Source organism: Arachis hypogaea, chromosome 12, assembly GCF_003086295.3.
Source record: "Arachis hypogaea cultivar Tifrunner chromosome 12, arahy.Tifrunner.gnm2.J5K5, whole genome shotgun sequence".
Taxonomy (NCBI): domain Eukaryota; kingdom Viridiplantae; phylum Streptophyta; class Magnoliopsida; order Fabales; family Fabaceae; genus Arachis; species Arachis hypogaea.
The window spans coordinates 39,064,324-39,135,509 of record NC_092047.1 but is presented as its reverse complement, the minus strand read 5'-3'; the positions used below and the strand labels follow the sequence as shown (position 1 = coordinate 39,135,509).

General features: G+C 34.9%; 7 protein-coding genes across 20 annotated transcripts; 2 read left to right on the top strand and 5 right to left on the bottom strand.

The window, feature by feature from the left end:
* Nucleotides 1–6,020: 6,020 nt before the first annotated feature.
* LOC140177020 (protein FAR1-RELATED SEQUENCE 6-like) lies at nt 6,021–10,984 on the bottom strand. Its single transcript, XM_072209184.1, has 2 exons — nt 9,772–10,984; nt 6,021–9,648 (listed from the first exon to the last, which is right to left on the bottom strand). Exons 1-2 carry the CDS (start codon nt 10,040–10,042, stop codon nt 9,392–9,394), a joined length of 528 nt encoding a protein of 175 aa, XP_072065285.1. The 5' UTR covers nt 10,043–10,984; the 3' UTR covers nt 6,021–9,391.
* A 2,655-nt stretch (nt 10,985–13,639) lies between these two features.
* LOC112729227 (uncharacterized) lies at nt 13,640–14,385 on the top strand. The gene has a single exon (XM_025779541.3). The coding sequence runs from the start codon at nt 13,774–13,776 to the stop codon at nt 14,242–14,244; it is 471 nt and encodes a 156-aa protein (XP_025635326.1). The 5' UTR covers nt 13,640–13,773; the 3' UTR covers nt 14,245–14,385.
* Nucleotides 14,386–15,376: 991 nt separating this feature from the next.
* LOC112727326 (uncharacterized) lies at nt 15,377–18,546 on the bottom strand. Of its 9 annotated transcripts, none has more exons than XM_072209186.1 (8): nt 17,943–18,546; nt 17,678–17,779; nt 17,515–17,583; nt 17,261–17,447; nt 17,005–17,129; nt 16,725–16,840; nt 15,795–15,846; nt 15,377–15,687 (listed from the first exon to the last, which is right to left on the bottom strand). In XM_072209186.1, the coding sequence occupies exons 5-7, from the start codon at nt 17,105–17,107 to the stop codon at nt 15,838–15,840; spliced, it is 228 nt and encodes a 75-aa protein (XP_072065287.1). In that variant the 5' UTR covers nt 17,108–17,129; nt 17,261–17,447; nt 17,515–17,583; nt 17,678–17,779; nt 17,943–18,546; the 3' UTR covers nt 15,377–15,687; nt 15,795–15,837. The 9 variants fall into 6 exon arrangements, 3 of the variants coding, with proteins under 3 accessions (XP_072065287.1, XP_072065288.1, XP_072065286.1); XR_003165694.2 differs by having other exon boundaries at nt 17,261–17,443; XR_003165692.2 differs by having other exon boundaries at nt 17,261–17,403.
* A 2,588-nt stretch (nt 18,547–21,134) lies between these two features.
* LOC140176704 (uncharacterized) lies at nt 21,135–22,170 on the bottom strand. The gene is made up of 4 exons (XM_072208249.1): nt 22,009–22,170; nt 21,684–21,909; nt 21,527–21,589; nt 21,135–21,271 (listed from the first exon to the last, which is right to left on the bottom strand). Exons 1-4 carry the CDS (start codon nt 22,168–22,170, stop codon nt 21,135–21,137), a joined length of 588 nt encoding a protein of 195 aa, XP_072064350.1.
* Nucleotides 22,171–38,992: 16,822 nt separating this feature from the next.
* Nucleotides 38,993–47,037, bottom strand: LOC112727325 (tRNA nucleotidyltransferase cca2). 4 transcript variants are annotated; one of them, XM_029290712.2, is made up of 16 exons: nt 46,657–47,037; nt 44,578–44,864; nt 44,363–44,499; nt 44,103–44,220; nt 43,956–43,994; nt 43,741–43,796; nt 43,618–43,667; nt 43,399–43,497; nt 43,106–43,215; nt 42,832–42,959; nt 41,563–41,629; nt 41,336–41,419; nt 40,818–40,877; nt 40,528–40,675; nt 39,884–40,042; nt 38,993–39,344 (listed from the first exon to the last, which is right to left on the bottom strand). In XM_029290712.2, exons 2-16 carry the CDS (start codon nt 44,728–44,730, stop codon nt 39,304–39,306), a joined length of 1,449 nt encoding a protein of 482 aa, XP_029146545.1. In that variant the 5' UTR covers nt 44,731–44,864; nt 46,657–47,037; the 3' UTR covers nt 38,993–39,303. The 4 variants fall into 4 exon arrangements, with proteins under 4 accessions (XP_029146545.1, XP_025632805.1, XP_072065284.1 ...); XM_025777020.3 differs by lacking the exon at nt 43,956–43,994 and adding an exon at nt 39,440–39,531; XM_072209183.1 differs by lacking the exon at nt 40,818–40,877.
* Nucleotides 47,038–50,199: 3,162 nt separating this feature from the next.
* On the top strand, nt 50,200–55,348 carry LOC112727323 (uncharacterized). Of its 2 annotated transcripts, none has more exons than XM_025777019.2 (5): nt 50,200–50,673; nt 51,448–51,526; nt 51,626–51,713; nt 54,264–54,387; nt 54,780–55,348. In XM_025777019.2, exons 1-4 carry the CDS (start codon nt 50,344–50,346, stop codon nt 54,352–54,354), a joined length of 588 nt encoding a protein of 195 aa, XP_025632804.1. In that variant the 5' UTR covers nt 50,200–50,343; the 3' UTR covers nt 54,355–54,387; nt 54,780–55,348. The 2 variants fall into 2 exon arrangements, with proteins under 2 accessions (XP_025632804.1, XP_025632803.1); XM_025777018.2 differs by lacking the exon at nt 54,780–55,348 and adding an exon at nt 54,469–54,734.
* Nucleotides 55,349–55,537: 189 nt separating this feature from the next.
* LOC112727322 (putative disease resistance RPP13-like protein 1) lies at nt 55,538–60,057 on the bottom strand. Of its 2 annotated transcripts, XM_072209181.1 has the most exons (3): nt 59,922–60,057; nt 56,056–59,794; nt 55,538–55,880 (listed from the first exon to the last, which is right to left on the bottom strand). In XM_072209181.1, the coding sequence occupies exon 2, from the start codon at nt 59,527–59,529 to the stop codon at nt 56,077–56,079; it is 3,453 nt and encodes a 1,150-aa protein (XP_072065282.1). In that variant the 5' UTR covers nt 59,530–59,794; nt 59,922–60,057; the 3' UTR covers nt 55,538–55,880; nt 56,056–56,076. The 2 variants fall into 2 exon arrangements, with proteins under 2 accessions (XP_072065282.1, XP_025632800.1); XM_025777015.3 differs by having other exon boundaries at nt 56,056–59,994.
* Between the last annotated feature and the right edge of the window lie 11,129 nt (nt 60,058–71,186).

The window sequence follows — 71,186 nt, the reverse complement described above, 5'->3', positions numbered from 1 at the left end:
AAACATTAAAATAGAATTTATAGACAAATCAAGTTCAACTATAGATATCAACTTTTCGTTAACAAATTTATTCTTTATAAATAAGTGCATCATAAATAAATTTTTTTATAAATAAATTTTTTTATAAATTATTGTTAAAACTTTAAAGGCCCAATTTTCACCCAATTTGAATCCAGTATAATTGTGGTCCAAAAATATTTAAATTTGATTAGATCTAAGGCCGAATTAGGATCCAAAAAATAAATTTAGTGTATATTTAAAACTAAATTTAAGTTAAGACAAACTCAATTTCACCCCACTCATATATACCCCTAATTGTTATTGTTCCTACCCTTTAGAGAGGAGTTTGAAATTTTTGTTACAAAGTCATAAATTAAAAGTGCGAGTCTTACGTGCATACATAAGCCTTTCTTTCATAAATTTTTCCATTATTTTTTTAAAAGTTACACTTTTAAAATATTACAAAATTTTTGTTTAAATTAAAAATTTGCTTAATAAATGTACTACTTTTTAAAAAAGTAAAGAAGCCAACTATTCACTTAAGAGGTCGCGAATTTTGAATTTCTCTGTCTTCAATAAAAAAAAAAACCAACTACAACGTACAAGTTGTTAACGAAATAAAAAGAATAATTTAAAAATAAAATATCAAAATTAATTTTTAAAAATTATAATACTGATAAATTTAATTATAAAAAAATTAAAATTAATTTATAATTATTTATAAAAAATGAACTATAAAATAAAATTTAAAAAATTATTAAAAATTTTTAAATTATTTTTTAATTTAACTTAACCATTCTCAAATTCTAATTCTATTGCATTCTCAATCCTTAATACTCTTCAGTCTTCACCCATCCTTTTCCAAACTCTCTTCTCTCTTTAGATCCTGATCAGACCTGATCTATTTGTCACCGATACCAGTGTGTCCAGATCTTCTCTTCCATTGATCATTGCATTTAGCTTCTTCATCAGCTCTAAAAGAAAGAAACAAAGAAACGTCCCAAATGTTTTCATATTTCACGGGATCTCACGTCAAATATTCAAGAATTTTTCGAAACGTAAAAACATTTCGTGAGTCACGTGTTCTCACGTGAGAAAGTGACGTTCCTAGGACAGGAACAACGTCTCACCGGGGAAGAACCTTGCTGCCATGGCTGCACACCAGTTTTTGTAACGATCGTTTACAAGACTTATTCCTCAAGTTTTAAAGCGTGTGTATTTACCTTAAAGCTAATTTTATTACAAACATAAAAGAGAAAAAGAATTGCCTTCATTTAATACATTGATTGGTTTATACAATTGATCTTCAAAGATCACTCCGAGGTCCCAGGCACCAGGAGTCATGCGAGTCATGTTATAACTTATAAGCAATGTTCTAAAAACCGGACGGAATTGAAATCGACAGTATTTACAGTTTGATTCAGAAAAAAACCTTCATTTTAAAAATTGTTATAAAATCGTTAAATTGGATGAAAACTGATCAATTGAACTAGACCGAAACCCAGTTGATTTTTATAAACGACGTCATTTTTTGTTTTATTAAAAAAAATGAAAATTGGAAAAGAAAAAACGCAGCAATCTTATTGCGTCTTCCTCTCCTCAATCTTATTCTCAATTTCTCACTCTCTTCTTAGTCTCATTCTCACCTTCAGAAAACTTGCCCTTCCCTCTCTAAGAAAGAAAAGAATCGAAAAATCCTAACTTCCATTGCCGCTGCCAAGAGGGGAGAGATTTGGAATGGCAGGGACAGCAGATCCGAAAATGCGTAAGGACAAACAATGCGAAGAGATGGCAGACTCGAAATGACGCAAAGCTGGCGGATTTGGAACGGTGATAATACGGTGGTGGTTCTTAAAGGTTTGAACACAATGCTTGATTTGTACATCTTTTTTCTCTTTCTGAAAAAATGAAATATCCTTATTTATGTGCAATATACGAGTGGGCGGCCGCTGTTGTTTGAATGGAAGAGGGATAGGATAACAATTGAATGATATAGTGATATATTAGGGTTTCTTTTTTTTTGGATATTTAGTCTTATGTTGCACATGGGCTGGAGTATTGAGCCCAATAAACTTTTTTTTTTATCTTTTCATTAAAATTTTGTTTATCAAGACAAAAAAAACGTTTTTTTATAACTTCTATTTAATTTTTAAATTTTCATAACAAAAGAATTAACTTTTTTTATTATTATAATTTATATATGTATTTAAAATATTAATATAAATAAATTATATTACACATATTTTAAAATAAATATATATTTAAAGATATATTATGTTTAAAAGAAAAAAATAAAATAATTAAAATTTAAAAATTCTTAATAAATTCAGTTCAAATTTAAAAATTATAAGCTACTAATAGATTTTAACCAAATGATTATAATTATAATATAACACTTAGATTATAATTTAACATAGTTATTACTAAAATAAGAATATAATTTAATTATTTGTATTTTTTGTATTTATTTATTATTTTATATATTATTTTATTATAATTTAGTTATTTCAGTTGATCACAGTTGAATTAATTGAACTATTATATCAATAAGGGCAACGCTAGGTAACCAATGACTTATCTGACCAACATAAACAAACGGGCTTTGAAAGTGGCCCATTTCAATTAAAATACACTATACCTTAATTTTCCTCCAAATCCTAATTTTAACCATTCCAATTTTTACCAATTCTAATCAGCAACCCCCTTTTTGACCTAGTAGTCAAACCGTCTCCTCTATCCCCAAAATTGAGCGTGCATTCCCTTACGAGAGTATTCACCGTCATCGCTCCTCCTTCAACTTGAACAGCTGACCGAACTTAAGGCCTTGTCGCCGCCATGTTGTATCCGTCCCTCCTCTATGCTGTTGCCGTCAATCTTTAAGCCTCCCTCGTGCAGCCATGGAGCCGCCGTCGTCGTGTAAGAGACGCTCATCCCCGCCCACGTGACCCGCCCTGGCGCTGTCGCGCATCGCCGTTTGCGCCGTCCGGGTCCCTTGTTGCTGCAACGGTCGTCCGCGTTCCCCGTGCCGCCCGCATTCCCGCTGAAGTCCCGGCCCTGCTGGTGTCTCGTCTCCATGTTAGCAGTCTTATTAGGTCAGTGAAAGGCTATCTCTGTCTTTACTGCTTAGATGTTCACAAAAGTGTTTAGTTGATTATTTCTTTCGAACCGTTGTGCTGCTTGTGGTTATTGATAAATTTGTTTGACTTCCATAAGTGTGAATAAGCATAGTGACATGTTAATGTTGTTGAATAATTCCTTTTTGTCGTCTTATTTTTTAATGGTTGACTGAATTTGGATATGTGCTATCCCCGGGTATTAGGAAGTCACGAATTGGTTTCGAGCACGTTTTTTTGATGAATTTGTTTCCTATAAGTATAAGTTGGTTATGCAATTTAAATGGGATGGTTACTTCACTATGAGAATGGATGGTTAAAATTTTTACCAAGAAAGTGAAATTTGTTCAAGTCTTGGGACCTAATTTTTGCTTCAGTTAGGTAACCAACCATTATTCAGATGTGAATACTCATTTAATTTTACGGTGGTCTATGTTTGATTTTTTATGAATATTGTTTAAGTTGTTTGATATGCTTACTTTTGGAATAATCTGCAAGCCAATTTCTAATGTTACAAAACCTCTTTGTATATAAAGTTTTTGAACTGGGTTGGGGTTATTTGTTGTATTTTTAATCATGGTTAATAGTGTAATATAGATTTCCAACACATGATTACTAGCTTTTTTTGTTACTTGCTAGACCATGGAAGTTTGATTTTCAATAAGATATATTAATATCAGATGATTATTCTTATATAAAAGATTAGTTAATATTATTCCATGATAAAATACATATTAATTATTTTTTTATTCAAAATATATTTCAAGAAGATGTCAAAGGGTATGTTTGGATTTTATTCTAGGTATGTAAAAACCTTAGCACCAACAAACATTACACCGTATAGTCCTTTCAAATCATTTCTTTCCGTATACTTCTTGTTTCAAGTAACGCATCTCTCTGTTTTTTTTTTTTAATTATCCTCTCACGCTCGAACATACATACCTTTTCGAAACTATATTGGTACTATTATTAAATAAAATGAAGAAACCAGGTTTTGCATAAATCAAGAGAATATGTATTAATTCAAAATCTCAAAAGACACTGAATATCCAAATATTTTGAACGTGCCAGTTATATTATTTGTCCTTAGCTGGTGATGATAATGATAATATGATTATCTCACGACGTATTATTTCGGTTCTGAAAAATTTGGAAAACTATTTATAATGGCGGAAAAAATTTTGGGTATATGGTTCTGGAATTCGGTAGATATTAATAGCTTGTGTTTTTAATCACAAATAAATCTGTGGTATGCTGGTAATACACAGCTTCACGTTGTTAGTATGGTACATGCACACTGCGGAGGATAGACCGGGAGTGCTTACTTAGTCGGATGATTATTGCACCTGGTTCTAGTTATTTGTTTGTTTGTTCAAGTGGTTGATTCTATGATTGGTTGACTTGTTTCTGGTGTGATTGATAGTTGGGTTTGTTAATTCTCCACGTCATCAGTTATTCTGCTTATTTGACAAGGAATAGTTCATTACCGTGTACTCATTTTAGTGCTATGATGCTGTGTGTAGAGCTTTTGGGGTGGTTGGTTAGGTTTCTAATGCTATTCAAATGATAACGTGTATTAAGTGGCAAGACTAATGATTTACTGGTTCGTTACAGGCACGAACCTATTTTGACTTTGATTTGTTGAGTACCATTCAGATGGGGAAAAAGGTAATCTGAATTTCGTCGTTAACCAGTCTTTATTCTAGTTGCTTATAACTTGTATTCTGTTTTGTCAATAGAAATTAGTAGAGACGCGTTGTTCTACATGCCATATCAACGGGATGCTTACCCACCTGAAAAACATTAATGTCGTCGTGAAGCTATCGGAGATCGACGCAATTGGGTTCAGATTCGTGAAAAGGATTCCAAAATGGGCAGTGAAGCAGAGTATAATGAAATAACTAGCGAAGGCATACGATATGGACACAAATACACTTATTGTGGATGTCAGAAACATCTGCGTTAATTTTGAGTTGATAGGGAGGGTGTTAGGGATACGCGACAGTGGTAAGCTATTGCTATTTCCTTTTTAGTATTTTTCATATATAGCTTGGTTAGTTTCCTTTTTATTTTCCTAACAGTTATTGTACACACTTTTCTGAATCCAAAATTGTAGGTGATGCCATATCCGAACTAAAAAAGAAGAATCCTGCCCATCTGGTCATCAAAGAACAGTTTAAGAAAAAAACAACCACCCAGTTGGGCGACTTTGTATATGCCTGTCCCATGGACATGACGGAGGAAAAATGTCGGTAAAGATTTCACAAAAATATTACGTTGCAAGTATAGTCTAAACCAACAATTAAACCTCAGTCAAAATTTAATTTGTTTGTCACAATACAAACCCAATAAAAATAAACCGAAGTATTTAAACATCGGGTCGTCTCTCAAGGAATTGCAGGGAAGTATTTTACTATTGGTTATGGAAAAGTATTTTTGGAGTTTTTAAATTTTGAACAAGGAATGTAAATGACAAGAAAATAAACTAATAATTAAGAAAGTTATTAGCAAGGATTGAGATTTAGAAGTCATATCCTCATTATCAAGGTCAATTGTGACGGCAATTGCAAATTGCACTTACTTAGTTAACCTCTAACAATTGAAGGTAAGTCAAGTGAGAAATTCAACTTGAGTTCACAAGTCCTAATCAAAGATTAGAGTTAGTGAAGCTCAAGCCAACTAGCAACTTTCAATCACCAACCAACAAGAGACTTTGACAATTCAAGAGTCTCCAAATTACTCAATCTAAGCTAAGAATACCAAAAATCTAATTTAAAATCCTACCAAGCATTTTATTAAATACTTGGTAGGCACAACATCAAAAGCATAGAAAAGTAACAAGGAATATTAAATTTAAACAACCAATTGCAAGCATCAACAACACAAATTAAAGAAGGCAATCATAAATATGGGAACATAAATTGCATTAATATGGATCAAAGGAAACATAAAAGTTTATAAACTAAATTGAAAACATAAAGTAATCAACAAGAGAAATAGATAGCTAAGGTACTAGAACAAATAAAAGTAGAAGAGAAATTAAATTAAAGTGAAGTAGAAATCTGAATTTGAGAAAAGCAAAACCTAAAAATCCTAAAACCTAGAGAGAGGAGAGAGCATCTCTCTCTCTAGAAACCTACATCTAAAACCTATTAATTGTGAATGAATGTGTGAATGAATGATTCCCCCCATCCAGCTCCACTCTGCAGCCTCTAATCAGTATTTTCGGGCTTGGAACTGGGCCAAAGACAGCCCAGAAATCGCCCCCAGCGTTTTCTGTAAATTGTAGCAGGTGACGCTTGTCATGCGTACGCGTCAGCCACGCGTACACATCACTGAATAAATCCCAAGTCACGTGTACGCGTCATCCACGTGTACGCGTCGCTTGACTGATGCGCTGGTCACGCGTACGCGTCATCTACGTGTGCGCGTCACTGCCAGCTTCTCCAAACATCAATTTCTTGTGTTCCTTCCACTTTTGCATGCTTCTTTTCCATCCTCTAAGCCATTCCTGCCCTGGAAAACCTGAAAACACTTAACACACATATCACAGCATCGAATAGTAATAAGAGAGGATTAAAAATTAGCAAATTTAAGGCCAAAGAAGCATGTTTTCAATCATAGCACAAAATTGGGAAGGAAAATGTAAAACATGCGTTTTATATGCATAAGTGTGAGAATGATGGATAAAATTCACTCAATTCAATACAAAATAAATCGTAAAATAGCGGTTAATCAGGACACTGAAGCAGGACGGGCAAATTTTATAAGGCACTTCATCTTGGTGGTCCTGAAGATGTTTCTATGCCCAACGAGTCAACAGACCATTTTCCCGTGGCACATACCTCCTATTCTCGATGTATCCGACCCTAGCAGATTCAATTGAGCACATAAGACAAAAACTGAGGAAACATTGTTGAGTATTTTGCAGGGGCGACTAATTGAAGACATGGCCAAAGCGACCATCCCAACTTACGAACGACCCAAGTTTTGCATATGCCATAGTCCCTATGCAACCGAACGGGTAAGTAGAGCCAATCAACACACCAGAAAAATTTATCCATTCATAGTTTCTATAATATTGATATCATACTGATTGGACCATACTTACTTAATTATGTAGTTGGGATTGTGGCATTTATGTCATTAAATTCATGGAGACATGGACTGAAGATTGTAAACTAGATGATTGGGACGATGTAAGTTACTTGGTCACTCTGTTTTAAATTTGTAATTTCAGGTTCATGTTTATTTGGCCTTTCAATCATCACCCTCAAAATGAAAATACCATACAAAGTATGCTTCGGAGATTTAGAATGGAGCTCATGGTGGATATTGTCATGGGAGCACACAATGAATCAATTGAACAGGTGCAAACTTTGTTGCAACAAAATGAAGAACATGTAAGCCACAACTATACAAGAAACAAGAAAAAGATGGTTAAATCACCATTCACGGCACCAAGCACTAGGACATTGATGAAACGGGTCAAAGAATTACCTGTGAGAAAGAACCGGAATCGGAGAAAGCAATAGATGTACTTAGTCTTAAGACCACAAATACCTTTCTCATTTTGTTTAGGTGTTTTCGCGGTGGAGTTTTGTTAGAACAGATAGGATAAATTTTCATGTAGCAGAACATTTTTTGTGCTCTAACTACTCTGTTTCTGTTTCAATATATTAGCTATGCGTAACAGCTATTAGTTAAGAATAACCATCTGGGTACTAATAGAAATAACCATCCACTATCCAACTGAATCAAACATCTAGGTTAACATACTTGTAACTGATCACACACAATACACCATGATTAGTCTAAATAATCATCTGTGAACCAGAAGAAATAACTATTTGTGTACAAGTAGAAATAACCATCCGCTATCATACTGAATCGAATATCCACATTAAAATACTTCTAACTGATCACACAACCATACTATTCAAAATAACCATCTGGTTACCAACATAAATAAACACCCGCTAGCTAATAGAAACGAACATCTAGGTTAAAATACTTGTAATTGAAGCCTTGCCTATTCTAAATAACAATCTGCTATCCTACTGAATCGAACATCCACATTAAAATACTTCTAACTGATCACACACAATACACCGATACTATTTAGAATAACCTTCTGGTTAACAATCAAAATAAACATCCGCTATCCTATTGAATCGAACATCCAGGTTAACAACAAGCCAAAAGAGTTGGAACAATAAGCCAAACTCACAGAATACCAGTTTCATATACATTTGACCATCAAACAACTCGCACAACGAAATAACCATCAAACATAAATATTGAGTTGGAACAACTAACAAAAAAGGAGCTCTAATGTAACATAACAGATTCACTATCCAAAACAGTCTAGGTATTGCTGAAAGAGTTTAACAGGGACATGAATCCACCAACTCCTTGCGGACCAATCTGCCGAGCGGGAGCATCCAAATCTATATTTTCATAGGATTCTACACGATTATCCTAAAAGAAACAAACTCAAATGAAAACAAGTCATTATCTTATTAATCAACTATGAACTAAAGGTGAAGCTTTAAATTAATTACGATACTTACCTGGCCTGAACTCTTCCACTTTCTCTGCATGGATTTCTTGATAGACTTTTCCATCTCATATCCGAGTCTTTTACCTTTTGGCTGACCCTTTGTAGTTACCTTTGATGGGCCTTGAATGTCCCCTGTGGCCACCACAGAGGAAATCTCTATGGCGATGCTAGTGTGTGCATCAGCAACAACTTTATTCTGCATCTTGGTACGGTAATCAACTAGCTTGGCCCTTGCATCGTCCAGAGCAGCATGCAACATGGCTGCTTCATCATCTCCATTCACAAATTCCTGTGCAACGTTGTAGAAGTGTGCACACAACCCTCTGAATAAGTTGTGGCTCTCATTTGAACATCTCACATCGTGGCTAATCTTAATATAAGTGTGCTTGCACTTTATTTTCTTGCTCCAACGACAAAGAACATAACATGAAGGCACTTTATTCACTTTGTAAGATGAAAGCACTACAAGACAGTGGCAACACAACACACCTGCACTCTCGAACAAGTTGCACTCACATCGAACCTCGTGAGTCGAATGGCCGAAATGGACATTGTACGTAACATACCGGGTCTTCTCATAGGCTAGTATTTCCTGTTCCACTTTTACCCAGGCCGAGTCACCCTGTTCATTAACGGCACGAATATTGCAATAAGCCTTCTTGCCAAACTCCATTTGGACATCCTTAAACATGTCGTTGGTGTACTCTTGTTGAAATTATCGCTCGATGGCTGAGCTAGTTGCACATGGGATTAATCCTTTTGAGTCTGCAGCATCGTTCTCTAGTTCCTTCTGCTCCTTGTTTTCAAGCACATTGTCGTACTCATGGACGAACTGAACCAAGCTAGTCTTGCAATGTAAGTATCCACCAAAGAATGAGTGCATACTCTCACTCTTTTGCGTACTCCTCATAGAAGCCCAAAATTGACCCTTGAAAAAGATCGGCATCCACATGCGTCGGTCATCAAATAGGTCTACACAAAACAAACCACCCAACAACAGAAACCCGTATTAGGAACAGATTTTTAGAACAACATACAAGAGTAGTACAACATCTAAGCAATGACAATACGTGATTTGACTTAAAAGACACAAACCTGATAGCCATTTATTGTGATGTAGGTCGAACTCCTCAATGAATTCAGCCCAACCATCCTCGAAACCCTCAACCGACTGAGAGTTCCATATAATGTGCTTCAGCTTGGCATTCAACTCGTTGAACCTATCATAACCACCGAGCTTATACGGTATCTTTTTCGTTATATGCCATATGCACCAACGGTGGCGTGTATTGGGTATGACCTTCCTAATTGCACCAAACATGGACCTGCACTGGTCTGTGATGATACCATGTGGTGCAGTTCCCATGCACTTCAGCCATTACGTGAACACCCACTCAAAACTAGGGATCTCCTCACTGCCTAGCAAAGCACAGCCTAACAAAGTAGACTTACCATGGTAGTTCACACCGACGAAAGAGGTGAACGGCAAACCAAGCCTAAGTAAAAACAACCACATTTATTAACATCCAACTAATACAAAATACCACAAAAAGTAAACAACGTCAACATAAATATATTTTACCGGTTCGTACTGTATGTGGTATCAAATGACACCACGTCTCCATAGTATTCATAAGAAGCCCTGCACCGTGCATCAACCCAAACTGCACTCTTAAATTTGTAATCGTCGTCCACATTTACTGCATAGAAGAAGTTCGGATTCATCTCCTTCATTCGCATGAAGTAATCCAACATTCGACATTGGCGTTGACATTAGTGAATCTGAGTCTTGATGAGATGTAGTTCCTGACATCCTTCTCGGAGAAGCCCAGGTTCGATGGCCCACCAATCTCGTTAGCCAATGCTAGAAATGTCTTGTTGGGTCAAATGTCCGCCTCATCATTAACCTCAATCATGCATTTCGCATGCATGGTCAACTCTCTAATCTCGTGGTAATGCACCGCCTTTTTAGTTGAACATGGGTGCGAGTGCCTCAACTCAACCTTTAGCAAAACCCAATCTTGCTTCACCTTGTCAAACTTTGCATATACCCTTGCTCTACACCCGACAGCTGCGACCGTGTTCTTTCGTGTGGGTGCTTTGACACGAGATCCACGGAAACCCTCCCGATTACAATGAATAGATTGGTTAATTAGTTCCTTAGTCATCCTGTCATAATTTGTATTCCTTATCTTGCTTATGAAACCTACTTTCTTTGCATAGGTCGCATAAAAATCCTGAGCCAGCTTCAAATGATTAAACCGCATCCCAACTCTTGGTATTTCATCTTCGGCAAGACAACTGTGATCTAGTAACTAGGAATCAGTTCAATACAAACATCATTCGATGAACATGAGGATTAATGGTTGATTCAAAACATGAGGTTAAAAAAAACATTAATATACTAGTGTTCAAACCTCATCAACAAGATCCGTGTCATCACTTCCAAACTCATTAATGTTCGTACAATCTATTGCCTACAATCATAACATACACAACCAAACAAAAACAAACAAACTAATTAGATACGGTACTATTAAACAAGTGTCATCTAAAAATATTTAATTCACACTTTTTCAAAGCATATCATTAAAAATTTATTATTATACAAGACTTAACAGAAATCATAACAATGAGAAGTATACTCATACAAAATTCTCACAAAACTAATTAGTCTTATATTAATTAATTATTTATTTATATAGCATGCATGGGTCCACCACCTATGAAACACACCTACACAACCTAAACCAAGTTTTCTTCTGTGCTTTGAAAAGTCAAAAAGCTCAGTATTAACTGCTGTACCCTTTTCCTTTTCCTTACATATGTAGCCAGTTTTTTGTTTGTGCATGCATGGCATGGGAGCATAAAAATGTGGATTCAAAACAATCTAATAGCAACCATGAGCAATGATTAGAATTTAACAATAAACCTATAATGAACCAAATTCAGTATAACATATTAAAAAGGTAACATAATAGTTTATCGGATTAAGAAAATAAATAGCTCATCTTCATCCTCTTTAGAAATTGATATATGATTTATCACCCTTGAACTAATTCCTATACGGCAGAACCAGAACACCATAAAAAAATTTTTGGAATGAATACCATCAATTTTTAAAAATATTGGACTTAGATTAACCATCTCATTTATATGAAAATAAACATACGTCCCACACCACCAACATACATTACTTACCTTGTTAGACTTTTCACCTTCAACGTTGGAAGAATTGAGAAGATTGTCACTTGAATGGATGGTATTGCCGTTAGTGAAGGATGCTAGAGAATGAGAAACTGGTTCACCAAAATGGGACTCCATTGAAAGGGCTATAAGAAGTTACGTAATCTTGAAACGGCAACCACAACTCTCTCCTGTATTTTGGTCGGATCAGTCGGAGACGATGCGGGGGTGATAGTGACCACATTAGGCTTCGATAGACTGCACGGTTCTACTGAATTGGCGGTGGGAAGAAAAAACAAATTCAGGAAATGGCTGGCTGCTCGGCGGATGGGGTAGAAGCGGTGGCGACGGCTGCAGAAGCGCGGTATCAGATGCGGAGGCGCGTTAATGGCTTGGGTTCGGCGGGGAAGTATGCAGCGAGAGAAGATAAACTAGTTGAAGAGACAATGTAAAAATCCTTATTTTTTTGAATTTTAAATTTGATTATTATTATATCTTAATTATTAATATCACTAATTAAATTTAATATTAATTTATTTTTTAACTCTATTGTTCATATTGTTCGATAACTTTGTTAGTTACTTATATTTTTTATCAATAAATTAATAACTAGAATGGTTGGATCATCAATTCAATTCTCAAAACCTTGGTTATAAGCATTAGCCACATTTGAGAATTGACTAACAACACACAACTTCATGATCATTATTGTCCATAACTTGAAGATACTTCCACATGTTCAGTGACAGTGCCACCAATCTTCTCTCAACATCAACACTACCCGAGAATAGGGAAGGAAAAGGGATTGGGAGACTGTGAGTGAGGATAAAGAGTATTGGAAATTGGGAATAGGATAAGGTGAGAGTTAGAATTTGGAAAAAAATAAGATAGATTGAATAAATAGTTTAAAATTTTTTAAGATTTAAATAGTTTTATCTATTAATATTTATCTTTTATAGTTATAAGTTAGTTTAATTTTCTTTATTAAATTTGTCAATGCTATAATTTATGTGGTTTAATTTAGTACTTTATTCATAGTTTAATACATTTTACGCATAATTTTTTTTAAATTTTTACTTTTATTTCCTTAATGTGAAGTTTTAAAATATTTGTTAACAAACTTCTTAAACTAAAAATTTTGGATGGATTACTTCTTTGTTTCTTATTATTTTATCTTGACTTTTTTTTTCACAATATATCTGTCATTCTTTTTCTTTATCCAAAGAATTATTACTACTTATACTTAGTCTATAAAAACATTTAAAAATATTTTATTATTTTCAGTTTCATTAGTTAATTAAGAGTTATTTAGTCATACTATTTTTAGATTACACATAAATTCATGTTTCTAACAATTACATGTTCTAAATGACAAGTAAAGAAGTATAGAGAAATGGGGAAAAAAACCAAGAGTTTGATGTAGACAAGAGACAAGACTGGATAATGTTAAATAATTTGCAAAAGAAAATTACCTTTCCAGTTTCCACATTAGCCTCCATCCCGGTCCCTTATAAACACAATATATATATATATTTTAATATGCATAACACGGTGGCATTTTCTTTAGGCTATCTAACTTTTGCCTAACATACAGCATAAACTCTCACACATTCAATTAAATTTAGCAAACCTTACTTTACCAAAGATATATAGTATAGGAGAAATTCTAAGGTGCAAATCATCATACATCATCATATCATAACGTGACAAAAATCCCACACTATAAAATCCATTCAACCACCCTTTATTCCCACAACCTTAATTAATTCTCTTTCAATCCAAGGACAAATCCTTTCAATTTCCATTCTCTTCCAAATTTCATCACATACCCCATACAGAAAATAAGAACAAAAGAAAATAAAAAAAACTCATTAGAAGAACAACACAACTACACAAGAAACAGTTGTAAGAATGAATTCGATCTGCATATCTAACTGTATCAATGACACACGTGATTCTCGCATTCGCGCCAACTATACGAACCTGTATAAGTGGCCGGAATCAGACGTAGAGTTTGTTAGGTCGTTGAGCCACGAGGGTAGGAGGAGATGCCACGTGTATGGTCAGGATCACCCGAAGGTGGTGGATAGCATCTCATGTAGGCAGATGTACCTTAGGAGCTACCAGTTTTCAAGGAAGGAGAGTGTCCCTCAAAAGACAAAAAGGTGTTTTAGGAGGGTGAAGGAGAGAGTAACACGTGGCAACCATGGTGGTTGGAGGAACAACTGCAGAAAGAGGATTATTGGTAGACACCATGGTAGGAGGAACAAGTGTCTGGTTTGGAGGAGACTGAAGCAAATTTCGTGTGCTGCTTTGTTTAGGATATTCAAGAAGTTATTGTCTTCTGCTGCAAGTGTAGATGTTGTGAAGGGGGGAGATTGATTACTTTCTTTTTTCCTAATATTTTTTTTTATTAATTTAAGGTTTTGGTTTCCAATTTGATCTTTTTAAAATTTTTATTTATTTATTTATTCTTTTAACTTTCTGGTGCAATTTTCTTTGGCTAATCTATTTTTTGTGGGTTCGGTTTGCTGACCATGTGAATGTGAATGTGAATGTGAGGATATTTAAATGGAAATTCATTTTTACACTTGACAAGTGTTTCATTTTTTTGTGTTAATTTATGATCATGTTTGGTGTTAACAAAAAATCAACCATCAAATCAGTTATTAATAATTTCATATAAAATATATATTAAAATATAAAATATATATTAAAATAAATTAAATAATATATATTTATACACAAATACATAATAACGATTTTTTTTGTGCACATAGTATTTTTGGTTAATTTATCACTATTAATTTAAATTTAAGAATAAATCCCTAAATTGGTTCTAAAAATTTTTGGGTTGAATATTTTGGTTTTTGACATTTTTATTCTCTAAAAATCTTCCAAAACTATTCTTGTCTGATTAACATTATGGAGTAGCAATTTCTAACCTCTGGTGATGTAAAAGTAGATTTTGAAAGCGACCAAGTATCTTGAATAGAGCATTTTGGAATACGTTAGGATGTAAAACGGTGGAAGAAACAAATGACGTTAGTACTTTGTCTATATACTGTAGCACTTATTAGTGATGTGATTTATACAGAACACTTGTATAATAGTCTTCATGACTCGGATTTTCGGTGGTTCAGCTTCAATTATTGGAATGGTTTTATATTATAAAAAAAAAAAAAAAGACAAATTACTCTCCTTTTAAATTCACTACAAGAAAACATTTCTAAAAGCGTGGCGAAGATATCGTCACGCTTTTTGAGCTAATGTCACTCTTTAAAAAAAGTCACATCTGCAAGCATGTTGGTTGTTCTATCGCCACGCTTTATTTTATGCCACACTTTTACAAATTGCCACACTTAAAAACGTGGTCGTATGTGAGAGATATGGCCACGCTTTCAAAGCGTGGCTATATCTTTTATTAAATTAGAAAAAAAATCCTGGTATATCCTTATCAAATTAAATAAACAGAACATAGTAAAACCTGTTTGCAACCACCCAAAACAGTATGTAGAAAACAAAGTCAAGCAGCAGGTCAAACAATTTTACATCATTTAGAAAAATCTGTAATCATATTGGGGATACAAAATTGCGAACTAATGTTACAATCTTCAAATGATTAAAATAATCCATTAGGAAGAACAGTATGATAAAACAAGATATAAAAGAGCATGATGAAGCAGACTATGAGACAATCTTAAGCAATAATCCATTTTTGGTATAGTATTGGATAGTAAAATTTTCAGAATCCCTCAATAATTTATTTAGATTCAGAGCTTTAAGTCCTTGCAATTCCTTCCCTGCCGCTATCAAGCCTATTGCCTGTTCAATTCAATAAATAAAGGGTTATGCTCCAGCCACCCAAAAAAGGTATCAAGGGACAATAGAATCTCAAGGATCCAAGTTACAAAGCAAAAGGAAATGCTTGCCTGTGCAGCACTGCTTGATGGATCTCCCTCACTGGCACTGCATTTACATGGCCTATATAGCAGCAATAATTCATCAATTTCCATGACTCAAGGAATGAAGATTAGCAGCAAGGGAGTACATTACATGGCAAGACAACCTTGGTACCGAAGCAACAACCAAACTTCATATAAAGCAAAGAAAAGAAAAGATAAGAAAAGAAAAGATAAGAAAAGAAAAGAAAAGAAAAGAAAAGAAATGAGCCTGCTGAAACCAGTATCAATTACTATCAAACAAGGATAACCACTCTAGCCTAAATTTTTGTAATCTGCCAAATTCAGTTTATCAAACAAATCAGATAACTCAACATATTTTCATAGGAATGAAATCTTAATAATATATTCTCCAAATCTTTCATAGCCATCATTGCTTTTCTTAATTAGCCTTTGATATATATATATATTAGTAATAGACAATAACAACTACTATCAAAGTAATTAACTACTACTATCCCGTGTTGAAGGTTCCTCAATAATAATGTAAAGTCAAAAAAAAAATGACCGCTAGCTCTATATCCCTCTTCTAATGCTAAATATCTAGTTCTAATTATTATTGCCGAAACATTGAGTCAAAGAATGATTGGAGCCAGCGAATATAAGCCTAGCTAGAAAAAGAAGAACTTATTGCTTACTTTGTTAGTTAAATTATTTTGATTCGCAATCAGACATACAACGAATAGAGGATCCTAAGAAATTTCATTAGTCAAAAACTGTTTGTATGAAAAACAGAGAGAAGAAAATCCTCTACTTTCATTCTAATCAAAGATCAATGCAACAAAATCATGTATTTATGTCAATGGCATTAGATTTAAGTTCACTACCTTGCTGAGTTACTTGTACATATTCCTACATTAACAAGAAAAAGAATTAAATTATTTTTATCTACAAACAAACCTGAGTCTCAGCTGAATTCAAACCAGCAGAAAATGGCTTCACATCATCATCTCTGAATCCTTTTAGACCAGCAACAATGCCATTCATGGCGACGGAATCATCCCAGGGCGTGAACTCTGTGATGAGTAGCAACTTCGATCAAAAAATGCTTTTCAAGTATTATTCATCATAACATTTAAACCAAAACTTGGATATTTTAACAGACATCTTAGAGCTATTAATTTTATCAATATTGGAACAGTTTGAAAGGAATAATAAATGGAAAATGTTGCACATATACCGTTTAGGATTTTTCCCAGCAGCTGCAACATACAGATCAAGCTTCCCAATGGATTGCCATTTCCATGAACTCCAATCTCCAAGTCCCAAAATTCTGCTCCCATCAATAACAACAACCATATCAACCTGAAAAGAACATAAAAAGAGATGTCTCATTATTAAAATGTTGAAATGCATCATTGTTCATCAGTATTGTGCATATAAGGTTGAGATTCAATTTGAAAGAAATAATAAAACCATCGCAGATAAATATATACCTTATACACTCAACATGATGCAGTTTGTAGTGAGTTTTCCATCGGTTGGCCAATCAATTCTATGTAGTGAGTTTGTAGCATCGTGCACTCCTGAATCCACAGTACTTCTCGCAGATAAAAACACAAGGAACTTTCCATTTGGGCTGGTCGAAATTCCAAAATGATCGTCATAGTTTTAGGCACCTACCTTCTCAATAATTGAGCCTTATTCAATTATCAAAAACAAAAAAAGAAGAAAAAACATACAAACATACCTGAATCTTGGAAAGAGGGCACAGCTTATGATTCAAGTAAGGTTCAGTATATGCCATTCTTGAGTTGAGCTACATGAAAAGAAAGATGTACTAGTATCTAAAAGGATTTAAAAGAGGGAGAATTTAGAAGATATTATTACTAATTATTACTAAAGTGATTTACTTGATCTCTTGTTCATTAGATTTTGAGTCATGATGGGGTGCTCTAACTGCAAGGTTCCCTCAAGCACAGAACTCCATCACCAAGTACGCACATCCCATCATACTAAAGTAGAAATCAGAAATAGCGAAAGTTTAAATAACAATAATAAAATGATCCTTCAATTATGCAACAAAGAATTGATTTTTTTCAACATATTTCACTTTAATTTAAAAAATAAGAAAAAGGGCATTCAAATAAAAGGGAACCAAAATTAAAAAAGAAGAACCTGGAAGAAATCAAGGAGGCGAACGATGTTGGGGTGGTTGACGGAGGACAAGAAATTGAGCTCGCAGTGGAACAATGACTTAAGGCGAAGGTTGAGTTTGGAGAGGAAGACCTGTTTCACTGCCACCTCTTCGCCGGTGCCTCTGTGCTCCGCCCTCCACACCGCCGAGAACGACCCATTTCCGATCTTCCGCTTCAGAATGATGTCCTTTACTCTTACCGATTCGCTCTCTTCTTCCATTCCTGTTGATAGTGATAGAACTTCTGCTGCTTCTTTGATGGAGAAGAGCGCCACGGTTGGGACTCGCGACTTGGCGACGAGGAACGCGCCACTGCCGCGGATTGCGCGAGAAGGATGGCGGGGCAGGAGAACGGCGTCGCGGATGGAGGAGGAGGGAGGGACGCGCTACGGTCTACGACTCTACCGACGGAGGGAGGAAGGTGCTATGGAGGAGAATGGAGATTTCTGAGAATAGGAGGGAGGGACTGAAAGAGTGAGTCTCACTTACATTTTGTTTGGATGTAAGATGGGAACAAAGAAAATGAGAAGGAAAAAAAAGATTTTTTTTTTTTTTTTTTTGAGGTTGGACGAAGAGAAGATAGATAAAAAAAAAATAGGAGAAAATTTTTTTTATTTGAATAAAAAAAATTATAATCAAATAAAATTATATTAATATTTTTATTTATATTATATATAAATTATAATATACTAATGTATTTAAATTATTTTTTTAATAAAGAATGATCTCAATTGTATTTTAGAATTTTAATATATTATTTACGTTAATAATAATATGTTTTTGAATTTATTTTTTTTATTGTCTTTTAAATATCATAAATAAAAAATGTATTATTATTTTTTAAATATATATAAATAAATAATTTTTTAAAAGAATAATAAAAATTACTCATAGGTTACATCATTAATCTCCTTAATCATATTTAAGAAAAAGTTTCACTAAATCGCATTTACAAAATAAATTATTACTAGAAGTGGCTACTATTTCTTTTTTATTACGTGCGAAAAAAAATATATGCAATTTTTATAAACATATAACAAAATGTCAAAAGAGTAACAACAACCAGGAATTTAGGAGAGTACTATTTTGTAAATCGCATTTACAAAATAAATTATTACTAGAAGTGGCTACTATTTCTTTTTTATTACGTGCGAAAAAAATATATTCAATTTTTATAAACATATAATAAAATGTCAAAGAGAAAGTATAGGGAGCCAATGATTTAAGCGTACAATGTGTACAATGAAGGTTTAAAAAGTATTAGAGATATTATTATTAGTGTTATATTGTCTTGTCAGGTTACGCTTTTGGGATGAGTGGTTTCAGGACATGGTATAAGAGTTTCAGATCTAGAAGGTCAGGAGTTTGAACCTTGGTGAACCCAAAATTAGCTTTTTATAACATGAGATGTTTATTATCCCTAGTATCCAGATGGTTATCCCTGGTATCCGGATGGTTATTCTGCATAGTATAGGTGATGTTCATTTGATTCATAAACCAAATATTTAGCCCATTGTACACATTGTACACTTAGGCCATTGGCTCCCTAGCACTACAGAGTAACAACGACCAGGAATTCAGGAGAGTACTATTTTATCATCACACAACACTTTCAAAAAAAATATTCTAAAAATTGAATTCTACATAATTTGAGCTATCTGTACACATTATTTTTTATTTTTTAAAAAAATACTACTAATTTTTTTTATAAAAAGTATGGAGGAGGCCATAGCCCCATTGTCTCAACTAAGCTCCGCCCCTGTATATACTCATACTTTACAACAATAAGAAACACACATAATCAATTATTAAAAATAATAACCTCAAATTGACAAAAAATTTAGTGCGTATAAAAATTATACCTGTAATGGTGAACGTTTTCTGAAAATACCATATCTCCTAAGCAAACACCACATCGTGAAATGAAAAAGAGCATCCAGTCGCATTTCAGGTGGGATCCCGAAAATTTGGCGCTTTTTCTGCTCATTTTCACTTAAAAACTGATAACATTGCATTCGATATGAACCTACCAGACCCAATTCAATCAACATATCTCGTACATCTGATTGCTGTAAAGGCGATGCCTACTTTGTTGCATAATAGCTAACCCATTTTTAGCAATTGCAACTTGTCTTTCAATTAATGAGACTTATTTTTCAACAACCGAAACTTACCTCTCAGCCACAGAAACTTGTCTCTCAACTGATTCAACCTGTCTCTGAGCCACGTCATGTAGCTTGCTAGACAGATAACTTCCCTCTTTTATAGCATCGGCCATGGTAGTAATTTCCAAAGCAACTTTTTCATATTGTGCCTCCAAAAAATCATTCATAGGAGACTTACGCTTTGTACCTCTTGAAGTTGAAGTCCCTCCTAATTGATTTGGCTGACTATGAAGAGCACTTGGTGAATCTAAATTACCAGAAAACGTTGGGGTATCATGTCCCATATTAACATCTATGTCAGAAAATCCAGTGTGTTCAAACGAGTCATTCAAGTCAATGGGATCTCTATCAAATTGTTGAATCCTTTCTCGTGAAGTAGCAGCCCCTTTATCGGTAGCTCTATCAGCTCTGAACAACTCCTTCAAAGTATCATAATGCTTAATTTGCATTTTTTTTCCATTTTTCTGCATGGGGTTTCTCTTGCAAAAGAAATGTTAAAATTATTTTGTGACTAACTTCATCATTGGTATAAGTAATAAAAAGGTATAAGATACCTTAATAAAGTCTTGCCACACTTCTTCTTCAGCTTCAAACTTTTTAGTAACAGGACTCCACGCAAATCCACTTAAGTGATGAAATAAGTCATATGCCTCAACAAAATGATCTTTCAATATCTTCATTCTATTCTTGATGTGGTTCTTTGTTATGTGCGGGCCTATTGCTATGCTCAAAGTCTTCACAACATTGGCATATGCTTCAGTTGTCCACGATCCATCATGTCTATTACCTTTCAATGCTTCTTCTGATAATGCATTCGATAGAACTTCATCCATCTCATCTGACCATCTTAAGTTGTCTTTAAATAGATGATTAGTTTCTGTTGTCTTATTTCCTTTATTTGGTATTATTTAACCTGTAAAAAATATCCTTAAAAAAATATAATTAAACAATTCTGACCGCAAAATATACATATATATACATATTCATATATATGAAACATATAATCACTCATAAAGCTTGATACACATTCCACATTTCAGCTGCAATATTATCTCGTAACAATGTTGCATGTCTATATTCCTCATCACGTTGTTGATTTGATTGTGATCTATCTATGTTGCATTCTTGTAGCAATTCTCGGTCAACTGCATCAATTATAGATTTATCAACATCGACACCCATAAAAAAGTTATGCAATATACAACATGCCAAAAAAATGTGTCTCATAGTTTCAAATGAATAATAAGGTTCAGTGTCGCCAGCTATAATTGGGAATCTTTTTTATAGAACTCCGAAACATCTTTCAATGACATTTATTAATGAAGAATGGCGGTGGTTGAATAGTTCTTTTGGATTTTGTGGCTCACATACTAAATACTCTTTTAAGTGATACCGAATACCTCTATATGGTGTAAGTATCCCAGGCTTTAGCATAAATCCAGCATCACCTAGATAAAATTTTCCTACAACAGTTCCATACACAAATTAAAGTATAACATACTGTGTCTATGAAGTTAACTTTATATAGACAATTTTATAAATTACACTATAACAGACCTTCAGATATTCGAAGTGGATATTTCCTACTTAGAGCATCTTTCAAAATTCTCGAGTCAGAGGCAATTCCTTCCAAACTAGACAACACATAAGTGAATTCCATATCAAACCCACAAGCAGCTAACACATTTTGTATAGGGTGATCTTTTCTTCCGTGAAAACAAGGGACTTCTACCCTTGGTACCTTCACACGACTATGAGTTCCATCTATGGCTCCAATGCAGTCCTTTTTTGTAAAGTATATTGACATATTAACATAACAGTTTTATAATTATTTCGTTGACAATTACATAAAATTCACTTAGTAAATTAAAAGATTTAGTACCTTAAAAAATGGATAGAATCGACTATTATGAAGTATTTCATAAGGAACATCCTCACCAGATGATTGCTTGAAGAAGTCTCCCTCTAACGATAGAATAGCATGTAGGACATTGTGAAAGTGACGACTAATTGTCTCTCCTGAGCAGTGAAAAAAGAAAGACATGGTTCTAGTTTTCACATTATTCCCTATAATATGGAGGAATTTAGCAACTTGCTCTTCAACCGTAGAGCCAGGGGCGGAGCTTAGTTCAGACAAGTGGGGCCATGCCCCCCTCCCCCCCTCCCCCCAAAACTTTTTATAAAAAAATTAGTAGTACTTTTTCAAAAGATAAAAAATAGTTTAATTGACTTAAATATTTTACTATGATTTAAAGTACCCAACAAGTTCAATAAGCAACACTCCCTCTATCTTTAAGTTCAAATATAAAAAATTAGATATTTTTTATTTATTTAATTTAATATTATTTTATATTTTATTATTTATTTAATTTAATTTTTTATATGATAAAAAATAATAGAATATTCAATAAGTATTAATATTATTGTATTTTTATAAATTGATAAAAAAATTCAATAAATATTATAAATTTTAATATTTGTCCTTCTAACTTCTTCTTTACATATTTTACAAAATATATATTCAAATTTTATATAAAATAATAATAAAAAATCAAAGAATTGATGCATTTTTTAAGAGGAATGCTGATATTTAAGAAGGAGAACATATAACTTTTATAATATCAACACCTGTAGATAGTTCTTCTACTTTAACGAATCATGAAAAAAGTGAGATACAACCTTTAAAAGTTCAAAAAGTTATATCTGATAAGTTTGACCTTAATTTTTTAGAACGAGACCCTGGAAAACGGCTTTAAATTTGGCAGTATCACCCAAACCAGAGATATGAGATTAGACGAGCTTATCTTAAATGGGGTCCATATCAAAAGCATTTTGACAATTATCTTCTATCTGGCCCCCCCCAAAATTTTATTTCAAGTTTCACCACTGCGTAGAGCGAGTTAAATCCTTTACTCTACCAGTTCCTCTTAACTTTTGACACAACAGTTTAAATACTTCAGGGCTCATACGTATGACATCTTGCCATTTTTCAGACTTCAGTAACCGCATCATTAACTGAGTATGCCTATTTTCTATTTCCAAGTTTTCGTCATTAATTTGCCTAGGCCTATATTGTGATAATAATTCCAAAATATACAATGCATGCACCGTAAAATATGAAAGAGATGCGACACAAATATGTTGTCTCTTTTCTAACTCTTCCCTAACACAAGTTAAGATTTGTATTGGTTTAGGTTGATATACGTCAGTAGAAGTTACTTGATTTTCTGAGTCATGCATGACGTTCGTTCTATCTTCTAAATTCGCATCTTTAATATTTTCGTTATCCATCTATGAAAATATAATGTTCAGAGTGGACATATCAATAGTAAAAGTAAACAGAAAATAACATACGTTGTTACACTAAAGATACCTTGTTATGAGACACTTATCTCCAACTCCTAAATGTCAAATTTTATTCCAAAGCTCACTGTCATAAACAATACACATATACTGCAAATTACATGGTATATTAATTAATGCTTTGATTTATCACACAAATTAAGTGGGCTTAGCTACCAACAACACTTAACAATTTAGAAGGTACAAAATTAAGTTAATCAAAGCAAGATTTAGTATAATTTGTAAAAAAAAAATGGGTTCAAGATACATTGAACAAATGCTTTGTAAGTGAACCAATAAAACAAGCACACTATTTTTCCTTTCCATTTAGACATTAGTAACAACTAAATCAATAAGAGATTTTAGCCAGAGACAAGTATAATAAGCCATTTAATTTGAAGAACTTTTGTATAATTTGAATTTCATTATAAAAAAAGGGATGAACTAAAATACTCATGATGACATTCAAAAAGATATAAGGTTTTAGTAAAAATTGGAGGAAACCTTAAAAGAAAATTATCCTACAGTAATAGCTGCGTTTGTTATATGTCCATTAATTCATTGCCATGTACAAAGAAAAAAGCAAGAGCTAAAAGAATTAGTTGTCCCATTGATGATTAATAAATAGTCAATGTTTGGATACTCATACCCTATGTGACCATCAAATATCTTTTGTACTTTTTACCTTCTATAATTTTTTTTTTGAATTCTTTCAAAGATCATAAAGAGAAGAATGCCTAGATATTTCCTACCTATAGTAATGTTATTTTTTTTTTTATCATATATTATTTTAATAAAAAAATTGAAATAAAACAATCACAGCATCGGAAGATAAAATCTAACTAGATGGAGCCATTTGGGAAGCTTTGGACTTTTAAATAAACTATAGCCATGATATTGATTCAGTTAATCACTACACTTGGTTGCAAATGGGGCATATAATTAAGAAATCAAATCAATTAAAAAGAGAAAAAATAAAAAAGAAAATTAAGAAATCAAACATGTAGAAATTAATAAGGAAAATGGTTCATAATGTCATATATATTTATTCAGCTTTTGAATAGAGCAACAATACTCAAACGGGGATCACCAACACACACAAGCCAACAATAGGCAGCAGGCATCCTCTATTGTCGAACTCTATCGAGTATCCAGATTCTACATGCCGAACCCTAGCAAGGAAGCAAGCACAAAACTGTGGATTTGAGGAACAAAAACAAGAAGTCGAAGCAAGAGGATCTCAGTTGAAAAACAAAAGAAGAGCACATACTATGTGCAGTGATTATTTTTCTATTTTGTTTTTGGTGAAACTACAAAATCGAACGAAAAAGGACTCACCTTTGGCTTGAATTTGCAAGGATGAAGAGGAGAAGGAGCTGTCACGACGATGACGAAACTGTCATGGCGTTGTGGATGACAGTGAAGCCACATTAGTACTATTGAGCACGACGGTGAAGCTGCAGTGGAGAAAAGAAGTGTTTCCAACTTTCAGAGACAGCAAGCTACATTAGGAAATTTGCTCTCAATTTTAACATAGTGGACAAATTGATAATTTTACTTTTATTTGGAATTCTCAGTGGTTTTCTTCACAAGTTTGGAAGGAAAAGTTAAGCATGGGTCCGACGCCACTATTTTTTCTTTCCATCCAATTTCCATTCTAATCCAATCAAGGGAAAACTTCAATTTCTGTTTATTTTTCCTCCTTGCATTTCCTTTCCATTTAATTTCTGTTGATCCAAACATACTGTTAGGGTCAGAGGTTTTGTTATTAGGTTATTAGGAGTGTTAGGTTTTGTTAAAAGAACGAAAGCTTTTTTTGTTGGAAATTTTTTTGCCACGTTTTTGAAGCATGCCAAAAGAATTACAGGAAAGGGCCACGCTTTTAAAATGTCATTATAGAAAAATCATGTTGCTATGCTTCAAAAATGTACTTGTTTTTTCTATAGCCACTTTTTTTAAGCATGTCAAAAAGAGCATGGTCAAATTTCTAATCAATTTCCACCCTCACGTGGCCATTGACCTTTTTTGCCACGCTTTTGAAGCGTGACAAGAAAAAACGTGGCAAATCTCTAATCAATCGCCACCCTCATAAAAGCGTGGCCATTGATTCTTTTTGGCCACATTTTTAAAGCGTGGCAAGAAAAAAGTGTGGCCACAAGCTTTTTTCTGGTAATGTCTTAATTTATCAAAACCTAAATTTGGAGGAATAGTGGAAAAAGAAGTTAGGAGGTTCTTCCTTCGCTCCCAGGTCAAAGGTTGGCATCACCTTGTGTTCCATTGTCACCTGAGTTGATTCATCTGGGGAAGGGTTCACCCAATTTTCCTTAAAGTGTCTGTGCATTATTATTGCAATCTAGGTGAAGTTATGGGTGGTGTTGACGACTATGTTTGAAAGTGGGACATGTGGTTGGGCTCCTTTAACGATGGGTTTATGCTTGATAATAATCTTGTTATGTGAGGTTGGCGGATCCTGGGTTTGTGTGACTAATGATTTTATAATTGTGGATTAACCAGTTGGATCAAGTTTGGGTTTTTTGTTTGTCTTTTGATCTAGTTTGTTCAGCGGGTTTCGTTGTGTTGGTCTGTCTGTAGTTTTTTCATGTTAGTTAGTGCTAGTAAAAATTAAATCAATTTGCACCATACTAGAATTATCATGAAATTAGAAGCTACAAGAATCACGAGTGATGAAACTAGAAACTACAAGAATCACAAGTCAAGTTCTATCTCCTAGTCAAACTTAGAAACTATAACTCCAGTTGGTTTTGATGAAACAAATAAAGGAAGAACCATGAAATATTTATATAAAAAATTGCATTCATCACCTCCATATTAAAAGAATCATGAATTATAAGCTTCAAGTTGATGAGTAAACTTGAAGAATTTGAAACAAATTTGAATATGAATTTTGACTAGTCATATGTTTCTACTAGTTTCATGAAATATTACAATTAGTGCTTAGTTGTTATAAGAAGGATTAGTACGATTTTGGTTCCTATGGTTTAGGCCGAAAATTTTATTCGTCCCAACTTTTTTTTGCATTCGAATTCGTCTATAAGGTTCAACTTGGTTTTAAAATAATCTTTTTTACCTAAATCTTAAAATTCTAGACCAAATTACCCCTAACAAAAATTATAAAATTAAAAAAAAAATAAAAAACAGAGAAAGAGAGAGAAGCAGTCACTAGAGAGAGAGAGAGAGAGAGAGAAAGAGAGAGAAAAGCACGGGGAAGAGGAAAGTGGCAACGATACCGGTAAAGGAGATGTTGCGTATTGCCGTCGTCGTTTCTACTTCAGTGCCAACACGTCCATGAGCGGGCATGGTGGAGACAGCATCGATGCAAGCAGATCGGACGGTGGGGTCAGAGCCGCATAGGTGGCTCCTCCAGTTTGCTGTTTCCTGGCAAGCTTTGCCATGCCGCTCCTCGCTCGCTCGCCGCTACTCCTCGCTGCTTGTCGTTGCTCCTCACGTGCTCACCGTTGTTTCACGCTACTCGCCTCTACTCCTTGTCACTCGCTGCTACTCGCATCCTCATCATTTTGCATTTTCTTCTTTTTGTTTCTGCTTCTCCAGTGAATATCTGCTTCTGCTCGTTTCACTTTTAATTTATTTCAATTCTAAATTAGGGTTACTTTCTATTTTTTATTTTATTGATTCTGAAATATTTGAAATGCAGATTTATTGATTCTTTAATAATGTTTTTTGCTTCTGTTTCTTGTTTATTACATTGGTTTTTCTTATTGTCCTATTGTTGTGTCTTGTTGCTGCTACTAATGTTTCTTATTTATTCCTTTTGCTTCTGTTTAAAAACTTCCATTGTTGTTGCTGTTGTTGTGAAAACCCCTTGTTGCTGATGATGCTTTATTTTCTTAATGATAATTTTATTTAAATTTATTTTAATGGTTGTAGAAGCAAAAGCATAAATTTTGGATGAAGAAGAAGAAAAAAAGAAGAGAAACTGAGTATTTTGGTGAAGAAGGTTGTTTGGAACAATTATTAGAGAAGGGTATTTTGGTCTTAAGGACGATTTTAAAACCAAGTTGAACTTTAGGAACGAATTCAAATGCAAAAAAAGGTTGGGGACCAATAAAATTTTCGGCGCCAATGAGTTATAGCTCAAATGGCATAGTCTCTCCATACTTATCTAAGAGGTTGTGCGTTTGAGTCTTCCTATCTTTGTTAAAAATAAAATAAAATAAAATAAAATTTTCGGCCTAAACCTTAGGGACCAAAATCGTACTTAACCCTTATAATAATTATTATTTAATTATGAAACTTTGTCTATATAAAGGCTTGAACACCGTGTACTTTAATCATCTCTCTATATGAATGAAAATATATTGAGTTATTAGAAAATCTCTTCTACTTTGTGAGTGTGTTGTTGGTGAGTTTGAGAGGCAAAAAGTTGATAGTATCATTTATGTGAGTGAGTGATCCTAGGGCCAATAAATTATGGGTTTATAATTAGATTTGGCATCAGAGCTGGTTAATCCAGCACCAAGTGTTTGAGAGTTTGTGAGATGTGGGAGAGTTCTCACATAATTATTTGTTCGTAAGTCAGTATGGAAAACACTTTTAATGTTGTGTGGTCTGATTTCAAATTAGATGGGAAACTCGATTATAGTTATTGAGAGACTTTTATGTCAATCCATTTAAAGGCTCAAAACCTGTGAAATTTCATTGAACCAGGTTTGCAAGAAGGAGCAGATGCTGCCCAACAGAGGAGAGATCAATTGGCACTATCTCTAATTGATCAAGGAGTAAATCATACGGTATTTGGAAAAATAGCAAATGTCAAAAGTATAAAAGAAGCATGGAACACGTCAAAGCTATCGTATAAAGGTGTAGATAATACCCAAAAAGCAAAGCTACAGTATTTGCAAAAGAATATGAAAGGTACGAGATGTTTTGCAAATTCAGAATGATGCATAACAATCAAGCAAATATTGCAGAAAATCAGCATCGAAAGGCTGATAATAATCCGGGTACTCAAAATTTATTTTTTACAAGTGATTCATGTGCTAAAGATGAAAATATATGGTACTTAGATAATGTCTGGAGTAATCATATGTCTGGTAGAAAAGAGTTATTTTCTTCACTAGATGATTCAGTTAAACTATTATTGAAGTTTGGTAACAGTACAAAGATCGCTATTGAAGGAAAAGGGCAAATACCAATTAGATTGACGGATGATTCTCTGAGTTATATTTTTTATATTTTCTATGCTCTTGAACTTGATTATAATTTATTGAGTGTGGAACAGTTATCTGAGAAGGGATATAAGATGATAACATATTGTGGATATTGCACTTTGTTTAACAACAACAGAAGGTTCATAGATAAAGCAAAGATGACTTCAAACAGAATGTTTCCGTTGAAAATTCAACATGTTAATCCCTCTTACATTGGTTCTGCAATACTTGATGATAGTTGCTTGTGGCATATGCAGTTTGGACATTTTTATTTTTCTGACCTAAACTACCTGTCAAGAAAATGACTTGTTTCTGGTCTACTACGGGTGCGTATTTCTAATTATGTTTGTGAGATTTGCTAACTAGAAAAGAAGCACAGAGATCTATTCCCTACAGGAAAGTCATGGAGAATCAGAAGATTACTTAAAATTATGTATTCATATCTTTGTTCTATTGAAGTTCCAAGTAATAGTGGTAGCAGGTACTTTATCACTTTTATTGATGATTTTGTAGATATATATGGATATATTTTATGAAACAGAAATCAGAAGCATGTGATGTCTTAAGACATTCAAGATGTTTGTTGAAAAACAAAGTGGCTATAAAATCAAAATTCTCAGAATAAACAGAGGGACAAAATATCTTTCATATTTATATTACTTTAAGCAACATGGAACTCAATACCAATTAACAACCAAATATACTCCTCAACAAAATGGAGTTGCTGAAAGAAAGAACAGAACCATCATGGACATAGTCAAAATGCATGCTCAAGTCAAACAAATTCCTAAAGAGTTTTGGGCAGAAGCAGTCGTAACAGTAGTTCATAATTTGAACAGATGTCCAACAAAGAATGTTTGTGTAAAACTCCAAAGGAAGCTTGGAGTGGAAAGCAGCATTTCATTCATCATTTCAGAGACTTTGAGTGTACTGCTTATGCCATGTACCAGCCAGTTAAGGAAGAAGTTGGATGACAAAGACAAGAAGTGTATCTTTATTCGTTATAGCACAGACTCAAAAGCATACAAGTTATGTAATCCAGAATTAAAGAAGATAATTTTCAGCAGAGATGTGAATTTGACAAGAAAGATATGTGGGACTCGAACACAAAGACAAAAAAGCAGCCGATTGTAATTCCAAATACGTATGATGAAGAAGAAGAAAGACAACCATACACAATCGAACAACCAGAATCATCTAGAAGACCTCAAAGAAAATGGAGACTACCTGCTAGATTAGTAGATTATGAAGTTGGCAATGACAACGATCTGTTCGATGAAGATATCATAAATTTTGCTCTATTTTCAGATTGTGAGCCATTAAACTTTGAAGAAGTATTTAGAGACAACAATTGGAAGAAAGTAATGGATGAGGATATTCATGCCATTGAGAAGAATGACACATGGGAGTTGACAAATTTACCAACAAATAAGAAGTCGATTAGAGTAAAGTGGGTTTACAAAACTAAGTACAAACCCAATAGTGAAGTTGATCGTTTCAAAACAAGATTAGTTGCTAAGGAATACAAACAAAAACTAGGTATTGACTACTTTGAAGTATTTGTTCCTATTGCTAGATTAGACATTATTCGTATGATTATTTCACTCTCGATCCAAAATAAATGGAAGACACATCAGATGGATGTTAAGTCAGCATTTCTAAATAGTACTTTAGAAGAAGAAGTGTATATTGAGCAACCTGCAGGATATGAAATTCCTAGGGAAGAAGATAAACTTTACAGGTTGAAGAAAGTCTTGTACGAGTTGAAAGAAGCACCAAGAGTGTGGTACAAGAATATTGATTCTTATTTCACTGATAATGGTTTTAGAAGATGTCCATTTGAGCATATCCTTTACATCAAGTTTATTAAACCTGGATAAATCTCGATTGTCTGCCGTTATATTGATGATTTGATTTTTACAAGCAATAATTTGAAGATAATTGTAGAATTCAGGGAGGCTATGATAAAGTACATTGAAATGGAAGATATGGGCTTGATATCTTATTTTTTCGGCATCGAAGTTGTTCAGAAAAATTATGGAATCTTCATTTCACAGAAGAAATATACAAATGATATTTTGAAGATATTTCAGATGGAGCATTCAAAACTAGTTCCTACTCCAGTCAAAGAGAAGTTCAAGTTGAGAAGATAAAGGAAGATCAGTAAATCCCACATATTACAAAAGCTTGATTGGAAGTCTGAGGTACTTAACTGCAACTAGGCTAGATATTGTGTTTGGAGTTAGTTTGCTTAGCAGATTTATGGAGAAACCTTGTAATGTACCGACCATTTTCAAGCGGAAAAAAAAGATTCTGCGATATATCAGAGGTACTTTAAATGATGGTATTTTTTTATGAAAATACTAATGAAGTAAATCTTGTCGGTTACACTGATAGTGATTGGGGTGGAGATATTGAAACAAGAAAAAAGTACTTCAGGGTTTGTATTTCATCTTGGTTATAGTGCAATTTCATAGTGTTCAAAGAAACAACCAGTAATAGCACTCTCTACAGCAGAAGCAGAATATATAACAACAGCAAATTTTGCAACGCAAATAGTTTGGTTAAGAAAAATTCTTGAGGAATTGAATAAAAAATAAAGTACCCTAAAATAATATTTTGTAATAACAAGTCTACTATTACACTTTATAAAATATTTTAGTAGTAGGGGCAAAAATAATATACAAAAATAATAAAAAATAACACAAATAAATTTAAATATCTAAAACCAAATATATTAATTAAGCTTTTAATAATTTAATTAACAGATAAAAAATATATTAATTTAAAAATATTTTCTTATTTTAATAATTTAGCAATGTTGCATAATAGTTAAAAAAATTTATAGAGTATATCTTGGATGAACCAACTTTAATTATCTATTATAAAGGTGTAATGGAGACAAAATATTGTGGAAAAACTAAAATTAAAATCAAACATTCACAATTCTTTTATATATATATATATATATATATATATATATATATATATATATATATATATATAAATGTCTATGTTTCTACAATATTTTTTGTGTATCAGATTTAAAAAAAAAAACTAAATACTAATAGTTTCATTTATATTCGAAAAGTTAAGTTTGATTTTGGATAATTAACTAAGTAGCTAATGCAAATTATTATTATTATTATTATTATTATTATTATTATTATTATTATTATTATTATTATTATTATTATTATTATTATTATTATCTCAATAGATTAAATTTAGAGTTAATATTCAAATTCGTCCCTGAAAGATACTGCAATTTCCATTTTAGTCCCTAAAAGATGAACTTAATCAAAAGAGTCCTTGAAAGATACACGAGTAAATCAGTTTTGTCCTTCCGTCAATTCTCTTGATGATATGGCTAACGTCTGCTGACGTGTGACGTTAACTGCCACGATGGCAGACAAGGAGAACGACGCCGTTTTGAGTGAATGCCCTGATAGTCATGATTCGGCGTCGTTTTGTTGCCAGAGTAGATTCAAAATGTTACGTTGCAGAGTCTCACCCCATTCCATAACAAGTATCTCCATGTTTGGCTCCAAAATGTTTTGTCTCCCTCAAGCCATGTCCTAACCCTTTCACCTTGCATTCGGACGTCGCCATCCACGTTTGTCATTGTTGGTTGACGATCAAAGCAGAGTAGGTGTTGCTACCGAGAACAGAGGTCGTCGGCTGTGTTAGCAACATTGATTGTGGAAGAAGCAATCGTGACGGTTAGAGGTAAGAATAATAGTTTTATCATGTTTTTTTATTCAGTTTGTGGCCTTATGACTTAGGGGTGGCGTTCTGTATGTCTTTGTCTGACTTCGGGTAGGGGTTTGAGCAGGCTAAGGGTTTGTGTGACTATTGTTGAATATTTTGAGTGTGTCAGACTGCATTGCTTTGACTGCCATTTTAATGATATTTAGTAATGGGTCTTTGATTTTGATGATGGTTTTGTTTCGTTGCTACATGTTTGGTTTGGGGTTAGGGTTTGTTATGTTATGATTGAGAATAGCTAGTGGCAATCTGTGTGGGCTAAGGGTGTTCTGTTTTTTGTTATTGTAGATGGAAGGTCCTCCGATGACTTTTGTGTTTCACCATGGTGGATTGTTTAAAAAGAATGTGGAAGGAGATACGGTATATGAACCTGATAATACAGAGGTGTTGATGGGGGTTGAAGGAGACACGCTTGACATCTTCTTTGTAAGGGGTTACTATATGGAGTTGGGTTACATTGAAGCTGGAAACTATTGGTGGAAAGATCCTGGAGTTCCCCTTTCATCCGGGTTGAGAAGGTTAGTCACAGACGCAGACTTGGTTGCCATGTGCAAGGATTGTAGGAGAAACTACAATCTAATCAATATCTACCTGGAGAATTGTATTTCTCAGCCTTGTATAGTAGACAACATGGAGGACGAAGTAGTGAATGTGGAAGCAGAAAGCTTGAAACAGAGGAAGACTTTGGAAGTTAAGAAGTGCAGTTCCCAACCTGTGAAGAAACCCACAACAATGGTTCCTCAGTCCAAGAAGCAAACCTCTCAACCCAACAAAACAACTTTACAGCCCAAGTCACAGCCCAACAAACCAACAATAAAGCCCATTCCTGAGCCCAACAAACCAATAATGAAGCCCATTTATGAGCCCAACAAACCAAAGATTAAGCCCAATTCTTAGCCCACTAAACCAGTCCATCTGGCCAAGAAGACAACATCTCAGCCCATGAAGCCTGTTCATCAGGCCAAGAAGACCAGTCATTAGGCCAAATCAGTCCCACCTCAATCAAATGCATCATCACAAGCAGGCAACAACTCACAAGGGAATAAGGATAAACAAAGTAGCAGTGGCTGCAGAGTCACGAGATCTGGAAGACAAGTGAAAGAAGCTCCCCTCCATGAAGATGACAGTGACTCTTATGAGAGTACTGAAGATGAACTGTATAGGCCTCCAAAAGTTGTAGGAGACAACCTCTATAGCAGTGACAGTGACAGTAACTCTGGTAACAGAAAAAGAAGTGGAAAAGGGGACAGCAGGTCTGAAGTCAGACAGAAGCACAAGCCCCCTAAGAAAAGATTAGGTGATAAAGAAATAGACACTGATGATTCCAACTATGAGGGTTCTGAAGATGAACAAAGCTCTGAGTCTGGTATGTTAATTTCCTTAGGGTTACTTGTTTTTTGAAGTATGTTGCAAATGTTAGGGTAGCTTATGTTTTGAAATTTTTGTTACTAGATTTAGATGACAGTGATGGTGCCTCAGATGCTGACTCCTGGCATTTAGAGGATTCTGATAAAGTGTTGGAGTCTGATGAAGAATCACCAGCTGTATACCTCATTTCAATGAGAAAACAAAGTTTGGACTGTTGAAATTTGAGGTTAGTATGGTATTTAAGTCCAAGTCTGAATTCATGCAAGCAACAAGGGATTATACAATTCAGTGGGGTAGAAATATTTTGTTTTCAAAAAATGACAAGGTTAGAGTTAGAGCTGTTTGTAAGTCTGAAGATTGTCCATGGGTAGTATACTGTGCATGTAATAAACAAGATGGATCTTGGCAAATTAAGACTCTAGTAGATAATCACACTTGTCCAAGAAGGAGGAAAAACAGAGCTGCAACCCAAACCTAGACCCTTAGTAAACTAGTACCCAAGCTTAGAAAACACCCTACCATGAAGCATCGAGAAGTTTATGACTGGTTTGTGAGAAAGTGCAACGTCTATCTGAATAGCACATGCATTACAAGAGCTTTGAAAGCTACTAGGAAAATAGTGGAGGGTGATGAGATAGCTCAATATGGGTTGGTGTGGGACTATACCAATGAGTTGCTGACTAGTAACCCCGGCTCCACAATTCAAGTATCTGTTATCCCCATGCCTCAGAATCCTCCCCTATTTGATTGTTTCTATGTTTGTCTTGATGCCTGCAAGAGGGGGTTTAAGGCAGGTTGCAGACCCTTAATTGGTCTTGATGGAGCGTTTCTGAAGACACTACATGGGGGTCAAATTTTAACAGCGTGTGGACAGGATACTAACAATCACATATTTGGGAATGTGCTCGGTCGAGGACAACAAATGAATTCAATCAAAACATGAACAAAGTGAAGCTAATCAATCTAAAAGCCTGGGAATATCTTGACAAATGGCCTAAGGATGCATGGACAAAGGCGCATTTTAGTGAAGTGCCAAAGGTGGATAACATCTGCAACAATGCTTGCGAGTCTTTCAACGTAAAAATCAAGCATGACAGGAGCAAGCCCATCCTGACATTAGCTGAGGAAGTTAGAAGAATCATCATGAAGAGTATTGTTGACAATCGAAAGAAGCTACAGAACTATCAAGGGATTCTACCCCCTGTTCAGCAGAGTAGACTTGAAGCCATGACGACGTTGTCTAGCCACTGGGCTCTTCAATGGTCTGGCGATGAAAAAGAAGAACTCTATGAAGTTCATGGCTGGCCAACCAATATGGTGGTTGACCTGGAAAAGCACACATGCAACTATCGCTTTTGGCAACTCACAGGTAACAAGTTCAACATTTACTTATTGTCATCTACTTTCATGCACAATCTTTAAATAATCATTGATTTGTCTTTGTAAGGGATGCCGTGTATGCATGCAATATCGGCCATACAGGATAAAAATGACAAACGGGTTGAAGACTATTGTCATGACTGGTTGAAGATGGAAGCGTACAGGAAGACTTATTGCTTCAATGTCAACCCAGTGAAAAGACAGGATCTGTGGGAAAAAACTCCATACCCAGCTCCCGTCCCACCACCATTTAAGGCCAAGCCTGGAAGACCAACGAAGAAAAGAAGAAGGGATAAAGAGGAGCAACCTACTGGGTCAAAGACAAAGATGAAGAGGAAGTATAACCCTATCAGATGCATGTATTGTTGTGAGATAGGACACAACAAGAGAAGCTGTGCAAAGAAGAAAGCTACGAAAGCTGAGGAGCATGCCAGGAAGCTACAGCTGCAAGTAGCTGTGGTTGCCCCTGCTGCAGATGGGGCTGACCCTGAAGTAAATTCTGTCCCAGCTGAACATAATCCAGCTCAAGCAGATATAGCTCCATCACCAACACAACCTCCAATAGTGATTGACATTAGCCAATCTGAAAGCATACCACCAACCCAATAAACACAACAGGTTGTATCATGACTAGTCAACTATTAAACATATGTGATTTCTTTTATAATCTAAATGTAAATCTAAATATGCCATTAAATTATGTAGGAACAAGTCACAGCTAGGCCACCTAAGTTAAAGGTCATTAAAGGGAAAGCCAGACTACAGTCCTCTCCTAAGCCTACTGTAGCCGCACCAGTGGCTATCTATGCTGAGACAATCAAGGGACTAGTTCAGCCACTGCTAAAAAGCTGGCCAACTTTATGACCTTCGTTCCTACTCCAGGCTTCAAGCACCCAAGAAAGACTGATAAATGACTTTGATTGGTGTTGAAATGTATTCTGCTTGAATTTGTTTGTATCAGGATACTTTATGTTTTTTGCACTGGGCAGTTGAAGTTCCATTATGAACATTTTGGTTATCTATGTAATTGAAAGTTGTACTATGCCATTTTATTTTGGTAATCTAGCCTACTTTTTAGGTTTGTTTCCTCATGTAAAACCTTATGAATTTGCTGTGGTTTTTATCCTTAACACAATGTGACATTTAGCCTTCTATGGCAACTCAATGTTTAATAGTACTTTGACTAGTGATTATTTTTATTCCTTATTACATCTTACTGTAACAGTAATTCGAATTTGTTTGGAACATTTGAATTGGATTGTGTTGTCTTGATCTTAAAAAACCAAATGCAACATCTATTCTCATTCAAGGGATTTGTTTTACTTGGAACTAGATAACAAACAACAAACGATCACATTAACCACAACTACCACAAACAGGAAAATTATTAACATTTTCAATGCTTTTACTTCAGCTTCCAAGCTCCCAGTCTCCATGCCACCTTCAACCTCCATTCATCACAGTCACTATCAACCTGCAGCTCAGCCCCATAATCTTTCTTTGTTCCACCTTCGCCAACCCCTTCATACTCATCATTGTCAACCCACTTAAAGTAATTGTAGTGACTGCCCTTCTGCAAATTCAAAAATCAGAAAACAAAAAATTAAATAAAACCCCAAAACACAAAGAAGCATGGAAAACCTTTAACTTCTTACACAACACTCACCCTGTACCTTGGACATGCATGGAATAGTCTATTTGGGTTCTCTGCTGTCCCAGATTTTCTTATCACAGCCTTCAACCCACAGAAACATGATTCCTCATGAGTTTTTCTCCTGGTTCGCATTGAGGCGCTGGAACCATTACTGCCGTAGTGCCGTTCGAGAAGAACGACACACCACCACCACGACCTCCATTTGCTGCCTCCATCATCGCCCCAAACCAGCAATTTCAACACTTACCCTGGCATATGGCCCTCTGATTGCTGAAGGCGACGTATTTATCGTCGAAATTAGGATTAGGTTTCAAACAATTAGAGACTGATTTGAACTGTTTTTCCAAATTTACCTTGTCAGCAATAGCTTATGACACGTTGGCCTCTTCCACGTTGGACCCTAACAACACACATCAGCAGAAGTTAGCCAGGTCACCAAGGGAGTTAACGGAAGGACAAACGTGATTAACTTGGATATCTTTCGCGGACTCTTTTGATTAAGTTTATCTTTTAGGGACTAAAATGAAGATCGCGGTATCTTTTAGGGACGAATTTGATATTTAACTCATTAAATTTATGATACAATACTTTTTATCATGACATTATTATCTAATAACATAAAATTTTATAACACAAATAATTTTTTTTAAGTCTAAAGACAAACATTATTGCCAACGAGTAATAGCTCAAATGGCATAGTCTCCCCATACTCAATTAAGAGGTTGCGGGTTCGAGTCTCCTATCTTTGGTAAAAAAAAAAAAAAAGACAAACATTATTACAATGAAGACATTATATAAATACTTATACATTTATTATTTTCTTTCCTAAAGTTCAATGGGGCAAATGTCTCCGACACCAACATGAAGGATTTTTTATTTTAATAAATAAATTAATTATAATAATTACTAAAATAAATAATTTAAAAAATATTTATCGAAATAAATACTCCTCTCTTATCTCGTTTACACTGTAAATGAAATAATTTTGCATGTATCTCTTTTTTTTTTTTTATCAAAGATAGAAGACTCGAACCCGGGGAGACTATGCCACTTGAGCTATAACTCATTGGCAATTTTTTTTTTGCATGTATCTCGTTTACAATATAAACGAGATATGTATAATTTTTTAATTTTCACCGTGTAAACGAGATATATGTATTTATAAATAATTAAATTCAATTTTTGAAAATAATAAAAAGTATTAATAATTTAAATTTGATCGAACTCTTAAGAATGGAATGTTTCAAATAATAGAAAAAATGAATAATTTTAAATAATAGAGAAGATAAACAGTCCATTTTAAATAATAGAAAAGATGGACTGTCCATTTAAAATGAGCACATTAACACGTTTACTTTGAAAGCACATAAGTAGACCGTTAAACTGCCCACTATTAACACGATTACTTTTGTTTTGATCGAACAGGATTGACTCTTATTCATTAATGGGAATCATCCAACCAATCAATCCATCTCTATTAAGTTCTTTTTGGGATAAGTTATTTAAATTATATTTGAAATTTTGATGTACTTCCATTCAACAAACCAAATTTTTATATACTCCATACAACAAACGAAATTTAATATTTTTATATAAATCCTAATAAAAACCGTCAATGAATGAAAGTTAACCGTGTTAATAGTGGCGAGTTTAAGTTACTCTTGTGTGTTTTATGTGTGTTTTAAATAGACAGTTCATCTTTTTTATTATTTGAAATGGATTGCTTATCTTTTCTATTATTTAAAATCATCCATCTTTTAGTCCAATTTAAATCATTAATATTTTTTATTATTTTCAAAAATTATATTTAATTATTTATAAATACATATCTCGTTTATAGTCTAAACGAAATAACATATATAAAAATTGAAAAACTACACATTTCTCATTTACACTATAAACAAAATATATACAAAATTATCTCATTTACAGTAAAAACAAGATAAAAGAAGAATATTTATTTCAATAAATATTTTTTAAATTATTTATTTCAGTAATTATTATAATTAATTTATTTATTAAAATAAAAAATCCCCAACATGAAGTCCTTGCATACAATATATAATTATGTCATGCAATTTTATTTTGATTATTTCTACATCTTTTTCTATAACTAATTTGATATATAAAAAGGATTGCTTAAAAAATATGAACTATTTACAAGGTTAAATTTTAAATAATAATTAATATAAATACATATCTTTATAAATAATTTTAGATATATTCATATATCATGTTTATATACATAAATACTTTTATCCTAATTGTGAGCTTCATACAACATTCACAAGCCATGTGTGCATGAAGTGATTCCCCGTATCATCCAAGGCAAAGGTGTTCGTTCCGTATTTCTATCTCGGTGCCATGGTGACATGGTATGGGAACAGACAAATGATCAAAGGCATTCCGACCTCACTCCAACTTTACCCGCTTAGAATTGGTTTCTCTTAACCAGTCAATGCATTCCTCAGTAGTTCTAGAAGGATTGGCAAGTTGCCATGCCATTGATTTTTCTTTCTGCAAGTGAAAATGATACATTAAAACCTCAAATTTAGTCAACGTGCAGTGTTCATGACTGTGCGAACAAAATTGCAGTAAACAAAATGACTTGCCCACTCCTTAACGAGTGGTCCTTCTTCAAGCTGTAAGACATTCATAATATCTTCGCCACTGATAGGCTTCACCTCCCAAACTTTGTCGAGGCCTGTTATCCACCAAAATATGTTAATATTTGACGTAACGTGGGCTCCCAATCATTTCATCTTACTCAAGCCATCCATGCTCCTATTTTGGTTAACTTCTTTACATAACTTCACTTAAAGTGGTGAAAACTATAACTAAAACAAAGGCAAGCATAGATGGAACAGAGAAAAGAGATATAACTTCAAATGCTCAGCTAACTAGGCTTATGAATATGAAGTAGAACAGGTAGATGCTGCAGTAAATTTCCAGTAAAAGCTATACACATCTTACACATTCATTCTTCAGAGGATGCAAGCAAAACTCATAAGCATCAATGCTACAAGTTAAACACGTATCAGACTAATATAGCTCACCTAGTTCTATTATAGAACTCTCCACTGTATTAAAAAGATCTCTTCGTTTGTGCAATTGTGAGGATTCATCCTCAGTGTTGTTAATGCCAATGGGATGTAATAATATGGATAACAATAGTGCAACTCTCCATAAACCTTTAAGCTCCCTCAAGAGAAAACCTAAATAAATCAAATATAAAATCTTGGTCATGTCAGATGCAATTCATAATGTAAAATAACTTTACAGTCACATCCTAGAGAAATGGATGCAGAAGAGCTGGGCATCACATTGCAAAAATACTTCCACTTTATCCAGGAATCCCTTACTTATGTTTCCTTTCATTTAATTGGGGTAATCTAGCTAAGTGGCTTAACATAAACTTGATTACTTAACAAGCAAAGTGTAGAATGTGGCTTGAGTGAAGTGCAAATACTATGTAGGAAACAATGATTATAAAGTGAATTGAGGGTAGTGTCCATGGTTTGTTCCACTAAAAAAAATAATTTAGATGAAAATCACAACACAGTAAAGTATAATAAATTAGCATACAACACAACTTACAAAACTAGCAAAATGAATTAACTGAAGATTGAGGACAATATGAGCTAAGAAATAAAAAGGCATACTGCCAATACTAAGGTAGCAGACCAAGAACAATGTGTACCTGTTAGAACCCGGACTCTAGAGGCAATAGAGACATCATCAATTAATCCTCTAATCCAATCAACATCATCAGGTTGCAAATCCTCATTAGATGCAAGACAAGGAATCAATGACAAGAATTTCTGTGATGCTTGGTGTAAATGAAGCACCTGGATTTTAAAAGACATATACAATTACAAACACATTAACCAAGAGAAACATAAACCAGATTCTGAAAAACTGAAATGATATATAATACAAACGTTAGAACTCTGTTATTCTGGGTTGTACTAAGGGTAAATGGGAACTGACCATTTTTGCATCCTCGGGTTTTTTGAGTGAGTCACCAATAATATAATTGACAACAGGAACCTATAATTCAAAATAACATGTTATCCTCTTAAACCAGCATGTTATTTGGAATACAAGAAGACTGACTAAAGAAACTGCATCATATAAGAATATTAAAATGTTCCTCATAAATAAGATTTCACGGATAAAATCAGCTTGAGTTTTCAATTGAGTGTCGAATAAAACTTGAGCTCAATATAAATAATCCTTGAAATGAGACAAACAGTCCCTCCCAAGATTGTCTAATAGTGTGGTTGTCATCTCTACATGTGTCGCATGACAGTCTAACTATATATAGATTTTGGTTTCTATAGGTCTAATATGAAATACTCCAAAACACCAACCAAAGGGGGAAAAAAAGAACAAAGCAAGACACTAGATTTCTAATTTAGACACTTTGCTAGATGTACCAGTTCAAAGCTCAAAAAGAACATTACAAATTCAAAAATAGTATCACATAGAGTGGACGAGACACATACCATCTTCGCTTTCTTAACTTGGTAAGTGATATTTTTAAGTGGGAGGAACAATGCAGCAAAAAGTGACAATCTCCTTTCTCTGTCCTAAGTAACACAAAGGAATCACTTATCATGACCAAATATAATCAAGCAATCCAAAAATGATAATCGAATGTCACCAATTTTCTATTGTGACAACAATATATGTGAAGATGGATTATGGTAAAAATGAAAAGCACATTACTCACTTTAAAGGTTGAATCTTTGAGTAAATGGATAAGGTTCCATGCAGTATCCAAGTAAGCAATGCAAAGCCTGGATAAAGTGAAAGAATTAGCTGATCACCATTGCCAAGAAAAATAACCGTTTTGTCTTGTGCAAGTTAATAATAAAAAACAAAATAGAGAACCAAAAGCAAAAATAGGGTTTAGCCATTTAGGTAGTGAAGGAATAAAAGTGAGAAAAGTGGTTCTTCATAATTTGGTCAACTACTCCAGTAGTATTGCTAATAAACTATTGATTATGCTACACATTTGTGGAATTCTCTAGAATTCTCATGATTTTGTTTCATAAAAATAAATATTTAGATATTTTGATGGAGAAGTCTAGAAGTTAAGTAAATAAATGAAGTACTAGAAATATCTAAATTTAAAAATATATAGGTTAATATCTAGAAATATCTAAGCCTTAGAATTATTTAGAATCAACTTAAGAAGCCTATAAATAGACTATCATGGAGTTCATTGTAATCAACTAACAAACACAAATTCCACTAGCCTTTGTACTCTCTCCTTAACCCATTAATAATATAACTATCAATTTTCTCAAACCATTCATCCAAACTACTTGTTCAATAAAAACTATCATTGCTACAATATTTCAAGTCCATAATACACTAAACCAACATCAAACTACGTCATAAAACTAACAAAAACCAAACAATTTCTTCTTATCCACAAACCACAGACCAATTTCTTCATAATTTGGCACTTCATGTCATCTGTCAAGTTCAACCAATGTCTGATCTTATATCAAAAGTTAATTGAATACTAGAGCCAAGAAGAGCCATATGCGTTTATGTAAAAAATTGATGCATCTTACATCCAACTTATGGTTTTCACCTCTATTCCTTTTCATAACATTTGGTTTTGCAAACATCTCCATATATTTCACAAGGCTTTTATAACATGTAATGTGATGAGGGGAAAAAAAAGAAATGAACTTGAAAAAAGAAAAAATGATTAGGATTGTGTTTGTGAATACAATAATAACACGTCTCAAAATATTATAATGAAACTTCTTTCAAATTTGAAGTTCACAACAAATATCTAAGGTTGCTAGTGGTGCACTAACTACTATTGTTTTTTCTTCTTTTTTTTTGGTGGGTAAAAGTCGCAATAATATTCAGCTACTCTTTCTCTATGTGCAAGATGTGGTTGAAACTAATAAAAGGATTTGCAGTCATTCTACACCTTTTAACCTATTTAAAAAAAAGAAAAAAAAAACTGCAAACTTACCTTTCACATCCATCTGGAATAGCAGGTTCAAACTCAGAAGGAAGACTGAACACATTCCAAAATAATGTCAGATCACAAATATGAGTCAATGCTTTGACAGGTTGATTTCCAGATAACATAAGATCAACCTATAAAATAAGACGCAAGCCCATAGATGGCTAAATTTTCAATTTTATGTGTAAGTTATTTCCTTCAAAATATCCAATAGCATTCCGTAATTGAAAACCACTTCCTAAGTATCCATATTGAAGGGAATGGGAGGGTTAGCACATACCTCTGTTCCAATGCGCTCTTTGCTAATTTTAGCAGCTAGAGCATCTTTCACATCACCACATGCAGCAGCTACTTTCAGATCTTCATCTAGAGTGAATTCAAATCTAACACCTAAATATAATAAAACACATCTCTCTTAAATAGAGCTTGAAACCTAGTTTAATCTTCATATAAAAGCATACAAAATATATATATATATATATATATATATATATATATATATATATATATATATATATATATAACGTTCACCGGATATACAAAAATGCAAATATCTTCGAAATTAAAGTATACCAAATCTAATGGCTCGAAGAACTCGTAAAGGGTCATCAAGAAAGGTAGCTTTTGGAGGTAAAGGAGTCACTATCCTTCCAGACTTAAGGTCTGAGATCCCTGCAAAGTGCCAATGAGATTGTTACATGTGGAGATATAAAAAAGAAATGTGTGGAGGGAAGAAGGGGAGGGAGGGTCAAGTAATTCTTATACTTGTTTTGGCAATATATCAATTCTAACCTCTCTTCGTAAAATCTTCAACCGAGTCAGTGTGGATATTGTAGAATAAGCTGTCATGCACAACCAAACATTCACCGAAAAAAAATGATAGGCCATAGCCCAGGTATAAAAACACAAAGATACCTGTTAATTGTCAAATCCCTCCTATATGCATCCACTTCAGGTGTGCCAAAGCTTTGCTGTTAGACATGAAGAAAAACTTTATTCGGTTGAACTTGACTTGGTCATGCGGAGAATACACACACGCACACATTGCAATGGTATATAATCAACACGTTCATGTTGCCATAAAATTAGCTTAATAAACAAGGAGAGTGCAAAACATAGAGGAAATTCACCTTCATCGATAACAAGACAAGACATTCACGTGAGTCCAACTAGGAGGAAATTAGCAGAACATCTTATCTTACATGACAATAAATCAAAAGAAAAGAAGTGGAATATGCATATAGCAAGAATACCATTAAGTGTGTGCGGTAACATACCTTAGAAGGAATGCGGCTATTCTCAGTATACTCTTCACTCCTTAAGTTAACAAAATCAATCTTCATATCAAACCAACGCATCATTGCTGTCTCCAAATGTTTAGACCGGGGAGGGTTGCTGCCAAAAAATAAAAATGTCATTTATGTTCTACATTGCTTCAAAGAATTCAATTTTCATGACTAAACAGAGTAATACATGAGAAACATACAATAAAATTGTAAAAGAAAGCAATAAAGAAGAGAAATCGGGAGGAACATACGGCTTAATCTTGCCCTTATCATGAACATCTTTACCTTCACCGATGGACACCAAGTACTCCTTCACCTTGTTGACAAACTCGGTGCCCATCATATTGTCAAGAGCGATATCGATGTCATAGCAATCCTTCGCCAGGAGCTGCAAAACCAACCAAATTCAAATCCCAAACAGAAAAATTAGGGCTAAAGAGCTATCTACAGATAGAAAAGGGGGGACCTTGTCACGGACCCAGCCGCCGGCGACGCGGACCTGAGTTTGGAGGTTGAAGTGGCGGACAGTGGCGAGAAGCCTATCGAAGATCCTGCGCTCAATGTCGGAAAGTTCGATTTTGTCCCTCACCTGAAGAACGTGCTGAGTGGCAATCGACATTGGTGCACAGCGCAGCAGATTAGAAATGACGGCGTAGAGATAGTTGTTGTTGTTCTTGTTGGAAGGGGAGAGTTAAGAAGTGGAAGACGGAAGAGTCGTAACGGTTGGCGTGCGTAAGAGTGAGAATTTAGGTTCTGAAAATCGAACCGGTCATCAAACTGCTTTAGTTATTGGTTTACTGGTTTAGTGGTCTAATTGGTTTAACTGTGATCTAACTGAAAAAGCCGTTTTATATTAAAATAATAAATAAATTATAAATAAAACACTCTAAAATATAATTATAATCTAATATAAATTTTAAAATATCTTCAAAATTTAAAGCACTACATAAAATATCATCAATTTAAGACCTTTAGATAAAGTACAAACTTAAATACTTTAATGAACTTAAGCTTTTGCTTTCAAAGTTTGCTATAAGAGAAACCAAAATTCTTTCTTCATCTTATAAATATTTGCTGTGATGACATTAATCAATTAAAGCAATTACATAAAAAAAATACCAAAAAATATCAAACCATTTCCAACTTTGGTTTAAATTTGTCCAAGAAACAAAGAAAAAGAATCAAGGTTTCCTCACCAAAAAAAAAAAAAAAGAATGAAGGTTCCTTGAAGTAGCAGCTATACACTCCATATCATTTAACACAAACTAGAAGTTCAGAAACCTCATTCTTCCATAGCTACAGACTCAAAGCTATTGCCACCTAATTCTAACCTGCTACCTAACATACCACAAATTTCTAATCAAGAGAGGTGTCTCTGTTCTCACAACAAAATTGTATTCACTTGAAGATACTCAAAACAAATCAGGAAAAGCAAAAGGATTTCACAATAGCCCAGAGCTAAACTTGACACTTTAATGCTCCTTCATCATGTTACTCAATAAATCAGAAAAGCAGTCACAATCCAAGCACATGTAAATCACAAAACAGTTAAACAAACACAAGTCAGCAACACATCACTAATCAACAATCACAAGACATTCAAAATCAATAATTAGTAAATTAAAATCACAATACAAAAACAGCAGCACAGAGCTTCGAAATAATCAATAATCAATAAACAGCAGCAGAACCAGAGTAAACCAACAATCAAATAATGGTTCAACAAAAATTAACAACACAACCAATCAACCAAACCTTCGAAAGACAGAAACAGAGCGTAAAAAACAAAAAAAAATGATGAACAAGTGAAGAACAAATGAACAATTGAGCACTGAGCTAATCACTAATCAGTCAGAAACAGTGCAATAATTGCCATCAAATAATCAACAGAGTCACAATCTAGGTACAATTAAATCACAAAACAAAACAGTAAAACACAACACACAAAATCAGTAATGAACCAGAGCTAATCACTAATCAATATAAGATAGCGTTTGTTTTGAGATACTGAGACAGAGACTGAGAGACTGAGACACAGTATCATGTTTGTTGGCTCAAAGACTGACACTAAAATTTCTGTCTCTGTCCCTAAAATTTCAGTACTTCAGTATCTCCAAAAAGTAGGGACACAGAGGACTGAAATTTTTAGAGACAGAGACTGAAATTTTAATAACATTTTATACCTAAAATACCCTTATTCAATTAATTAATTCCAATTTTATCTTTTGTGCAAATTAAATTAAACTTTTATTCTTGTTTCAATTTCTGTCTCTCACTTTGCACCAAACAGAATATTAAAATTTATTTCGGTCTCTGTCTCTTAGTCTCTGTCTCCCAGTCTCAGTCTTTCAGTCTCTATCTCTCTACCAAACGCTACCTAAAGGCCAAGACCAGTATGCCGACAACAGAAGTAAAGGGGCAAATATAAGTTTTCATCTCAATTGGCTTTGTGTTCGGGAGACATGAGAAAAGGCTCGTTTCCGGCAGTGATCCTTATCGCAATCAATTATTCAACAATTATTATTACAAAGAAAAAAATAAATACCTAGGGCTAGAAGCTGGAAGCCTGGAAAAAAGCAGAGCTGGCGGGGATAGTGGCTGGCAAGAGGCAAGACAGTGGCTGACGGGGTGGAAGTATGGAACAGAGCTGGCGCCGGGGGAAGTGGCTGCGCGACCGAAAGTGGCGCTGGCGGTGGTTTCGGTTTTCGAAGATCAACAGAGCTACTGCGCGATGGAAAGTGGCTGCGCGAACAGAGCTGGCTGACGTTGGCTAGACGGAAGTTGCGACGGCGACGGTGGCTGGACGGAAGTTGCGCCGGAAGCTCGAGGTCCAGCCGTCCAGGTGAGTGCTGCTTCGCGTTCTGGAGATTGGAGAGGAGAGGGTAATGGTTAGGGAAGTTAAGGAGTTAGGGTTCAGCAACCAAAACGCAGCCGTTTTTGACACAATTTAAAAACTGGCCGGGTCACGGTTCGGTTCGACCAATCGATTCCCGGCCGATTCGGCAGTCCAATAACGGTTTTTCAATTTTGACGGTTTTAGCTTCTGTTCAAAACTTCAAATCGTAATTGGCAACGGTTCACGGTTCGACTGGTTCGAACCGGTTTTCAGAACAACTAGCGACGAAGAATCGGCGGCTAAAATATTTGAGGAACTTTAATTACAAATATATTTTTGTTGTATTGGGCCAAAAAAATTGAGCTAAAGAAAAACAATAATTTTTGGACTGTAATAGATTATTATTAAAGAAATATATTTTATTGTATTTATTTTATCAATAAAATTAATTAGTTTTTATTAAATATTTAAGTATGCATAAATAATATTAAATACAAACAATAAATATTAAAAAAATAAACATTCAAATTCGAAATATAGTCTCTAAATTATTGTATATAATACTAAATTTTTCTTATATTTTGTATAAAAAATTAATAAGTGTTATTTTTATTTTGTGAGAATACTTTTAAAAAAATTTGTCAATAATACTAAATTTTTCTTACATTTTGTATAAAAAATTAACAAGTATTATTTTTATTTTATGAGAGTGTCTTTAAAAAAAATTTGTCATTTGATTTATGAATTAGTTAAAAAAATTCTTTAGTCCATGAAATATTTATTTTTTAAAATTAATTTATAATATTTCAATTTATAGTAAGAATGATAATTTATCTAAAATTACAAATATAACAATAAAGTTAAATTTAAAAAGATGAGAAAATATTCATATGCAAAACTAGAACGTAAGAAAATATTTATACATATCAAATAATTTTAAATATTGAACATTTTAAAAAATATTCATACCTACCAAATAATTTTAGTTATGTTTTAGACTCCAGTTTTGTTCTTTAAAATTTTTCTCTCATTTTTTTAAATTTAACTTTATTATTATATTTGTAATTTTAAATAAATTATCATTCATACTATAAATCAAAATATTATAAACTAATTTAAAAAAATAAATAATTCATGGATTAAAGAAATTTTTTTTAACTAATTCATAAACACTTGGGATAAGTATTGTTTTGGTCCCTAACGTTGAAGGTCAGAATCGAAACTGTCCCATCGTCATTTTCGATTTAGAATCATCCTTAACATTTTTTTCGTATTAAAATCGTCCTTTTAATTTTTTCGGACAAAAATGCACTCACCCTTACCAGCACTTACCTCCTCCTCCACCACCACCACCACCACCAAACCAAGAAGCAGAAACAGATGCAAAAATTCAAAATCAGTAGAAGCAAAAAGCAAGCAGCAAAAGCAAACCAAAAAGCAGAAGTAAAAAGCAACACCAACACCACCAACACCAATACCAACACCAACATCAACATCAACACCATCACCATCACCACCAACACCACCACCAAACCAAGAAGTAGAAGCAGCAGAAACAAAAAGCAAGAAGTAGAAGTAAGAAGCAAAATCAGAAAAGCAAGAAAGCAGAAGCAAGCGGCCCGAGGGGGCGAGGCGGCGACGGCGACGACGACGGTGACGACAGCTCCAAGCTTCGCTGCTGCCGTCCTCCTCCCCCTCTCCCCTTCCCCCTACCCCATTACCCCCACCCCCGCGTCCTTTCCCCTCCTCCCGCCTATTTTATTTTATTTTTTTAAAATTTTATAATTTTTTATTAAAAATGATGATTTTAATACGAAAAAAAAAACGTTAAGGGTGATTCTAAATCGAAAATTATGATAGAGACGGTTTCGATTATGACCCTCAACGTTAGGGACCAAAACAATACTTATCCCTAAACACTTTTTAATTTTGATATTGAATTCATAGTAATATTTTTTAATAATGTATGAAATTTGGTGTGTTTTTTTTATATGGAGATCACAAATCTAACTTTTTAATTTGTGAAGTTTAACTTTTTTGAAATTTTTGAAACACAAAATCAACCCTCCGATTTGTGAACTTTAACAAATCTTTTGTTTTTTTTTTTTTTGTGTCTAAGGATAAGAAGAAACAAAGAAAAAACACTAAACACTAGAGACGTAGTCCCGTTGCAACAACACTGTTAAATCTTCCCAAGGCTCATTCCATTCCAATTGCTGTATGCCATTAGATGCTGTATATTTAGCCAAAGCATCAGCAACTTGGTTGGCATCTCTTTGAATTAGATTGACTTCTGCTTTCTAATTCCAGACCTCTTTGATTTTAGTCACCAAATCATTATCATAACTTTGCACTTGGTTGTTTCTATCATTAACAAGGATAAAAGCATCTAAACAATCCGTCTCGCAAGTAACCTCTCTAAACCCAGCTTCCCATGCTAGAATTAGCCCTCTCCAAATTGCAAAAAGCTCGCTTCGAAGAATAGTAGCACGTGGTAAAGAACCATTACAACCACGCAACCAAGAGCCATTATAATCACACAATACACACCCAAAACCAACAGATTCACCAAATATAAAACCGACTTTTCGATTTGTGAACTACTTACACAAAATCGATTCTCCGATTTGTGAACTTACACAAATCTGATCCTCCTATTGATGAACTTTAATTTTTTTTAAAATTTTTAAAATATAAATAAGACTCTCTGATTTGTGATTACATCTATATTAAATTAAAACATACCACTTCTACCTAACCGAAAAAAAATACAACAATAATTCTATATACAGAAATCAACCATTCATAAATCAAATGACAAAAATTTTTAAAATTACTCTCACAAAATAAAAATAACACCTATTATTTTCTTATACAAAATGTAAAAAAAGTTTCAGTGTTATACATAATAATTTAGAGATTAAACTTTGAATTTGAATATTTATTGTTTAATAATATTTAACATTATTTATCGCATACTTAGAATATTTAATGAAAATTAATTAATTTTATTGATAAAGTAAACACAATAAAATATTCTTTTAATAACAATTCATTATAGTCTAAAAATTATTTTTTTTGGGCCCAATACAACAAAAATATATTTATAATTAATGTTTCACTAGAATAAATGTATTTAATTGAAAAAAATAAAATCTGAACTTTTATACATTTATCTATCAAATTTGAACAAAAAAATAATAACAAAAAATAGATATCACTCTTAAATCCATGCCACATTAACTTCCTGGTGTGTAGAAAAAGTTTTATTTCTACACCATATAACCCACCATATAGTCACCAAAAAAAATATAACCCACCATATACAAAAGCCCCCCAAAAAATAAAACAGCCCCCACACAACTGAACAGAAAAGAAGTTACAATTTGCCTTATCATGTCTCCCGCCACTCTATCGCTGCCATTTCCTCTGCCCACAGCGACTTCGCCGACCCATCATCGTTCGCGCCAGTTATCCACCATAACCCCCGCGGCGGCGCGTCGTCCGCGGCAGAAAGCTACGGTTAAGACTGACACCAAAGAGCAAAGGCAGAGCAGCAGCAGCAGCAGCAGCAGCAGCAACTACAGCAACGCCGGTTTCGGGGCGAGTGAGAAGAAGGAAGCGTGGTGGCGTTGCGTGGAGGGCTGTGGTGCTTGCTGTAAGCTTGAGAAGGGGCCTTCTTTCCCTTCCCCTGAGGAAATTTTCACTGACCCTTCACATGTTGAGGTTTTCTCTCCATTTTGCTCTTTTGTTCTTTCTGATTCATTTAAAAGGGAAAAAAAAAAAAAGACTTCAATTTAATTGCTAGGACCAGTTCTACGCTGCCATCCAATGGGTTCATCCCGCTCTTTACAAAGTAAGGAGTGGTACATTCTTTGTTATCTCTGTTTATTATATTTTATGTCAATAGCTCATATTTCTAGTTAAGAATTTAGTATTTAGGGTTTAAGGTTCATAGTTTCATGGTTTAGAGTTAAGAATTGGAATTTAGGGTTGAGAGTTGGGATTTAGACTTTAGAATATAAGGACTCCTTACCTTCTCTGGTAAGCCTTAGCATTCGTCCATCAATCATATATTTGCACCGTATTCTATTTATATATTTATTTATTTATTTTTGTGATAGTAGATAGTTAAGTCAAACACTTCTGTTATAATGAGAATATATGTATGCAGAAAACATTCTTACATGAATCCACACTTAAAATATAAAACGGGAAAGAATAATAATATGTTTTATTGTTTGGTAATTATAACATAGGATGTGATAGTGTTATTGATTGGAGTTTATGTTATTCCTTTCATTCTTATTCCTTAGTTCACCTTTTCTGGCAGTTCTGCCTTTTGCTTAGGCATTGTCAGTAATAATTGTATAATAAACTTAGGGACCAATGAATTGCCTAAAATGAGCCTGGGATGTTTTGTGGTATGTTTACGAAATGATCCATTTATCTTTGTTATTGTCATTTCCTTCATGCTTGATTTGCTGTAATGAATTTCAGCACTACAAGAGCTTAATAGGTCCAGATGGATGGTGCATACACTATGAGAAGATTACTAGGAAATGCTCTATATATTCTGGTGATTGTCCGTCTCAGTTTCGGTAGTTGAATTTCGTCTTGGGGGATTTTTGTTAGCTTCGAGGCCTAACTTGTTACATTTTCCATTTTGTTTCTGCAGAGCGCCCATATTTTTGTCGTGTAGAGCCAGAGATATTTGATTCTTTGTATGGAATTAGCGAGAAGAAATTCAACAAGGAGGCCTGCAGGTATGCTAGATTTCTCAGTCCAATTTTTAATTTTAAGGGTCTGTTTAATTTCAAGAAGATCAAGAGATGAGGAAATGTTATTCTGCTGAAAATGTTTCCTAAAAACATTTCCCCCGCTTTGTTGTCATAATACTTCTAAAATTTTCTGAAGTTTTACCATATATATAGGTTATTGAAGTACACATACATTTGCACAACACTTGATCTGGTCGAAAGCAGGGTAATGGGAAATTTTTATGAGTTCATTGTTGCGAAGATGAGAATATTGTGTCGGTAGGTCGATGGACTAGACAAGATCAAAGAGAAATAAATCAACTAAAAAGAAAGTTGGCACAGCATCTATTGTAGAAAATATGGTAGAACCTTGTATCATATAGTTTGATCTTTTGTGGAGAAGGCTTATAGAAGTCTTAGAAAGAATAGTAGATCAGATGGAGAATTGCCTAATTGCTAGAGGTAGCAAGAGACTAAGAAACAGTAAAGGCGAAATCATTGATAAAACCTAGATTTAGATGGTCTAACTATGTACATACTTTACGACATGATCCTATAGTGTCATCCAATCCATTTTTGTTTGAAATTTTTGGTGCTTTCTATTTGAACCAACATTTTGGATCCTTGAAAATTTGCAAGTGGTTTTGCACTTTGAATATCTATTGATGAATGCTAAAGACCGATTTAGAAAATTCACAAGTTTAAAAGCTCAAGTTCATTTTAGCTCTAAACTGGAATTCAACACTCTCAAAGTTTAGTTTAAAATGATACAATTCAAAATAATAACTGGAGTTTAATCCCGAGTCGTTCTCCCTAGGAATCGCAATGTAGTGCTCAATCATTGGCTATGAGGATCGGGGGTTTGTTTGCAATTGACAACAATTTAAATAGTAAGAAATTAAAAGAGCAAGCAATGAGTAAATGTCAAGAGAATTTAAACAAAGAACAATTAGGACAATTAACTAGTAGAAGAAAGTAAATTCAAATGGTAAAACGATCTTGGCAAGGGTTGAGGGTTAAAGATCACTATTTTTGGCACTAACCACAACATAATAATTACAAAGAACAAACCTAATTCGTCAATCTCTACAAATTGAGGAAAGTTAATTAGGCTTAATTAACCCTAATCCATAAGTCCTAACTAACTTACTAATTGAATTAGTAAAAGATTAGCGTTAGCGGAAACAAGATTAATTAATATCTCTACATTATCAATCAACTTGGACATTAATGATTCAAGGTCGCCTAATTTCTCAATCCCAAGCCAAGAGAAAGAAAAATCAACTCCATAACTAATGTAAACATTTTATTAAACACTTGGTGTGCATAAAAATAAAGCATCATAAATTGCATGAATAATAAAAACTACAACTGCTCAATTCAAGAAAGCAGCAACAACATCCTAAGTAAGAAAAAATAAAGCATAAAACATCAAATTCATTAAATAGAATTGAAAATTCAACAAGGATTGAAGAACGTAAAATAACAAAATAAAAGAAGTAACGAGAAATTCTAAGACATTAGAGTAGAAAAATAAGAAATTATAAACTAAGAACTACAATTAAACTAACTAAAACCTAAAAATAAGAGAGAAACTCATAAAAAACCCTTGGAACTTCTCTCTTTAGAATTCAAGGTTCTAAAACCCTACAAAGTAGAAAAAAAGTGCATGTGAATGTGTGTGTGATCCTCCTCAAGGCTTGCTTTTAATATGACTCAAAAATTGTCTGTAATGGGCCAAAACGGTTCCCAAATCGCGAGTCACGTGCCATTTTAAATGAGTCGTGCGTACACACGCACGTCTAGCATACGCATCTCTGCAGCTTTGCCAGTTATTCATTTCTTTATGAAATCTCCACATTTGCATACTTTTCTTCCATCTTTCCAAACCATTTTTGCCTCTTAAACCTTAAACAACTTCAACAAACATATCAAAGCATTGAATGAAAAAAAAAAATGAAATTAATTTGATGATTCTAAAGGCCTTAAAAGCATATTTCAATCAATTAAGCATAGTTAGGAGAAAATTCATAAAAACATGTATTTTTAAGTAATAAGTACAAGTTAAGTTGATAATTTCATTCTTTTTAACTATTTTATCATAAATTATGGATTTATCATCTATCTCTTTACTTCAAAGGATAGTTTTGCTCTAGCTGGAAAGCGGGATTCTGTGAAAGTTTGCTGTTATAAACTTGTAATATTTGTCAATCTTTTCCTTTATTTATTTGGCGCACAATGCTAACTGTATGATGTTGGGGTTTGCTAAAACAGAATTCATATTCCTCTACAATGCCCCAAAATTTATTTTTCCAGAAACAATCAGAATTTAATATGTAAAACCATTTAGGATATGTTTAGTTAGGAGGTAAAAGTGGGTGGAACTTTTCACGGATGAGCTCCATGTGTAGTTTCACATCAAACTCAGCAATGAAAGTTTTTACTGCATTTTTACCTCTGAACCAAACATCCCTTAGAGTTAAAGAAAGTTTCCCATGATAGAAAGATATTGAATGTGTTCCTTACATTCTACTCCTTTCCTCTTTCATTTTGTAGTTGCTGCAGGGATACAATTAAGGCTATTTATGGTCCCAATTCAAAGGAGCTTCACAATTTCAACAACTCAATTTGGAGCACTCCTAGTTAGATCTTTTGGCCCCCTGAAACTCCATTGCTAAAGGTCATTTCTTTTTCTTTACCTTAGTTCTCTTCTATGTTTCAATTTGTGAAATGCTAACAACGTTAGAGATATGGCATGCAGACATAAGATTTGGCTCCCCAAAAGTGCATTAAGCAGTATAGTATGAGTTGTAAATACTTATCACTAGAAAATATGGATATGTCAATGGGATGGCATGTTTGCATGTCCTATAGAATATAGACACCCATAGGCACAAATATGACATGTGTCAGGTACTATTTCTACTGGCCAAATTATTATTGTTATAGATTGGACATGGGGTGGAAATGCTCCCTTATTTGAGATGAGTATATGTATGTATCTGTCATGAACCCGTTTTGCATGTATATGGTCCGTCTTCATTTAACGATTTTGAGATTTCAATGTTTTAGGGTTCATGTTGCTTCAGTGTCTGTTTCTGCATATAGCTTATAACGAGATGCTCAACGCTTCTCTTTGTAAAGTGAATTATGCACTTAACAGAATCTTGATCCATGGGCAACCTTGTTTAAAAATGGCGGGCGTATTTGTTAGGGGTAAAAATGGAGTGGAAATTTTCCCGGATGACCTCTGTAACTATATTCATAGAGCTCATCCACGAAGACTTCTACCTATTCCTACACTCTATCCATAGATACCCTTAATATGATTTTTTCAGGGAACTGCTTGCTTTGATTAATATGATTATAGCATCCTCTGACTGCACAGAAGCAGCAGTAGCAGATTCATATCCAAAGCATCATCTTTTTTTTTTTGTGAATTCTAACTTTGGAGTAATTGGAAAAGTCCGAACTAGCAACTTATTTTTTAGAAAGATAAGTGTAAAATTATTTAGATGAGTCAAGAATCAAGATAAATGGTCTGTACATTTTCTTTTTTTGGTTTACAAATGATTTATGCTTTATCAAATATGGTCTGTACTAGTATTTATCTCTCACGGAATTTCTTTTTTTTTTCTTCATGACCTTTTAGTTTCTTTATATGTCTGTATTATCTAAATTCTTTAATGTAACAACTGGCAAATTACTGTTAATTGCACAATATGTTACCAAAAATCCAAAACGAATATTCAAATTAAGCTTTCAAAGATTTTATTTCATCAGCTAAAATATAGAGTCCAGGGAAGGGTATCCACACAACAGCAGATCGATTAAAGGGAATTGAGATGGCATATTAGCATACCTCTTAATATACTACATCCGGGTTCAAAACTTGGCAATGCTGTGTGAGTTTGTAGTGTATGTGTCATTTGACCCAAAAAAAACTTCTTACAAATATATATTATTAGACCTATAAGAGCCAAAGTTTAGTTTCAACTCTCATAACACGGTTCCACTCAAACAACAACAACAGCAACAAGCTAGCACAAGTGTTTCACTCAAAAGGCTCTTTCAAGAATACAAAACTCCAACAACCCTCCGAGATTGTTTTGTTTTACTGATCTTCAAGGAGATTTTCTTCGTCTGCAACTCTTATTGCTTCATACTATTTACCTGCCAATGAGAAAGGGGCACGCTCATTAATACAAAGTTTATCTTTTTTCTTGTTAGCCTATCATTATATCTGCAAAAGAATTTGTTTATTTTTCTGTGCATGTGTGAACTAAAGCGGTACCATCATAAACATGATGCTCAGAAAGATGCACAATATGAGAATTAGTATCAATACCTGGTAAGAAATAATCCTTATCTAGAGAATTTGTTTGCCATTGACTTCAATGATGGGGATATGGGAAATTTTGGCCCAAACTTTTGGATCCTTCATCTCACACAGTTGTAATAGCAAAGGACAGTAATCGATTTGTAGTTGTAACAGAGAGGAAGGAAGCTTTTTGCCGGTCATATTCTCCAGTTTCGGACATTCTTCTATTATTAACTGTTGAAGGAAGTTGAGGTGAAGAAGCTCATTGCATTCCAGTGTCTCCAAATTATGAAAATGATGGAGTCCCAGCCTATTAAGGGAGGGAAGCCGAGGCAATGAACCTACCTGAGGGAATGACTTTATGCTATCACATCCAGCACCTTCTATGTTAAGACGAGTGAGGGCCTCAAAGTTTCCCATCGATGACAGACTGCTCAATTGCATGTCACATCCTCCCACATAAAGTTTCTTCAAATTAGGTGGTAAGCCTCCCTCTGGAAACGCTTGAATGCCGGGGCAACCATATATATTGAGAAACTCTAAACTTGGGAGAAGGACATTCATGTGACAAGGCAATGACTTCAACTTGTAGCATTTCATGACGACGAAATAAGCCAAGTTAGGCATAGCCAATCCTTCTCCTGGGAACGACACAAAATTCGGACACTTACTAATGACGAGACGATGGAGAGCAGTATGTTGTGACAGTGACATTGAAAGTGATTCCATACTTGCACACTTCCTTATTTGAAGAAGCTCAAGCTTTGGAAAGAGCTCCAATGAAAATGAGGTGAGTGAATCGCAGCTGTTTTCTATTACTAGCTCTACCAAATCATATTGCTGTTGCTGCTGCTTTGGGAATTCCACTTTGCTACAATTATCAATTCTTAGTCTAGCCAAAGATTTGGGAAAATGATTGCTTGGTAATGCTACTGCAGAGGAATAATTAAAGATATGCATTACTTTGAGAAAAGCTAAGTGGTTGATGGACATTGCCTTAGACATAGACTCCACCTCTGGATGACATCCCCGAATCAATAAATTCTTCATATCAAACAATAATTCTTGAGACCCTTCTGTAGTTTCATATATGTGCAGGGTGTGAATTTCCAAAACCCCTGACAATGGAGAAACGAATCGTTGGCAACCGGTAATGTCAAGTCTTTCCAATGCAGGAAGGTGATTAGGTAGATCTCCCTTTAACAATGGACAATTCTGTAGCTGAAGTTTCTTGAGTTGAGGAAAAGCATATGAATCAAATGAGTGCCACACCTCCAAACATGGCATGTTACAAAATTTCAGAAACTCCAATGAGGGAAAGGGTGCAATGCACAAAGAATCATTGTCTCTGTTCTTGTAAAACTCGATCCCAATACTGTCGAGCTGGCCAAAACCTTCAATGTCGAGGGATCGAAGAGATTGCAGCTGACCAAGTGATGGCAGCATACAACAATTGTTACAAGACACCAGGGATACACTAGTAATATTGTGATATAAACAATGTCCAATCCAATTTGGAAACATTGTACCCCTGTATCCCTCTATTATTAACTTTTTCAAGCCATAGTGAGGATGCAGGTTTTCGAGTATATTTCTTTCAACTTGTGTGTTTGAAACCACATCCCCGTCTAAAGACCATCTCAAAGACAGTTCATCAATGTGTATCTTATCTGATATCCTTGCGGCCATTGCTTCGCTGCTACTGGTAACATTCTCCAGTTTCAGGATCTCAAGTGCTTCGTGAAGATTCGAAAGTCCTCCTAGCTCCTTGATTCCATTGTCTTCCTGTTTTCCCACAACAAAGCAATTTAAATGCTGCAAATATTTCAGTTTGCCCATTTCTCTCGGCATTTCTTCCAAAGGGGTTCTTCGGATATCAAGATGTTGCAGCTTTACAAGATTATGCATGCCATTGGGCAACATTGTTAGATTCAAACAGTTTTGTAACTTCAATGTTTGTAGATTGTATAAGTTGCACAATGACTCTGGCAATACTCTAATATGAGTCCAAGAGAGATCCAAATAACGTAGGTGAATCAATTCACCTATTAAATCAGGCAACACATCAAGTTTATGAAAAGATAAAACTCTCAAGTACTTGAACTTAGATAACACGTCACGTGCTGCACTTTCCATGCCGAAAGAAGGAGGTAGAAGATTGTGATGCGACATTTTCCTTCGAGGAAGATGATTGATATGCAAAAATGTCCGCAAAGATTTTGCCTTATCAATGGAACAAAAATATTTTGGCATTGTATGGCGCAAACTTCTATATGACAAATGATGAGTCATAGTCCTGATCTCCTCTTCTTCACCATGTTCTTCTAAACAACAAAAGAAGTCCCCAGCAAGGAATTTCGCTAAGTCATGCAATAGATCATGCATCACAAAATACCCACCATTATCTTGAACTTGTTTAAAAAATAACTTGGAAGCTAAGTCATCAAAACATTCACGACCAATTTCTACTAAAGTCTCTCCTCTCTTCGCTGGTGGTAAGAGATCTTCGGCCATCCACAGTAAGACTAATTCATCTTTATCAAATTGATTACCTTTGGGATATAGTGAGCAGTAAACAAAACAACGCTTTAAATATGCAGGAAGATGAAAGTAACTTATAAACAATGCTGGAATAATCTTACTATCTGTCACGGAGAATCCCCAAATGTTGCTCATTAATATTTTGCTCCATTCCTTAACATCATGCTTTGTGCGCAACAAGCGTCCAAGTGTTTCTGCAGCTAATGGCAAGCCATCACACTTCTTGACAATCTTTCTTCCTATTCCTTCTAGTTCTGAACTCCCATTCGATATTTTAGGAAAAGATGCATTATCTGCAAACACTGACCAACAGTATTCATCCGACAACCCGTTGAGGAAGTAAGGTCGATAATTTTGGACTATCGATCCAACATTTTCCCTTCGAGTAGTTATAAAAATAGTACTTCCCATAGCCCCATATTGAAAAGGGATTATAAAATTACTCCATTCATGACCATCATTACTCCAAACATCATCAAGAACAATAAAGAACTTCTTTTTAGACAACAGTCCCTTCAAGGCAAGTTGAAGCGAATTGAAATTCTCAAGACAAGATGCATCTCGAGAAATCTCCTTTATAACATTCTTTGTAATTTCAACAATATCAAAATTTTCTGAAACACAAATCCATGCTTTCAGATCAAACCGCTTCATCAACTCAGCATTATTGTACACACATTGTGCCAAAGTTGTTTTACCAACTCCACCTATTCCAACAACAGAAATCACAGATAGCTGATGTTGATTGTTGTCGTATAGCATCTTGATTAAGGCCACCTGATCATCCTCCCTGCCATACACATTCTCTCTCACAAGAGAAGTAGATGGAGTTCTCCATGATGAGGAACTTCTAGTGGGAATTTTTTCCAGACCAAGGCTTTCTTTGCATTTCTCAAGATCTTCTATTCTTCTAACCACTCTTTTAATCTCAATAATCATCTCTCTATCTTTGTAATTCATGATGAAACGGGGCAAGAAAGTACTCACCGGTACCTCTTTTCGAGTGGCGGCTTTAGTGAAGACAGAATCTAGCAAGTCATCAGCTTTGTAAACAGCATCCCTGAGACTATGGAGCCATTTCCTGACAGGCTCATTCCCAAGCTGCTTCTGCTCGGCGTCCAAAACCAAAGCTTCAGCTGCCAAGAGAGCAGTCTGCAGCCTCTCAACCAAGTCAGGGCCAAGCTTCTCGCCTAAGACCAAGTTGGCAGCCTCAACAGAAAGGAACCTGTCAAAGACAACGTTAATGAAGCCAGAAAGAAAAGCTCCACCAATCACTGCTCCAGCCATGATAATCAATGAGAGCAAAGTGATCAAGTTTTCAGAATACATGTGAAGAGAAGCAAGCTTGTTACTTGTAAAAGTTCCTGGATCATGCATGTGCCAAGGCGCTGACTTTGACTTCTTTCACATGGTCTTGCTGGCAGCAGAGAAAACTCATCCAGTTTTTGCTCTTTCAATTTTTAATTCTTGTGTAAGCTCGGTCAACATAGAAAATAAACAATGAGAGCTTATATATAAATAAAGCAGCTTTTTTGTATGAAGGTATCATTTTGTTTAGGAATAAATGGTTAAATTTGTCTATAAAAGATCACTCGTTTTTTAAATGAATTTTCGAAAGAATTTTTTAATCAAATTCTTTCTTTAAATATTTTAAATTAATCGCATTAGTTCTTCTCTTATTTTCTTTGTTGATGGCGTCAAAATTTGTTAATGTAACACGCGTTAAGTGATACTACAATATATATATATAGGAGTCTTAATTGATTATTAGCACGATAAGTTTATAAAATTATATCAAATCAAAACCTAATTTAGGGAAGAACGTGACACATTGAAATTTTTTAATTTAAAATTGATTTGATCTAATTTTATAAACTTATCGCATTAACCGCTAATTATGATTACTAAATATATGTTATGTCACATGAATAAATTTTGACGCCGTTAACAACGGAAGTGATGATAAAATTAAAATGACTAATTTAAAATTTCTTAAAAATAAATTTGATTAAAAAATATTTTTGAAGACTAATTTAAAAAATAAATAATTTTTTAAAGTTAATTTAATTATTTATTCTTTTATTTAGTAAACCAACTAATCAAGACCATGAATATTATGTGGATCCCGAGGAAATATCTGCTATTCATTCAATATCTTTGGGAGAGATCATTAACTCAACAAATAGATAAATATAAATGTGTTAAGATAAGTATGTGGATGACCACGTTGGTTTATCTTCTCTATATTGAAGAAATCTCTCTCCAAGACAATTAAAATAAATGAAGGTTGAAATCAAAACTTTCTCATGTGTATAAATAGTAGAAGCAACGTTTGAAATAAAATAAGCAAGTAATAAGAAATCAATTCTCTCTTTATGTTGCAATCAAATACTCTTCTCTTTATATTTTTACTACAATTCTTTCTCTTCTTTTATTTTATAAGTATTTTAAATACTCTTTTTTATTACTCTTTACATATAATATTAATATCAATATTAATCATCTTTATTATATTGAGATAGTAATTATAGTACTAGAGTCTTCTATTTATACTTATTTACTTTATTTTATAATTACATCTTCTTTATTTATTTAGTTGTTTCACAACAAAATGTAAATATAATAATTAATAAAAGTCATTAAATTTATTTCTGAATCTATTTTGGAGCATAAGGCTCGACAGCTCAAGCTTTTGAGAAGAGAGTAGCCAACAAAATCATATGTAGATAGATGGTCTTTTTTTTTTTAAATTAGAATGAAAAATTAACATATTTTTTAGATATAGGTGATATTTATTATATAAAATTTTTTTAATTGATTAGGGAAGTTATTCAATATATAAATCTATTAAGACAGTGAATAAGATTACATATTTTAATTTTTAATATGCTTGTTATTTTATAAGATTATTGTGTGACCATAAAAAAATTATTGCAACTATTAAAGAGTAATTGAATTTGTATTTGGTCATTAATTAAAAAAATTATTTGTGATGTTACTGATATCTAATAGCATTAGCAAAGTAGATTGTGTTTAGAATGCAATTTGAACATTATTGATTGATAAAATACTATATAAAAAAAATTAAAAAAACTGGAATATTTTGTGTCTTATATTTTCTTATATCAAATTCGTATTCTCTTTTTATTTTTATTAATAATATTAATGGATTTTATTTTAGAATTATTTATTAAATATTTCATAAAACCGTCGTATTCTTTTGTTAAGACTAAACATGATTGATGACGAATTAAAAAATCTTTACTTTATAGAGATTGAAAAAATACTCAACAGCAATGTGAAATTTTTAAAAGACTATCAATCAATGTCATATCTTGAGCTGTTTAATGTTCGCCTTTTTTAAAATAATCTAATAGAGGAGGAGTCAGCATATGACACAAATGAGTTGACTCATACAAACTTATATACAAAACAAAGGATGACTAATGAGAAAATGTTAGTATTTGATGAGATACTCAATGTTGTTATTACAGACTCTTGTGGTTTTTACTTCGTTTATAAGTATGGTAGGATTGGAATAGACTCTCTTCTGCTATTCGGTCTAAAGGAAAGACTATTTTAAATGTTGCATCCACTAAAATTGCGTATTTACTCTTACTTGGTGACAGAACGACTCATTCTAGGTTTTTAATACCCATTATAATTACTGATGAATCTACTTACAACATCAAATATGGCAGTTTGAAGGTTGAGCTGCTCATCCAAAGTAGCTTAATAATTTGGGATGAAGCTCCAATGCTTAATAAAATGTGCTCTGAAGCACTTGATCTGATGTTTAGGGATCTTATGTCAGTTACCGATCAACATAAGACACTTCAACCATTTGGTGATATGGTTGTGGTTTTAGGAGGTGATTTTAGATAAATACTTCTGGTAATTCCGAAAGAGAAGTAGACATGATATATTGTCATCAGCTATTAACTCATTCCATCTGTGGTCATCTATAAAGTTCTAAAGCTGCATATGAACATGAGATTTCTAATATTTTCTTCAAATGAACATGATGGTGAAATGAAAAAATTTGCTAATTTGATACTTGATGTTGGAAATGAAAATATTGGTTTTGATGTTGATGACGAGTCAAAAGTTGAAATTTCAGATAATCTACTGATTACAATTATTGATGACCCTCTCTCTCATTTGGTAGACTTTGTATATTTAAATTTGTTGTAAAATATGTCAGATTATAGATATTTTTAAAGTAGGAAAATTCTTGCACCCACACTTGAGAGTATCGAAAAGGTAAATGATTTCATCTTGACAATATTTTTAGGGATGAAAAAGGAGTATCTAAATTTTGACACATGTCAAGATGATGAGTATAAAGATATACCACAAGAGTGCTTCACACCATAGTTCCTAAGTGATATTAAATGTTCGAGACTACCCAACAACAAGTTGACTTTGAAGCCAAGAGTCGCTGTGATGTTACTGTGAAACATAAATCATACTTTAAGTTTATACAATAGGACAAGGTTAATAGTTAACGAACTTGGCAACAACGTAATTGGAGTGACGAGAGTGACCGGTAGAAATATTGGCGACAAAGTATACATTTCAAGAATGAACTTGATCTCTTCAGATTCAGAATTGTCATTTAAGTTTCAACGGAGAGAATTTTCATTAACAATGTGCTTTGCAATGACCATCAACAAAAGTCAGAGTCAATCGTTATCACATATAGGACTTTACTTATCAAAATCAATGTTCATCCGGGTAACTTTATGTTGCTTTGTCAAGAATTAAGAGTCGCAATGGCATGAAGGTTTTAATTTTAGACGAAGACGGCGATTCAAAGTCATCAACAACAAATATCGTGTTTAAAGAAGTGTTTAATAATATTTAGGTCAAATACTAGGTTAGTAAAATAAAATTAGTAAAATACTAGGTTGTCAATAAACTTTCATTAGTCTTTTGATATAAAGTTTAGTGTAAAATTGACATGCTACTAATACAGTTATATATGTGTTTATTTTTTCAGATCTTTTTTTTCATAGTTCAAAAATATTATAGACTTCAAACTGTTTCATTTGTATTTTAGTTTGAAAAAAGATAAAATGACATATTCAGTACATTTATTATATAGTGATAATGACAGTATTATACTTAACTCAAAAAATTTATGATTACAAAATATTATTTTCGATTTACTATGTTAAATTAAATTAACAAGTAAGCCCACGCATGATGGCAAATAGGAAAGCCCGCCTCGCCCCGCCAAAAGTCCGCTATCTGGCGGGCTGGTCCACCCCGTCTCGCCTAACGGCGGGTTGGGGCCAAACCCGCCAAATCTTTTTTTATAAACCATTAAATATTAAACAATATATATAATTTCACAACTACTTCAATAAATTTATAATTTCTAAAGACATAAAAATTATAATTTTTAAATTCACAAACATTAAAGTTTTTATAATTATAAATATGTAATAAACATAATCATAAACTAAATTTTTTGAAACAAAATAATAAAACTAACATTGTCTAAAGCAAAACAAACATTGTTCAAAATATATAACTAAACATCTTTAAGGAAAGATTGTGTTTTTTCTAAGAATAGGATAAGATAAGATATTAAGAATAAGACATAAAGGATAAAGATACAAAATTTAGTATTTTTGTATTCTGTTTGGTAATAAAGTAGAACAAATTATGAAAATCTAATTTATTCTCATTTTTTTCATTTAAAAATTTTGAGAAGAAAAATATAATAATAAAAAATATAATTATAAAAAACTAACAAGAATAATGAAAGAAAAAATAAAAAATAAGTTGTGTCATTTCTGTCAGGATGGACACAAAATACACTAATTCAGTATCTCTGAACACAATGTCTCTGTTCATGTCTCATTTGTCAAACAAGATTTTGTATTTTTATGTCCCTGTCTCAATATCTTGTTATTGTAAATAAACGTTGCCCAAGCTATGATGCATGGAAACTGACACAGATATGACATGGGACATGATGATACATGAATTTCAAAATCTTATAAGATAAGGGAACACGCATATATATAAAATATGAAGTATTTTTTAAAAAAATAGTAATGATATTTTGATACTTTATTGATATTAAAACAAAAATTTATTTTTTAATTATTTTGTGTATATTATTTTAATTATATAAAGTATTTAAAATATTTTTTGTTTTAATAAATAATATATATTATTTCTAAATTTATTTTAACAATACATGTTAAGAATAAAGCTGGATACGTTGACATGTGATGGCATTTAGGTGTGTTTAAACGTGTTCGAGAAGATTATTTTTATTTTTTTATTAAGACACGGTAAACACGCGTGTCGGACAAGTGTCGATGAGTGTCATGTCCGAAATGTGTCTGACACGCAGATACGACAACTCAGCAAACTTACCGTGCTTCATAGTTTTCAAGTTTATAATCAATCAAATATAAAATATAATCCAAAATATAACTCAACATCTTTAATTATCATCTTCATTCTCTTGTAAATTAATAACATTATAAAAATTTGTAAAAGAATAGCCCTAAAAAAAAAGTCTCCCAGTCTAGTCCCGCGCTGTCAAACCCCCAAAATCCACGGATTAAACGGTGCGGGTTAGATAGACCTTTTAAGTTTTACGGTTTTAAATTTTCAATCTGACTCGTCTTTTTTTGGCGAGTTATATAAACTAACCCGACTAGTTTCTGCTCGTTTGCCATCCCAGTGCATTGCACAGATTTAACACTAGTATATAAATAAAGCAGTTTTTTTGTATGAAGGTATCATTTTGTTTAGCAAACCAACTAATCAAGATTCAAGACCATGAATTTTATGTGAATTACAAGGAAATATCTGCCAAGTTTACCAAGGTTATAACTTTCGTGTGTATTATGAGTTTATGACCAAGGCATTTAGCACGGTTCTCTATTATTCATTTAATTTCCTTGGGAGAGATCATTAACTCAACAAATAGATATATATAAATGTAAATATAATAATTAATAAAAGGCATTAAACTTATTTCTGAATTTATTTTGAAGAAGACTTGGCAGCTCAAGCTTTTCAGAAGAGAGTATTGGAAGCCAACAAAGTCATGTGTAGATAGATGGTCTTGCCTTTTGACATTGGAATCAAAGGTTAACATTTTCTCCGTAAGTTTTGAATCTCTAATGACAATTTATCTTTTGGTCTCCGATATTTGGATCGAATTTTAATTTGGTTTTTAATATATCAAATATCCTATTTCATTTTAGAAAATATTTAAATGTCTTATTCTGTATTGGAAGTTTTCGGTACGGGTTGAGGGATGGATCGGGAACTTGTGGGTCGATGTGAATGCCGGATCACTTGACTGGAGCAATGGGGAGAGGTACCTGCAAAGACACTCCGACGCACGAGTCAGAATGGATCTGAGAGGTATAAGATATGTGAAATGAATGAATACATGGGGGGACCTGGGTCCTCTATTTATAGGTGATGGTGAACATCTTATCTTATCTTATTTGATAAGGGAGACGTTTGAATTATCTTATCTTATCTTACTTGGCTAAGATAAGGGAGGCATTTGAATTCGAAAGTTGGTTAGGAGTTTCAGCGGGCCGGTTCCGGGCCTTCTGGAAGGGCGAAGCGGGTCGAACCCGGGTAACCGGGTTCGGAGACCGTTCCTAGTATAGGATCCGTGGGCTGGATCCGTAACAGTTGCCCCCGGAGCGAGAGAGTGAGGTTGCTCGGTCTCATCGCTGGAGGAACCTTTTCCTTGCCGTTGTGGTTTGGCAAGGAGATTGTCGTTTGGTTTCTTTCAGTCGAGGTTGACAATTTGGGGAGTTCCTGGCCGTTTCATGGTCAGGCGAGGAGCGCGTTATTTGGGTGTTTCATCACATGCCGGGTTTGATGACCGTAACAGTGTTGCCCCCGGAGCATGAGAGTGAGTGAGGTCGGTCTGTCGCTAGGAGATGCGGGTTTGACCGCGAGTTAGGTCGGTTTGTCGATGGGGAGATGTGGTTCCGACCGCGAGTCAGGTCGGTTTGATGGTCGTTTGATACCTTTCGAGGGGAGTTCGGCGTGTCGGCCCTAGTCTTTTAAGGTCGTGGCGACGTTTCGCCTGGCCGTTTTTGGTTTGACGCGACTCTTCTGTATCCATCGTGCCTGTTGCGTTTTTCGAGACGTACTTTATTGGTTTCTTTTCCGAGGGGCATTTATTGTAAGGGGACGTTTTTGGGTGTTTTTCCTCTATTGCCCCTGTGCGTCATATTATTGCTCAGGGCCATTTGCGTCTTTCTGCTTTCTTTTGAAACCATTTTGGTTTTCTTTCTTGCTTCCCTCGTTCATTTTACTTTCTCTTCGTTCTCTAATCTGAAAAAAATCTCTTCCTTTTTGTTGCGTTTCTGGAGTTGAGTTTCTGCCTCCCATCTCCGTTTTCCAGGCTTGTTTTCTGCATTATCAGGTTGGTTTTCCTCTGCTCTTCCTTGTTTTCTCTTTTGTGATCTTTTGTTGTTCTATATTTGCCATGCATTGTTCTGCCATTTCCTTTTTTGTACTGCGTTTTGTGCTTTGGGTGGTGGTGTCTGTGTTTTAAAGGGGCTAAGCACCGCTGTGTTGGTTTGGTAGTGGCAGTAGGGTTTCGGTTGTCTTCCTTGCTTCTGCGTAGGGTTAGTAGGCTGATGGTGGTGCTCCTCCATGTTTTAGGTATGCATCGGCGGAGGAGTGAGGGTGTGGGTACTCCAATAGCCCCCTTTAGGGTGACTAGCGACGTGTGGGGCGTTCCGTTGCGGATGACGGAGGCCGATCTTCAACGCCTCCGTGATCAAGGGGCAATTTGTGGTGGTGGCGATATGGAGTGGCAGTATGAGCTTGCCCTCCCGGACGCCGACGAGCGCGTTTGCTATTTGAACCTTGATTCGCCCACTGTTCCGGACTGGAAGTGGGTTTATGAATCAATGTTTACTCGGCTCGGCGTGCAGCTTCCTTTTTCGCCGTTTGTTCAGGAGCTGCTGAGTCGGTGTTTCGTGGCGCCGTCTCAGCGTCATCCGAATAGTTGGGCAGTCGTTTGAACTTTTGAGCTTGTGTATCAGTATCTTGATCTCCCAGTTTCTTTTCTTGTCTTCCTTTTTCTTTTCTTATGTACTCTTCCGTCTAAGGAGGGGAATCATAAGAAAGGGTATATGTCGTTCCGGGCTCAGCCTCATCGCCGTATTTTTTGTTTGTTTGAAGATTCTTTTCATGGTTTTAAGAGAGAGTACTTTAAGGTGCGCCCCGTCCGGGGGCATCATCCATTTTGGTTGTCATTAGAGGGCGTGCGCCGGTTTTCGACCTATTGGAATTTCCGTGCCGGGCCGTCGGTTTCGACTAAGGTTACTTACAATGGTTTGTCTCCCGAGGATAAGGACATTGTTAGTGTCTTGTGGCATTTGTTTGGCGAGCGCCCGTTAAATCCTCGAGACGTCATGGGGGATCCTGAGGCTTGTCGGACGTATATTAGTGTGTGGCTGTCTCTTTTTCGGTTTTCATGTTTGTTTTCCCGTTTTTGTAACTTGATTTTTCTTTGGTTTCTTTCAGTTAAGATGGCTGGTGGTTTGACTTCCCTGGCGCGGCTGAAGGTGGCGATAGGTCGGGAGGAGGGATCATCGTCTCCTGCTACCCCTGTTTCTAATCCCGTCGTGGACTCTCAGGCTGTTTCTCAGGAGGTGGTTTCGTCGGAGGTGAGGGCCGACGCTCGGGCTTCGCCTGGTCCCGTGAACTCGCTTAAAGTCGTTGTGGTCACGGCTGCCGAGGCTTCTCGGAAGAGAAAGAGGCCTGAGGAACCTAGCAGCGAGACTTTTGAGGAGGAGGGTGCTGTGCCCAGTGTGATGGATCGACATTTTGATGCTTCGGGGTTCATAGATCAGCACTTGATGTCTGGCACAGAGCCATTTTTTGATGATTGTGATATTTCGTTCCAGGCTAAGTCGGTGTATCGTGCCCTCCTCCGATCTGCTGTTGTTGTTCGGAAGGCTGAGCCCGTGATGGCTCAGGTCGGTTTGTTGGACAAGAAGCTCCGTCATTCGCAAGCCGAGGTGGCTACATTGAAAGAGCAGCTTGAGGCTGCCGAGGTAGCGAGGGAGAAGGCAGTGAAGTCTTCCGAGGAAGCTGGGGCGGAGATCCTCCGTCTTTCTGAGGTCGAGACTTCGCTTCTTTCCCAACTGGACGCGGAGCGGCAACGGGCTTCCGACGCGGGTTCTCAGGCTGTCGTGCTTCTTGGCGAGCTGGAAGTTTTGAAGGCCGAAGTTGCTGCCCTGAAGAAGGAGAAGACGGAGTTGTTGGCTGATGCTAAGGGTGCGATCGTTGCCACCGAGGAGACGATGAGGGCTCAGACTTTGGTGTTGGCTCCGGGTGTGGACGTGTCTGTGATGGGAGCTTTCAAGACCATCCGTGATGGCCGAATTGTTGACCTTGAGTAGTTTTATATCTTGTAATTTTAGTTTGCTTTGAACTTAGTCTTTGTTTTGGATATTTGGTTGGCCGTGGGACGTGTATTTTTGAACTTTGGGTTGTGCCATCGCGGCCGCTTATGACTTGCTTTCTTTTTAGTGACTCGTGTGGCCGTTCGGGCCTTATGTTTATTTTGAGCCGTTATATCTTTAAGCCGTCGTGACTTAGTACCTTTAGTAGGCCGCTAGTGTTTGGGGATATCCATTTGTTAGGTCCCGAGGGTGATCAATTCTCGGTGTTTGTGGCCATGTTTCTATTCCGTTTTGGGAGGTAGAAGGGGGAAGGGTAGAACATAGTGGAATTTTATTTAGGCCTCGTTAAAACCCTCCGTGATGGCGGGAAAGAGTACCCGAGTTTAATACTTTAATTTAAACAAGGAAAACAAATGTAGTAAAGAGGTAAAAATCTGAGTAAAAGGAAGTTAAAAAAGACAAGGGAAGACCTATGGCGGTCAATCTAAGTGTAGTAGCGTCGTAGATTGGCGGCGTTCCATGTTCTCGGAATTTCATCGCCGTTAAGTCGTTCAAGCTTGTACGCTCCCCTTCCGATTGCGGCTTTAATTCTGTATGGTCCTTCCCAATTGGGGGTGAGTTTTCCTTCCCTTGGGGTCGGGGCTCCGATGTCGTTTCGTCATAGAACGAGGTCGTCAGGCGCGAATTCTCGTTTGATGACGCCGTGGTTGTACCTTAAGCTGATTCTTTGTTTAAGGGCTAGCTCTCTGACATGGGCTATGCTTCTTTCTTCGTCGATGAGGTCTCGTTCCGCTTCCTCGTTGTTACCTCCGACCGTTTTCCTTGGGCTTGGGTCTCCTATCTCCACTGGGACGATGGCCTCCACTCCGTATGTTAATCGGAAAGGGGTTTCCCTTGTGGTCGTTTGGGGAGTGGTTCGGTATGACCATAGGACCGATCCGAGTTCGTCGGCCCATAGTCCTTTGGCTTCGTCGAGCCGTTTCTTGAGTCATTTGACGATTATTTTGTTTGCGGATTCCACCTGTCCGTTTGTTTGGGGGTGTTCTACCGAGTTGAAGCAGTGGGCTATACGTAGTCCTTCTAGGAATTTTCTGAATTTTTTGTCAGTGAATTGGGTTCCGTTGTCCGAGATGACGATCTCGAGGATCCCAAATCGGGTGATGATCTGTCGCCAGAGGAATTTACGACATTGGCTTGCCGTGATGGAGGCCAGGGGCTCGGCCTCGATCCACTTGGTGTAATAATCTATGGCGACGATGAGATATAGGAGTTGACCAGGTGCCGTAGGAAAGGGTCCGACCAGGTCGATCCCCAAGTGCCGAATGGCCGCTCTGCCGATATGATGCTGAGCTGGTGTGGGGCGGCCTAGTGAATGTTGGCGTGCCTTTGGCATTTATCGCAGTTCTTTACTAACTGCATGGAGTCCCGGATAACCGTGGGCCAGAAGTAGCCGGCCCAGATGATTTTCTGGGCAAGGATTTTACCTCCGATGTGGTGGCCGTAGCAACCTTCGTGGATTTCGCGGAGTATGTACTCCGTGTCCCCGGGTTCGACGCATTTGATTAGGGGTTGCGAGAATCCACGTTTGTATAGTCGTCTTGCGATGACTGTGTAGTTGGCGGCTTCCCTTTTTGTCCGTTTTTCCTCCCTGGGGTCTTCAGGTAGTGTTCCGTCGAGGAGGTATTGTAGGATAGGGTAGGTCCATGATCCTTGGCTGGAGAGTGTCAGGTAAGCACTAGCCATTGTTGATATGGATGGAGATTTAACGACTTCCTGAATTAGCGATTTATTGCCGTCTCCTGGTTTGGTGCTGGCTAGTTTGGAGAGGAGATCTGCTCTTGTATTTTGTTCTCTGGGAACGTGTCGTACGGTGACGCGATCGAACCCTTCTTTCAGTTTGTTTACCTTAGCGAGGTATTGTTGGAGTAAAGGGTCTCGCGTTTGGTAGTCTCCGTTGATTTGGGAGCTGACTACCTGGGAATCGGTGTTTACTTCCAGGATTTTCGCTCCGACGTCCTTGGCTAGGGCTAGGCCCGCCAGGAGGGTCTCGTATTCTGCTTGATTATTAGAGACTGGGAATTCGTATCGTACTGACTGTTCGATTATGACCCCGTTTTGGCTTTCGAGTATGACCCCGGCGCCTCCGGAGGTGGCGTTTGACGAGCCGTCGACGTGCAGCTTCCATGACTCGGG

Coding starts and splice junctions, on each gene's coding strand:
- LOC112727323 (XM_025777019.2), top strand. CDS start 50,344: ATGTCTCCCGCCACTCTATCGCTGCCATTTCCTCTGCCCACAGCGACT. Junction 51,527..51,625: donor GAAATGCTCTATATATTCTG/GTGATTGTCCGT, acceptor TTGTTTCTGCAG/AGCGCCCATATTTTTGTCGT. Junction 51,714..54,263: donor TTCAACAAGGAGGCCTGCAG/GTATGCTAGATT, acceptor TTCATTTTGTAG/TTGCTGCAGGGATACAATTA.
- LOC112727325 (XM_025777020.3), bottom strand. CDS start 44,730: ATGTCGATTGCCACTCAGCACGTTCTTCAGGTGAGGGACAAAATCGAA. Junction 43,797..44,102: donor ATAGCCGCATTCCTTCTAAG/GTATGTTACCGC, acceptor CATGTCTAACAG/CAAAGCTTTGGCACACCTGA. Junction 43,216..43,398: donor TCTTCGAGCCATTAGATTTG/GTATACTTTAAT, acceptor TATTATATTTAG/GTGTTAGATTTGAATTCACT.
- LOC112727326 (XM_072209186.1), bottom strand. CDS start 17,107: ATGGGAGCAGAATTTTGGGACTTGGAGATTGGAGTTCATGGAAATGGC. Junction 16,841..17,004: donor GCTGGGAAAAATCCTAAACG/GTATATGTGCAA, acceptor TACTCATCACAG/AGTTCACGCCCTGGGATGAT.
- LOC140177020 (XM_072209184.1), bottom strand. CDS start 10,042: ATGGGAACTGCACCACATGGTATCATCACAGACCAGTGCAGGTCCATG. Junction 9,649..9,771: donor TCACAATAAATGGCTATCAG/GTTTGTGTCTTT, acceptor TGTTTTGTGTAG/ACCTATTTGATGACCGACGC.
- LOC140176704 (XM_072208249.1), bottom strand. CDS start 22,170: ATGTCTTTCTTTTTTCACTGCTCAGGAGAGACAATTAGTCGTCACTTT. Junction 21,910..22,008: donor GATTCTATCCATTTTTTAAG/GTACTAAATCTT, acceptor TTTACAAAAAAG/GACTGCATTGGAGCCATAGA. Junction 21,272..21,526: donor GATACTTACACCATATAGAG/GTATTCGGTATC, acceptor TAATTGATGCAG/TTGACCGAGAATTGCTACAA.
- LOC112729227 (XM_025779541.3), top strand. CDS start 13,774: ATGAATTCGATCTGCATATCTAACTGTATCAATGACACACGTGATTCT.
- LOC112727322 (XM_025777015.3), bottom strand. CDS start 59,946: ATGCATGATCCAGGAACTTTTACAAGTAACAAGCTTGCTTCTCTTCAC.